The sequence below is a fragment of the Fusarium phalaenopsidis genome, assembly GCF_050370095.1.
Source record: "Fusarium phalaenopsidis strain FUZ10S chromosome Unknown contig_32440, whole genome shotgun sequence".
NCBI classification, from domain to species: domain Eukaryota; kingdom Fungi; phylum Ascomycota; class Sordariomycetes; order Hypocreales; family Nectriaceae; genus Fusarium; species Fusarium phalaenopsidis.
Genome location: NW_028145376.1, coordinates 67520 through 138921, shown reverse-complemented (window position 1 = coordinate 138921; position 71402 = coordinate 67520). Strand labels below are relative to the sequence as shown.

The 71402-nt window shown below is 49.9% G+C and overlaps 7 protein-coding genes across 7 annotated transcripts; 5 read left to right on the top strand and 2 right to left on the bottom strand.

Moving 5' to 3' along the window:
* Positions 1–2492: 2492 nt before the first annotated feature.
* On the bottom strand, positions 2493–4611 carry LRP88_14988 (uncharacterized protein; the record flags this gene model as incomplete). The annotated part of the gene is made up of 3 exons (XM_083251321.1): positions 2493–2927; positions 2984–3770; positions 3830–4611. The coding sequence occupies 3 exons, from the start codon at positions 4609–4611 to the stop codon at positions 2493–2495; spliced, it is 2004 nt and encodes a 667-aa protein (XP_083092922.1).
* A 2168-nt stretch (positions 4612–6779) lies between these two features.
* On the top strand, positions 6780–7765 carry LRP88_14987 (uncharacterized protein; the record flags this gene model as incomplete). The annotated part of the gene is made up of 2 exons (XM_083251320.1): positions 6780–7000; positions 7174–7765. 2 exons carry the CDS (start codon positions 6780–6782, stop codon positions 7763–7765), a joined length of 813 nt encoding a protein of 270 aa, XP_083092921.1.
* A 24448-nt stretch (positions 7766–32213) lies between these two features.
* Positions 32214–32704, top strand: LRP88_14986 (uncharacterized protein; the record flags this gene model as incomplete). Its single annotated transcript, XM_083251319.1, has 2 exons — positions 32214–32241; positions 32286–32704. 2 exons carry the CDS (start codon positions 32214–32216, stop codon positions 32702–32704), a joined length of 447 nt encoding a protein of 148 aa, XP_083092920.1.
* A 15833-nt stretch (positions 32705–48537) lies between these two features.
* Positions 48538–49702, top strand: LRP88_14985 (uncharacterized protein; the record flags this gene model as incomplete). The annotated part of the gene is made up of 2 exons (XM_083251318.1): positions 48538–48696; positions 48845–49702. The coding sequence occupies 2 exons, from the start codon at positions 48538–48540 to the stop codon at positions 49700–49702; spliced, it is 1017 nt and encodes a 338-aa protein (XP_083092919.1).
* Positions 49703–56844: 7142 nt separating this feature from the next.
* LRP88_14984 (uncharacterized protein) lies at positions 56845–61700 on the top strand (the record flags this gene model as incomplete). Its single annotated transcript, XM_083251317.1, has 3 exons — positions 56845–59395; positions 59473–59723; positions 60300–61700. The coding sequence occupies 3 exons, from the start codon at positions 56845–56847 to the stop codon at positions 61698–61700; spliced, it is 4203 nt and encodes a 1400-aa protein (XP_083092918.1).
* A 456-nt stretch (positions 61701–62156) lies between these two features.
* LRP88_14983 (uncharacterized protein) lies at positions 62157–62639 on the bottom strand (the record flags this gene model as incomplete). Its single annotated transcript, XM_083251316.1, has 3 exons — positions 62157–62375; positions 62429–62488; positions 62535–62639. 3 exons carry the CDS (start codon positions 62637–62639, stop codon positions 62157–62159), a joined length of 384 nt encoding a protein of 127 aa, XP_083092917.1.
* A 6682-nt stretch (positions 62640–69321) lies between these two features.
* On the top strand, positions 69322–70505 carry LRP88_14982 (uncharacterized protein; the record flags this gene model as incomplete). The annotated part of the gene is made up of 2 exons (XM_083251315.1): positions 69322–70144; positions 70195–70505. 2 exons carry the CDS (start codon positions 69322–69324, stop codon positions 70503–70505), a joined length of 1134 nt encoding a protein of 377 aa, XP_083092916.1.
* Between the last annotated feature and the right edge of the window lie 897 nt (positions 70506–71402).

The following is a 71402-nucleotide window of genomic DNA, read 5'->3' as shown; positions in this document are numbered from 1 at the left end:
CCATGGCGGTAACCCTAACCCTAAGGTACTGTGGCAGAGGTGAGACTGACAGGCGGAGTGCTTTATTTTTAAAGCCAACCGAGCCTTCTGCTTAATCTGGCGAGCAAGGTAAACGCATCCAGACGATTCCGTCTTCAATTTCAACACCCAACTTCAGCCACCATGAATGCCGATGCAATCCCGAAGCCACTAGCGGGCCAACTACTTGACCTCTTATTGGTAGACACTTGCTATTACGACGGGGTCAAGTATGGGACAATACTGGAGGAGTATATGTGTGCCAACAGACTGCCGCCCGGAGGCGGCTTGGCACGAAACTACGGTTTAACAGCTATGTCTTACCCCTATTTGTCTTTAACACGAAGAACGGGCCACCTACTGGCAAGGCTGGATTGGGATCACAAGATCAAGCACCTCGCACCACGTGGGAAAAGAACAGACGGCTCATGTACGCAGCTCTTGAGGGACCTTGACGAGGTGCCATTTTCGATCGTTTCCATATCCTTAAAGATACATTCACATTATGTTGCTAAGGCGACGTACGAAAGGCAGGGACGATCCGTCACTCATTTAAACGACCATGGTCCCTAGAGTGTCTACCTATAAGCTAAAATGAGAACGATGTGGGTGACACCTCTTCGAACAGCGGACAGCCAAAGAAGTCTTTTGGTTCCTTGAGGATGTATGTAGAGTCTCGTATGCGTATGTGGGTGTTGTGCGCCATTTTGTGTGTAACAGGCTTTCTCGCATTCGCTAATGTCATAGTTCCATGTGGTACTGGGATATGCGGCATTAGCCAATTACTCTCTCCTAATCCTACATAGTGGTTGCCCAGTGAACAGTGAAAGACTTTTATATCTCATAGCTCTTCGTATTTAAGCCGGATCATGGCCTTCGACGACATAGTATAGCAGACGCACGTTCTACTCTTTTATCGTTGATTCAATAGAAACTAGCCCTTTAGCTTACTTCCCAAGCCTTTTTACAGTTTTCTTTCTCCGTAAGAGCTTGTAGTCGAAACCACGTACGTAGCTCCTTGGTTTCTTGGAGCCAGCTCTCGCCACAGATCTTTGACACACGCTGCTGGTCTTTAGTGACATATAGCTGCTCAACCACATCGCGAAAGGCCATGCGGTAGAGCATGAAAGCGTTCAGAGGACGTTTGATCTTGCCGTTTCTGGCTTCTGAACGTCTTTCAATCAAATTCCTCTGCACATAGTTCTCAATATTCTGCATCCACTTATCGCTTGCTCCCAAAAAACTGAGGGCATGAATGGCGTCGCAGGGATGCGGTCCTATTCCTACTAAGTCCCCATCATGCTCGCACGGCCCCGTGAAGTCTGGGAATAAAATCCAATCCTCCCCAAGGCCATATGTCGATGCAGGATCAGAGTAGGCAAAACTAGAGTCGCGGTCGTACTCCAAAGCATTCGGCTAAAGTACGGATTCAAGTTATTAACTACAAAACGATGATATAGAGCGAATTCAGGTGCCATACTTGTATCAAACCACAAGGGAAAGGCTCCTCGGAAGGCGGCGCCAGGCTCACGGCGATATCACTGGTTGAGTTCATGTCTGCAACTGTGTCGAGATCTTCGGTTCGATCTATGGCTGGTGGTTGGTTATGTTCAGGGGCGACGAAACTGGGACTTTTGGCATGTACCAATTTGCCTGGGCAATTCTAGCGAGATCGAAAGAGAAAATGTGCTTAAACTCAATGACTTAACCGATACAGGGAGAAAGGCTGTTGAGCAACAACTCTGCCAGTTGGCGCACAAAGTTCCGCCAATTAACGAGGTCTGTGGTGCATGCCCTCCAGGCCGTACTAGTTCTGGGAAAAGGAGAGTGCATGGTTCGACTGCGGTAGATATACTTTTGTAGAGTGTTTTGACCGCCAAGATACGGACTTTGTGAACCCTCGTTGAATGAATATGCATCTACCCACCCTACGAGCGTTTTAGACACTCTTGTTTAAAAGTCGCTTGCTTTCATGTACTCGTCCCGATTCTGATTACGACGTATCACCAGAAAACACGGGTAAATGTCGGTGCCACGTATCTGGATTTGCTGTACCATACAATGCCGCAGCAGATTTAGGCTACGTGTGCTAGAATTGCCTTTGAGGCTTCATCCGACATCAATCGAACGTTAGTCTATCTTCGTTACAACCCAATGATTTCACAGTTGCGTGCATGCAAAAAGGGTGAATTAGCATATCATGAGAGCTCTACGGTGCGGCCACAAGATGCTTCCTGAAGGTGATCAAATTCGCCGAAAGCCTGGGATTCTCGAGTCGGTCTCCAGCAATTCGGAGAGCAATCTGCCTGCTTTCATAGGAGGCGATCAGCCAAGCACAACCTCGCAGGGGAAAGACCTATTGACTAATAACGCGCTAGGTTCCCGCTTCGATTAAATGCGCCCTCGATCTTCCTCGCCTGCTGGCACAGGAAAGTGACAGCGTTCAGTCTCACAGAACTAACTCCAACAACTAATCACCGACCCCCAATTCCCGAACCACGATTTACAAACCATAAGTTGTAGTTCCTCAGCCACTGCTCTAGCCGCGACCAAGCCCCTTCTCCCATACACCCATTAATGGTGATTCCAGTCGTTGATTCTGGAACTGCATATTGTGAGCTGTTGCGGAGGGCCTTCTCAAAACATGCCTTGGCTTCAGCCTCGTAAGAAGCGGCAAGGGTAGAAGAGCCCTTGAGTTTAAGTTGGATGCCCATTACCATATAAGTGCACCCAAGCACACAGCTAGAACTAGAGTCGTCGAGGTTTCCCGAGCCATCAAGGCTTCTCCAAAACTTTGTTAGTTCTTCGATGGCCTCGTTGATTTCCATGTCGACTTTCTTGTTTTCGAGTCTCTTTTCCAGGTTAGCTACACAAGAAAAGATTGAACAGTAGATGAAATAGAGGTCGTCCTATAAGTGAAAGGAGGTTAGCAGCAGTATTTACGAGTTAGAGCACCACTACTCACGTTTTGAGCCATCCCGAGCCTCACACAGATGAGTTTCAACCTGTACTGCGGGCCCGGACGCAATGTCTCGCTCTGGGGTCTGTCGTTGTCGCTCCGGGGTCTGTTGTTGTCGCTCTTCACGTCCTCTTTGATTGGCTCGGGAGGATCTTTCACGGTGGTCTCATACTTTCCTGAAACTGCGAAGCTGCGGGTTTCTTCATTCCAGGTGAGCCAACGTCCCGAAGCTGCAATCCTGCGGCCAAGGGTAGTGAGGCGATTCATTCGCTCCCGTGTCATGGAATCCAGCTCAATGTATCTCTCGCACTCTTCAGTCTTGTCGTTGTCAAACCACGCGTGAGGGAAGTAGTTCTCTGTGTAGATTAGACCACGCATGGCAAAATCCTCGGGCAAAGGCCGGGGAAGCTGATCCTTCTCTAGGGGGCGGAAGTCAGAGTGGACTTCATATCCGGACCCAAGGGAAGGCAGCAGGAAGTTCAGCATCTTTGATGTCAGTTTCCACGGGAACATCCCTTCTATGTGAGAAATCGCGGCTGGGAATCGTGTCATATGGCTCACGAATACCAGCATGGTGTGCAGGAATGGAAGCGTATTGGTATCGCCCCACCGATGCATCACCGCCTCGGTGATCCGCACCGTGAAGCCAAGGGCTTGCTTGAACGACTCACCCGGATTCGCCTCTATGGCAACTTCTGTCTCTTCGGGCTTCTGTGACATGGCTCGCATGAGCACGTTGGACTCGACGCCATAGCCAAGAAGAGAGCAGCCAAGAGAGATGCCGATATAGTATCTGATTCAGTCAGCGGATCCCCTAAGATGTGAATAAAAGTCTAGTTGTCAGATACTCACCCAGCGTCTAACCACTGCTCTATGTAGGGGTCGAGCTGCTTTATAAATTTGTCCATCGACCCCTGCAACCTTTCCTTGCACTCTCCAAAAAACAGCATGCCATGGACCCTCAAAAATTCTTCATCGATTGGCGCTAAGCGGTTCGGGCTCTTGCTTACTGCCGGGCCCAGGAGAGTCATGATGCTCTCTCGCGCACCCGGAAATGGGATTAGGCCACAAAGCGACTTGGTGTAGTAGGAGAGCTGCTGCAAGGCGTTGGAGCGCGCCAGAATTGCCAGGCGATGGTAAAGCCTGCCAGTAGCGGGAGACTTATCCGAAGCCTTGCTGTACCAATGACGGCTCACACCAGTCCAGGTCTCACGTTCCCGGAAACAGTCGTTCTCGATGGCTATTCTGTATCGACCCAAATCTCCCAAGCACTCGCTCCATGTATCTTGGAAGGCAGGCACCGTCTCATACAAGAGAGCGACAATGCTATATGCCAAATGCAAAAACGTAAGCATGTGTTCCAGAGAAGCAGGGAGCCGGTGTCTCAGGAGTTCAAGAAACGAGTGGATGCCATGGCGCCACATACGAGCAGGCATTGCATATTCAGATGCTAGTCGCCGCAAATCAGGGCTGGCGGATGGATGCTGGCTGGCAAGGAAGAAATCATGATGCTGGTGCAATAGTGTTCTATGCAGAGCGATCAGGGCTTGCCACTGGTCGTTATTGAGTTTACGACTGGACTCGGCGTTGGTGAATTGTGCGTTGTCGACTTCTACACATTTTGTCTCAGCCATGATGAGACCAGCATATATGCCATGTACTGCGGCAACTAGTTTATCTTGGGAGATGGGCTGAGTCTCTGGCTGAGGGATTATGACAGGTGTGAAGTCGCTATCTTGTCCGGGCTGAGGCGAACTTTGCGGCATAGCAGTTGACTTGTTGCTGGAGAGTGCTTGTGTTTGCGAGAAAATGGGCATGGCTCGAGCCTGCTTTTGCCGTGTCTTGGCGTGCACCCCATCTTCCTTTACCCGGAGCTGCCGCCCGAGCGTGTTTTTATGAGGCCTCCCTTGGTCATAGTCGTGCCAGACTCGACTTCGGCCATGGGAAGGGCTTGACGGTGCCTGAGGGCCTGCGGGTGTTGGACGGTGGCGCTTAGCCCTACGCGTGTCATAACCAGGCTCGGCAACGTTGCTGGACGCGGGTGCGTCTCCAGCACGTCGCTTGCGTGCATTTCGTGGAGCGTGAGCTTTGGTCGATCTGCAACAACAAGTATCAGCAAAAGGCCACTGCAGCAGGGAGAGGGCATATACGTCTGAATAATTTGATTGAATGCACCGTCTACCTCCTGCTTCGTCGACCACCTTTGCTGGTGTTGTAGATCTGACGCGACGTAATTTTGCCAGGATTCGGAATTCCGAAGCTCGGCGTTGCGTTGGGGGTAGGTCAACATAGTCGATTCCCGCTGGAGATCTCGGTTCCGGAGGTAACCAGCCCGTTTGGCTATGATGTTGTCCGTGTTCTGTATAGAAAACTCGCGAATTCACTTTCTAATGAGCGCTCTGTCGTCAGCGCCAGGGCAGAGTGAGAACAACCACGGAGGAGTCCGCGAATAGAAGGAGTATAACGCGGAACAACGGGCCAGTGGGATGGCGAAACAAAGACGCTGCAGAGCGAGCTGGGAGGATGGTTTATGAAAAGGGATAATGCGGCCCTTATGAAGGCCAGCAGTCATCGAACCGTGTGTTGAAGCTCACCAGGGTGCGTACTACCTCCTTTCTGGGCACCAGTCCAGTTCGCGCGGTTTGACTGAGGGAGAGCATAGGATTGGCTATCAGGCGACGCACTAACCGGGAAGCAGCAAAAGCAACGACTTTCCTCATGCATGGGGAGACATGCTACAGGAGACTGCAGAGTAATCTACACGCCGGGCCAAATTAAGGAGACCCCTCCCCCTAAACGCTCGATGATGGAACAGTGGGGCTTGGGGAGATACACACGTCCCCTCCGAGAGCGGAGCCTGCACGAATTCGACGCACCCCCTGCCATTGAGGCGTTGTTGGCTTACACTACCCCTGCGCACGGCACAGCAACAGGAGCGAGAGTGCAGTCCCCTTCACGTCACAAGCAGTTAACGCGACGGGTTCGCGTCACGCGACCCCAAGTGCGCGTTCCAATTACACCGTTTCCGGCCTTGAGCGCAATTATGTCAAACTCATCAGCCACTGCCCAGAACAACTTCTCCTTGGACTTATAGAGCCATTGGACAGGTACAACCTCTCATGAAAACAATTCAGACGCCAAAACGCACCTTGTGGTCGTGCTTGCTGAGCTGGTACTCGAATTTTTATTTACGTATCTCACACATGTTGGTTGTTTATTCTATGCATACGACGCTTACGAACTTTTCACCACAGGCACCGAGGGATTATGGGCATTTCGTTACGGCGGAAAGTACTGCGTGTTCCAGAACCGCTAGCAAGGCAGTTGTCTTCCCTTTTGCGACGCCTCTATCGCGTGGTTCATAGGGATTTCAATCCGCCAGCCGACCGACTCGTTAACTTTTTCTTCTTCGCAGCGATCAAGACCAGCTAGGTGAAACCCTTGCCTTTGGGGTTCCGCGGGGCCCGTCCGAGTTCCAGGTCTAGCTTGACGAGAAGCGCAGTGACTGCGAGGCGTTGAAACAGCGCTTAGAACAGGCGTGGTTCATCTCCCTGGACGATACCGACAAGTCGGAGCTGCTCCCCAAAATCACCGGATTCGAAGATCTGTTCCTCGCGCCGGGCTACCTAAGGCCCCACGGCAATCTGTTCGGGGTCGACACTCATGGCCGATCTCAACCGAGGGCTCGTCGGCTGCGTTGGGGTGTGCTTCTTCCAATTGGGCCAGCTGCTACTCCACAATCCCTTGACTCGTTGTGGGAGCCCGCCAACCGGTACTGGCTGGGGGTCGATGCAGAACCAGAATGCCGTACCTCGACCACGTCGCGCCCGTCAATGCCGAGGGACCGGGACGGCCGGCCAGACCGGAGGAGCGCCTGAACGAGCTCTCGGTTCTCAGGTACGGCACCCTACGGGGCAGTGGTGGTGCCCAGCCCCGGGGGCTGGTGTCAGCCTTCCTCGGCGACTTCCACAAGGTCAACAAGGCATCTGGGAGTGCCCCGACTGCCACGTCGTACTGGATGGGGTCAGTGCTCACAGAGAGCTCATTCTCATGGAACAGCTTCCGGGAGAGATTGACCTGTTTCGGTTTCCTGATCCGAACGAGATAGAGGACGAAGATCCAGTTCGCCAGGCGAACTGCGATGATGCCATGGACGGCCGGGTCTGATGCATTTTGGTTGCCCGAGCTAGCAGTAGCTCCCGCACGTCAGGCATGCTCGCCGTACCGGTGTTGTGGGAGCCCTGGACTAACCCGTGGCGGGTGAACAAGGCCGACGCACCAGCGGGATCAACATTTCCAGACGGCCTCACCTGCGAAGAGCTGAGTCAGTTTAAATGCAAGTATTCGGACCGGTTCCCTGCTTACAACTCCCGCTGGCGGCAGCCGTTTGAGGGCGCGGGTATCAACTGGGGAGTACTCGAACAGGTGCTCAACTCGCCGCCCGGGCACCGCATCTCCTTACGCATGCGTAGCCTCGCCGTGTGGTACGCGCCCGCCTTTTTTATCCCAACGGTCATAGGAGGCTGCGGAGCTCACCAGCGTTACTATGTCGGTGACCTAGACCGCACGCATCGGGCCTATAATCCGCGGCAGCGACTCGACACGCATCTCCAGATGGCCTCCCACGTGCGGCTAGATGGTCGTCGCAGATCGGTTTGCTTCACGGCCCTATTCAGGCCGGCGTCCGAGGGCACCTTCGAGGGATGGGCGCGGAAACAGGCCGGAATGGAGCATTTCCGCGAGGCCTTTGGGTGTTGGATCAGCAAAGCAGGACGTGAGTCTGGCTGATTTTGAACAACGTGAAAACGCCTTTGGATAACGGACAGGCTGACCGTATTCCCCCCGGGTTAGGAACATGCACGACCAACCACCCGCAGACCCCCACGCTGAAGAAGGTGCCGCCGGACACCCCGTTTGACATTGAGAAGCCTCGGAGATGGTGACACGAACCGCCGTGGCAACACCACCAAGGCATGAAGCCCTAGCTGGACCACGCGCGGGCCCGGCTGGGATTTGGTGACGTCGATGCCCTTGACATCAATGACGGCGCCACCCACGACAGCAAGGGCAGGAGACTGCCCCTGAACACGCTAGCTAGGGAGGATAGATCCGCCGTAGTGACCACCCTAGCCTAGGCGCATCGACTGGTGAACTCGTGCGGCGAACGTGAGATGGTGGAATTGGTGGCGCCACGCCTGTACTGTTGGCCGTAGGCCAATGATTGGCTACAATGTGGAAATTACGCCTTTGTGGATGGCATACATTTTCTTTTAGATGGCAGGCACAGTGGCAACTACGGGGCATGCTTGGGTTTGAGCGACGGAAGCAGCACTAGGCCCAGACACAGGCGACGTTATCTCTTCGCAAAGCCATCACTAGGTTACTGAAACCAAAGATTCCTCATCAGCCCAGCTCTCCTCTTGCCTTGTATGAGCCCAGTCTCAACCAGCCCACACGGATTCTTGCCGCCGATGAGGAGCCAACCAACTCCTTTACACCGCTAGCTCAGGGGGGCCACCAACCAGACTCCAAACATCGAATATCCAGTGGATCAAGTGGACAGAATAGCAGGCGTTGCAAATACCGAGCGCGCTGGCATCTCGGTGTGTCCAACACAGCACCGGACCCTCTTCTCCCCACAAAGCGCACAGGCGAAAGAGGACGGCGCAACCAATCACTAGCAAGCGCAGAAAACGGCGTGCATGGCAAAGTCATGGCTCTAGACAATCGATGGAATCCCATGACGCTGGATCCGATACCTGCACGGTTGTTTGTCACCCCTTAAATGATCAGGGCGAAAGCAGTTCCGACGCTCGCTGTGACGCAGAGTCCATTGTGATGGGTGGCCGATGCCAGAGCTTCCGCTATCGATAGCGACCAATCTGGACTAACCGTCTGCCCTCCATGGGACAGGCGGTCTTCCTGGCTCAGTTACCCCATCGAGGGCCGGGCTTCAACTACAATAAAGAACACACTTTTAACACATCATAGCATCATATCCCAACGCTAACATAGTGGCCTTTTTTAGTCTTTCAACTGCCTGTAGTAGAAGACTCATACCTTGCTGCATCATCCATGGGACAGGCAAATGGATGGCTCTCGCATTTCCTACATATTTTACTCAAATGAATTACGGCAACAGATCACGCCTCGAGCCTGCAAGCCCGCCAATTCAGCCAATTCACACGGGATAGGCTAATATAGCGAGCTATGATAGCGCGGAACCAGTGATGGTGCCAATCGAGGATGAAAGGTTTGGAAGGACACCCCTCGGCTCTCTGTGATGATGAAGACGAATCCAACGAACCGACCACCAGTCATGATTTGATGGCCACCATGAAACCAACCAAGCATGAAGATGCGGAAGAAGATATGGCAATAGCACAGGGTAAAAAGGACTCTCTTCGTAATGAGAAAACTTAAGAAAGCTTGAGCTATAGTGAGAGCTAGTCATAGAGAGGTGACGTTCTCGTAGATTGAAGCTACCTCCGTGTTTATGTTCACAAGTGACCACAGCCATTCTCTCCTCAGAATAACACGGAGAAATACAGTATGATGAAGGTGATTATGCTAAGGGCGATAAGTCGAAGCATAACACCCATTTCAAGCTTTAAGAAAGATAAAAAACCCTGCGTCAAAGTCGCCGTGCCTAGATGCTATCTCCGCTGGGGACGATAGAATAGTCCAAATTTAGCCCTCCAAATTCTTCCTTTGCTGTCTTCTCTACCGTAGACTGTTATTAAATCGAAACGTTCTCCGACTTGAGATAAACGGAATAGCGAACGATTTACTCATATGAAACTGTACCACCAACTAGACTCTCCCTCGAAGCAATTATGAAGGGATCAGCTTGGCTTAATATTTTGGCTCTTGCAAAAGCCACTCACGCGCAATCATACGGACTTTGGATTGCTGGCTTGAACGACGACCTATGGGAAGTGTGTCACGCGCTTAACATATCTGGATACGAGGAGATCAAAGAATTGAATTCAGTGGGCGACGTAAGGTCTGTTGACGTAGGCAGGACCTACACCATCCCATACAAGACTGCCGTTGCTCCGGCTACGTGGTTAGGGGACGGCTTCCGGTTCTTGCACTTGAATAAACAAGAGCAAAAAATTTCACTTGACACGACGCGAGCTGCTACAGAGGCTACACCACCCCCTACGCAGAAGGTCCTGGCCCTCTAACGGAATCATCAAGCCAACCACTGTTATAAGGGTTAACGTTGGGTCACGGATATCTAGGTTGAGGTAGCCATATTACACATTCCAAAACCTTTCTGTGGTTGACCCATTACCCTGTTTGTAACCCAGGCGGGACGGCTCGGCAGATTGTTGTATACCAGAAGATAACTCTCAAACTGTATCATTCCGATTTCGAACGATGCTTGCGGTGCACTATAACTCTGGGATAAGATAGGCGATGGGAGGCCTCTTTTAGATGAGAAGTGCGACTTCGAAGAATGAGGCGTACTTAAAAGATGAAGAAATTAAGAAATCTATTATTCAGACGTACGAGAAACTTTCAGTCTACCAGTAGATACCAACGAGACGACCATCTCTGAGGGCCGCAGAAGCACTGGGTGCAACCGATCAAATGTTAAACGGACGACAGTCAGGGAGATTGGTGGATCCAGAAACAATAGAATGTGTATATTACAGAGACTGGGTGTGCCATCGGTGTTTGTTGCCGCCGTAGTGTTTGCTTTATCAAGAGTATCACATAAAGTAATTTGCATTGAACGCCTTTTCTAGACAAAAGGAAGCCCATTCATTCGCATCTCATAATGGCTTCAATAGAAAGAGGGCTGCGAACAGGGGTCACCTGTAGGACTTTAAAACACAGACAACGATGAATAAACTACCGACGAGCAAAAGCTAACGGATAGACAGGCTAGTTTAGACGATCTCGGACCATGGACCCCGCTACGGTCGAATTTTCGATAACTTGCTGGTAAGGTTTGGCGACTGTCGTCCATTTAGTGCCTGATATAACTGGACTAAGGGCTTGATCTCGAATCATACAACTTCGAGCTATATCTACCACTTTGAAAGGTTTATTTTCGACCTTAGTACGTCCTTTTAGGTTGGACAGGCCCCATTCTTTGCTTCCAAACAGCAAAGATGAATGTTCTGGATGATGTGCTGAGTGAGGTCTCATCGCACCCTCTGTCATCGAAAGATTTATTGAAATATCAGAAGGTGGTGGAGGCACTCCGAAGATATTGGCCTAATTGGAGTCCTCTCGACCAGCCCATGGCCGCGTGCAATCACCTTCTGCAACAGAACGGTGCGTGGAGGGACTATGCTACTAGGCTCCAAGAATTAGTCCATATCTCAGACGATGTAGTGACGGAGGCAAGAAGGTGTTTCGCACAGACGGGAGAGATTTCGTCAACTGACATTCACCTATATCTTGGATTACTTCGAAACTCGAACACCACGTTGACAATCGCTCCGGTTACGCTGTACGAAGATTTTGATTCCCTTCTCCATACCCTTGACCGCGAGAAAAGCTGGGTAGTCCCTGTTCAATTTGCATCCAGCTGGGGCTTTGCGGTTGTTTATCCTGACTGCACTCACTGGTACGACAGCGGCGGGGCGCTACAAAAACCTAGCCTCCCAGAGTGGCCTAGACCCAGCCGCTTCGATACGGAAGATACTGGGGTAATCATGCTCCTAGGTATCCGGATGGTCGCGAACGGCCTGCCGCATGCATCCAACGATCTTATCGAGGAGGGGCTTTCACACTTCCGGGTCCGGCTGCTGGCTGAACTTGGCTGCCAAAAATTAGACCCTGATGGACGCGCATTCGAAGCCGCCAATGGGCATGTCCTTTATCTACTACAGAGGGAACAGGCAATTCATTCCTCGCACTTTGACATTGCCTGGGGCGATTGGTATCCAGATCCCAATGCGTCACCGCCAGCGTCGGGCCTGAACAACGGCATTGCTGATACGATACCTGGTTCTGAGCCTGACTCGGCACTTTCAGGGGGTGTGAGCGGCCTAGGTGATGGTGGTGGTATTGACATACCTCTTCTCCACTTTAGTAACCCAGACGACAGGATGTTAGAAACGGTCGATCATAGCAACGTGTCTGCTAATCATAGAATCGACACTGAAGCGTACCATACCATAGATCAACAAGCGTCATGTAGAAATGCCCCAGCGATGCTAAGGCAGGAACATCCCCAACATATCCACCACGTAGCGGTATCGCCAAGCCCCATCTCGGATGAGAGCGCTGGCGCTGAGATGAAAAGCATGTTACTTGTGCTCAGCGATGCTGTATTAACGGCCCGCTCAACTTCAATATCGTCGCAGACAAGCATTGAAGTATTGTTCAACATAATCGAGGCGGGAAAAGCGGCTAGTGACTTTCATTATCGATATTGCCAGACCCTTATTTACGAAAATGTGGTCCCGGGAGGCGCAAGAGCCCACGAAATCGACCTACGGAGCTCACACTACATTGGCGGCTACATAAAACAAGCGCGGAGGAGGAAAATTGGAAAAAGGCGACTTCAGGAGGAAGGGAAGCTGTGGCTGGAATTACGTGACATCTGCGGCCAGAAAGGTATCAACCGGTATTCCCTTCTCTGTGCAGTTCCGCAACGCCAGCGTTTCTCAGCAGACTCCATGTCAACCCTTAGGGATCGGCTAGGAAACTCAAACGACCCGTTGTCAGGCTTCTTGCGACAAGCTGGAGACTTGTGCCAAAAAATCATCGACGGCAATCTTCCAACTCACGTTATGTTTGTCGAGGTATTTACGGCTAAGACGTTTGAGGCTTTCAGTCGTGATGATTTTGATACTTTTACCAGCATTGACAGTAAAGCCCTTCGGCCGATCCCTCGTTATGTGCCTCGGAACGGGAGATAATAGTGAGGGGGATTCAGAAGATCTTGAAAATGTGTACCAGAGAGTTGTAGTTCGGCAAGCCACAGACGACGTGGGCCTATGCCAAGGCTAGACGGCTTCAAATGCTAAGTAGGGCTACAAGACGACACCCTGACCTTCGTACCTCATGTAAGGGGGGGTGGGGGCTTGACTTGCAAAAATAAGATACCTCTGTACACACTTTGGTGTGTATGTACCTACATGTACCTTCATTTTAACGGTGCGTTGGGTTCGATAAGGTCAATTCGATCAAGGTGATGATGTTCAATACGAGGCCAAACCCAAAAAAGATAATATTTTTCTCGATCTCCGACGCTTCCAGCCCTCTCTTTTCTCGAGAAAAGGTTTTATGCCATCTCACGCCCCTTCTAGCTAAGGTCAAGATATCGACCTATCGGAGGTTTCGTAATACAGTGTCACAATACGGCACAGGCCAAAGGCCGGTTAAGGGAGTCGTCTTGTGGATCCTCTTGGTAACAGCAAAAGTTGCCCATGTGTGACCTAGTTTATGAGTGTCTTAGCTATGGCAACTACGTCTAACTTGCAAAAATATATTGTGTGCATCTTGACGATAAGCTCGTGGGTGTGACAACAACAGAGATAACTAGCACAACCGAATAGAACCGATAGATAAAATAGTCAATATTATGATATCCTGCCCGATGGTATGGCCGGGAATAATGGGACAGAGCAACGATGATGTCCACTAGCCGAGAATTAAACTAACATGGCCATAACATCATGAGTACGATGTTGACCATTCCAGGCCATGGCAAGGGCTGATAATGTAGCCCTAGACTTATGGGGTAATACTCGACAGTCCCGTTCCTGAGAGGTCCAGTAGACCGTTTGGACCATGTGTAGTAATGGAAGGCAAACGGAGGCCACCATTAAGTCCATATACTACTATTCAGAGTGCTGCTAAGCCTAAAACATGATGTGGCCGCCCTTATCTCACAAACAAAACATGCTCGAGAAGACCTGACTGCTATTTAATAAGCATCTCTACACACATACCAGTACTACCTTGTGAAGATTTTAGTGTGCCATCTACATTGCCCTTCTCCCTTCTAGATGATGCCGGGCCAATCATGACAGCCGCATCAGGATGGTGGGCAAGCCAGAAATCTCCAAGAACTGCGGAAGCTACTGCAGTGTTTGCCCCAGGCTTTTTAGTAAAGCAAGAAGTTCAACTTAAGCAGTTCACCACTAAGTTTCTTGCTCATAACCGGGACGTATAACAACAAATTCCAAGCTGTTAAGGCCATGCACTGTCGCTTTTACCCAAAACTGGAGACTTGGGGCCTAAATACCCTTCTACTCGCCCCAGCGAAACGGCGCCAGAGCAGTCCTCCCAATCCGCGCCCTCGTCGTCATCGTCCCAGCAGTCTTTTCTCAGGGCTCCTTGCCCGCATCGATTACCCCAAGTAGGCCAGAATCCTGGCATGGCCACAAGTGTACAAGCCCTAGATGGTTGAGTGCCTATCCAACACCTACCTACTCAGAGCCAAAACGCCGTTCAATCTCAAAAGATGTATACCTCTGATCAAGGAATTATGGACCTTGGAAATCATCTACTTAACCTCGGTAGCATTTCAGAAATTCAATTGCGAGAATTCCTTATGATCGTGCAGAGGATCCAGCTACAGTATGTTCAAACCCAGGTACAACAAGTTGAAGCCGGTGCCCCCGTGTGTCTAACGAAGGCAGGGAGCCCCATATACAAAGCGACCATAGCAGAACTTGCACGTCCAAACCAAAGCGAGCCCAGCACCGCCACGATGCTGCTATCCGGAGAATCAAAAAGTGGCTCAGCCATGCAAATTATCCTGGCACCCTCGAATCCGAAGCCAAAGCCGCGTTGAAAGTAGCATTCCGACTAATGGCTCAACATAAATTCACACAGTCCGAAGTTCTCACAAACGACTCTTCATCCGACCAGCTACAGTTTGCGGGTCAAAGTGCTGTCGCACTCAGGCGCTCTGATGGGGATCGTTATAGCAGTCTGAGGTGAGGATTGAGGGCTACATAGATTACCGGACCGCCGCTATCAGGACATTCTTTAACTGCAAGTCATACAGTAGGCGCGTATACGGAGCTGTCGCTTGTACGTTTTACGGACTGGCTGACAATACTGTGCCTGCCGAAACTATCTTTCAGATGGCTTATTACTTCGTGAGTACCTGGGGCTTGGCATATCGAGAACGGCATAGAACGAGCCACCTCCTTAGCATTTGCAAGACGTTAGGAAAACCGCAAACAAAGAAGTTACCGGTGAAGCTGTAGGAGTTAAGGAAGTAGAGAAGAATATCATCGTAGTTCCAACACCCCGCGAGACCCAGCAACGAGCATTGATGAATCACAGCTGGCTACCGAAGCAAACCACATGCCACCCTTTCGAGAGATCCAGCAGCTATAACCCCCAAGAGGCTCCAAAACTGATGTTCCTATCATCGCTTCGCAGGACGGTCGAAGAACAGATGCAACTTGTATACTCTAAGCCTGTTGGTTGGCAAACACGTTGAGGACGGCGCCGTGAGCGATGAGGATTCTAACGGATGCATGGAACCGGATTTTAACACGAAAGCCAGTGGCGGGACAGACCCATCAATGGACATTGGCAAATAAATACACCGACTTGCTGGCATGAAAAATCTTCCTATCCAGCAGCCAGATGCAGGTAGTTTCACATCTCCCCAAACAATCGACCTAAGACGGGACTCCATAGCGTCGCCACATGGAGAAGCCCCTAACTATGTTCATACAAAGCATCACGCACATAGACGAGGTGGCCGATCCGTACAGGCACCGCTGATGAATAATGAAGGTGCATGGAAGTCTCACATGCAATTTGCTATCTTCCGAAAAACGGCTGAGGATATCGCAGACAACTACCTTAAAACTCAGGGCGTGAACCTTGTCGCCAGACGAAAACGAAGTCGTCATACACATAATATAGCTGCTTACCGCCGAGGCTCCCCCATGACAGCAAGAAGATCGATGTGAGAAGGAGAAGGATCAACTAATAAAATGCCATTCCAGATCGAACGAGAGGAAAGGCAACACTGTAAGGAGGTCATCGCACGCACGGATGGAGAGTCAAGATCAAATGAGCGTTTGATTTTCCATCTGAAGGAGCGACGAGAGTCAATCCTTTATACTTACATTCAGTCTTCTGGTCACCTTAGCAGCAGAATACTGCCCTTTATTCAAATTTGATTGGATCCATCAAGTCATTCACGCCAGCCGTGATTCTCATCCTCGGTAGAGGTCTCTATTAATGACGTGGCGGCAATATCCAAGCGGGGTCTCAAGAATGTAGAAGCGAGTTTAGTTGTAGTCCGCCTCGTATTAATTTCTCGCTCAACGTTTGGCTGAACCAAAAGGATCTCCACAACTTTAATCCTCATGCGTTTTACATACGAGCTGAGGAAAAAAGAATAAAAGCAAGGGAAAGGGGCAGAAAATCATTCGACAAAGTAGCAACGGTGCTCAGGCCTAAAAGGCATGCCTTGTACAACAGGTTCTAGCCCCTTACAATTATCGTGACCAACTATACGCCCGCTTTTGGCACTGCAATTGCGCCCAGTTTTAACACTGCCAGGACCACCATCGCGACTGGTGGAAAATAACCGTCGTACCCTGAAGTGCCAGAATTTGGCTCTTGAAATTCACGATACCTGTGCGCACTTTTCATTTTGCCTTTTCGTCTTTTGTTTTTAATATCCTCTTTTTTTATTAAAAAAAGAAAAAAAAAACTTTGTTTCTCTTTTCATCTTTTCTACCCTTAAAAAACAAGAATTATTTCTTGACGGCTACGCATCAATGCTGTTCAACTTGACAGTGTAATCGACGCGTAGCTGTCTCCTTGGAAAGCGGAACCATACTGATATTCTAGGTTTGCGAAATCATCATGGCGGACATGATCTCTAAATTACCGATTGAGATTTTAAACATGATTATTAGATACGTTGAGTATATCCTTTTGGCACCTGGCAACTAACTCGCCTGCTTGCTGCGAGCGAGCTGTGAAGGGTACGATTAGCTAATAGGGTTAGGTCACCATTGACGAAGATCGCAAGTCACTCACTGAAGTATCGAGAACTATACGTGAGGTCGCGCTGCCAAAGTTCCGGCACTCAGTTGACATCAAGCCTGCCGGGCCATTCTCGTTGCACGAACTACCACAGAACCTGCCGCCAACAATGCCCTGGAAATACGTCAGGCACCTCCATTTCAGAATGGACTTTCATAAACCGTGGTGGGCAGATTGTCCTCATAAGGCGCCATACACTAAGGATGATATATGGACTGAGATTAAGTCTGACTCTGATCTTGACGCATCCGACGGCGAGACCAGTCGGTCCGACTATGATTCACATGAGGGGTTGCCAGACCATTCTCGTGATTTTGAGCATCTTGCTTTTACCGCCGGATTGATCGTTAATAAGATCGGTGATAACCGTCTGGACACTTTCAGGTATGGCAATGCGAACACATGCTTAAATCGTCCCATTCTAACGACATGCGGCAGCTGGGAGCTAGAAACATGTATTCCGGAAGTCATTCTTGGGCCCCGAGGTATCATTACTACACGTCAGAGATTGCTCCGCGCTTTGAGTATCATCACAAACCCTTGTTGCCATGGAAAGCCAGCCATACCGGCGACTCAAGGGTCGGCTATCGATTTAAGCAACTTTCGGAAGCTGAAAAGCCTGCGATGGAGAGCACCTCGTTCAGAAGACATCCCGGCCTTATTATCTGCCTTGACAAGGAACCGACGACATCTAGAGCGACTTGAGCTAGACTTAAGGGAATGCTATGATGATGAGGATGTATATCTTCTGTCTGTACAGGAATCAGTGATGCAGGATTCTGCATTTTTGAGAAAGCTTCTTCGCATCCAACGCACTCCGTCTATACCAATGTTTCCAGAACTAAGAGAGTTGTCCCTTTTATCGACCACTGTCGGGCCTGGATTAGCTCGGGGACTTGATTTCGACACGTTGATCTCGCTTCGCTTCCGCGACTGCCATGGGTTGCCCGGATTTTTCGCCACTCTTGCGGAGCTACGCGTGCAACCTAGAATCAAAGCGTTTGAGATTTACAGCAGCGATTCGTTAAATGATCTTTCCGGTCAAGATGAAGAGCTGGAAGACGTGGTCGTACGTTTTCTTGGCTGCTTCAGGGGACTGGCCGACCTAGCATTGCGGCTAGCACCAGGCCCGTGGTTCCCGAAACATGAGTTTTGGTCAAGTCTCTTGACTCATCGATCTACACTCCAGAATTGCGTCTTGGAAGAACTGTGGGCCATCCGTTGGTTATCTAAACCCACTCTGGAACAATTCTTCTTACGGTTGGAAAGGTGTCCGTCTTCTAATCCTTTGGGCTTTCTCGACGTTCAGTGCCTAGGTTTGGAACCCGAAATCAAACGTCTTGTGAGCATCCTCCGAAGCGATAGTACATCCGAGCTGACTGTACGATTTCATCCCATTCAATCGTAACTGACATATTTTTTTCTCAAGAGAACTATGCTCCTTCCATTTGCTTCGAAAAATTGCCTCGAGTTTCTCCATCTCCGTTTCTCATATTTTGATTCCAGGGCTTGGGAATGCATAAATCGAAGCTGCGGAGCGTCCGCAACTGCAATCACCGATATCGAGGAGACTGATTCAACTGGCGTTTCATACGGTGTTGAGGGTTGGGGCTCTCAATTGCGCAAGGAGAGAGTATCTGGTGGTGTCTTGTCGTCATCAATTTACCGCCTTCAGGAAGAGTTTTGCGATTTCATCGAATGGGCTTTCGGGTCTCGAGGTATACGCTCCCTTCGCACCATCGCCGTAGGTGACTTCTCTGCCACGGGTCCGTGTCAGAGCAGACTTTGCATTTCAGTTGACAGTCACGGTATGCTCCGTGTTCTGAAAGGAAGGGACAAAAGGATGGCTTACCCGTTGGAAAAGTTTCGAGACTTTGTACGCTTGGAAACCGTTAGTCTTAACGATGGTAGATTGTAATTCAACTTCGAGGATTGCCCAGTCCTTCAAGTTGAATTTTGCAGCCAAGATTACCAGTAATTGAACGCCTCCAGGCAACACGTATCGTCCATCATCATCCGCCAAACACCTTGCTCGGAACGACAGATCGGATTACCGTCGAATTCTGCGTCTGACTGAGTATTCACTGAGATGAGAGGCGGCCTCAAGCTACCCATTCTGCTATAGATATACCTAAGCGTCAGATTGCACTTGCTAGCTCATCTTAACGACAGTGCGTCTGTTAGAATAGAACAGATCACTATCCTCGTCAATTTCACGCTTCGACTAGCGTCAGGCAGCAGGTTGCTCTCCGATTGTTGAACATAGGCCCAAGAGACTGGCCTTGGCCGGTTCCTTTGAGGAAAAGTTAAAACAGTGCAATTAAATCACTTCCCTGACGCAAACACAATGCCCAATCCGGTTCTCGGAAAAGACAGAGCCATAGTAGTCCGACTGATTCACTTTTTGCATAGATCTTACGTCCGTTGATATTAGTTGCCGGATCCTGTGTGTCGAGGCTAATACACCAAACCTGGGCGTGACTGCCATGTTTGTATAATCACAAAGACAATCGCTAGATCCTACGAGTCATCTCGGTTCCGTTCCCGATAACGTAGCCGAGGACCGCTTCAACCTCTTACATGCCTGATTTTGCGCGTCACCTTGCACCTGCTCAGCGCTGGTCCGCATGACGTTTTTCTTGGTCTCTAAGGGCTGCTGTGTCTTCTTTTGCTGACCATTATGCACTCGCTTGAACGGCTTGGCTGGTGGCATATCATTGCGTCCAAGCGCAGATTGCTTACGATGCTTTTCGTGGACCGTTCTCGGTCGTGATGGCGGTTTTCCTTTGAGTACGGCCGCGGTTGGTAGCCTATCAAGGCCCTGCTCGCCGAGAGCTGCTGTTTTGGCTTTAGCCTCGTGGTTTGTTTCGCATCAATTGCTTCGTGCCGCGTGATAATGCTGGCCTCGATCCGGGGGGACGTGGGTGCGTAATGCGAATGATCCGTTGGGTTGCTCAGAAGCCACTCCCCTCCAGAAAGGCGGCCGTGCTCCCTAGCTGGAAGCTGCAACAGTGAGCCGTTATTAATAACGATTTCTTCCGTACCAAGCCAGAGCCAAAAAGAAAAAAACCCCTTGGCAAAACAATCGGAGAATACTTTAACCGATTGGTGGACCGGGTGATGGGTCGACTTGACTCGACCAAACGCCGGTCGCGGCGCCTGGATGTGCACTACAACTCCTTTCCCTTCCGACGCTTCGATGTCCAACAGCTCACCGGACTACAAGAGTCTCTTTTTTCAGGAGCAGGAGAGACGGAGGCAGGCTGAGGAGCAACAGAGGCAGGAGCAGGCCGAGCCTATTATTCCATATTCCTAAACCTATTAGCCTTGCAGCCCTTGCTGTCTTTGACCGCTGAAGAGTGCACACCGACGGGGACTCACGAAGTCGCCAGCGGCTAGAATGGATCATGCCACTCAACTTGGCAGGATAAGCTTCATGCGCTGCTATCACAAGGTGAGTAAGAGGTGAGAATACCATCGATGCGTGGAAAGCATCCGGATTATAGCCAGTCTCGGTATCAAAACACTTCTTGACCCGACAACGGCGAAGCCAGAACCACGGTCGGCGACGCCGTTTAGGCAGTGGCGAAGTGACAGAGATCATCAGAAACCTTCCCCAAGACTCCCAAATCATCACGGCAGCTAAAGAGGACCGTCGAAAGTCTTCCTCCTTCGTTCACCAAGCTCGATCGCACACTTTGACCTTAAATGTCCAGAGTTGGCCAAGGAATGGGCTAGTAGACTGTTACATTAGTAGCCCAGAACAAATCACAGTCTCTCTTGAATCATTGAAGTGAATAAATAAGACCAAAGAGGACAGTTTATGTATCCTTAATCGCAAAAAAAGATTCGCAAAGGCTACCAACATTGCGAAGGTGCCTGCTTAGATGTAGGAGCTTCCGAACCGACCACAGCCGCCAGACGCAAGAAGGCAATGCAAAAGCAGACATGTACATAGAATGGCAGCTGAAGAACAGAGACAAGGCCTAGCCAGTGCTTCAATAGCGTTGTTACGCTACTTAGTCGAAGAGTGTCGAAGGTCACCTTGACTGGCGACTTTCTGGCTGCATTATGAGATTAAAGACCTTTAGGGACACTCTAAACTCTCGGCTATGAGATGACGAACTAGCGAGCTGAGCTATTGAGGTTTGTTAATTACTTAACCCTTGATGCAGGCTTTGCTCGACTGATGGCTAGTATGCCGTGCGGCTAGACCATGCTCGGGAGGTTATAGAACTGATACTTATAACTTTGACTGCTACAGGGTGAAGATTGAGGTTGGGTAGAGATGACGCGAGCTAACGGCGTTGTGCACAAGTGTTAGGAAGCGCTGGAGGGATGACCTCTACTTCTCCTACCTACCCTAGACTATTTCTTAGTCCTGCGCGAAAACACTGGAAGCTGTTTACACATTAGCATCCACCCTAGAGAAAAAAAAGGGGTTGCGTACTGTTCTTGTTTCTCTAATCGATCGTCCCCCATTTTGCTCATCTTCTCCAACGTGGGCGGTAACGGGGCCGATCGAGGTTTTTGGCCAAAGTTGTGGTCAGGAGAGACGCTTTGAGAGGGGCAGAATCAATCACTGTGCGGATCAATCCTCACTCATTAATCCCTGTTCATCTCAGCACAGTCTGGCCCTGGCAACCTAAATAAGGGGATGGGCCAGGGTTGCTCAAGGTCCCGCTATTCCCCAAATGGCCGGTGCTGAACCCCTCCTGGCTTAGCTGAAAATCGCCGAAGTAGATTCTTCCCAAGCTTTACTGAGCTGACGGGTAATGCCTCTTGGTGTGTTGCAGGGGCTGGTTGATGTTTCTGAACTTGTCTTTTCCGCCTGACAAAGGATTGTGGGTAGAATCGACGTCAACACGGCGGACAACTTCTTCCATCGCATTCTCTCCCCGCCTTTAGGCGAGATCTCATTTGAGGTACGGCCATGTCACAATGGCGGAATCCCTTCTAAAACCTACTCACTGACTCCTGAATCAGAGGCCGCTGGAGTTATGTCGTGAAACTCTATATATCGGTCTCGAGCAAGATTGAAAAGTTTGAGCGTGCCGAGCAACAAATATGGAAAGCGAGACACGGAAATCGAAGAGGGGCTGAAGAGTATATGAAAAACAACGTGATACTGAAGGAGTTATGGCGATAGCGCTAGGTGGCTGTCACCCTGGCTCTCAGACAGACCCCTTCCACCAACACAGCTGCAGTCGTGGCTACAGACCAGCTTTGACTACAACAGGCAGATTCTTGGTTTGCTCCATCCTGTTTGTTTGCTTCCCTGGTCCCCATATTCCAGATCATGTCTTTGCTGATGTTGATCCCCCCCGAAAACTGCCGCAGTATCTATAGCCATGATTCTCAATTCAGCATCCTCACCCGACGCGACAAGTCTGGCCACCTCCAAGCCTTCGTACTGAAGATGGAGAACGGAGAGTATTCTATGATCTTGTCGGCCGCGGCCCATGACGGCCAAAGCGCGATCGAGGCTCTCCACGATAACTCGGCTCGTGTTGTTGACCGGTACATTACCTGCTACGGCTACAAAATCCCTCCCAGCACCGTTCTTCAGTCTCGGTCTGGCCTGGGTGGCAGTGACGCGAGACCAGAAGGCGTCTGCGATACCTCGCATACGTCGCCGTTCGAATCCATAACGGATGACTCAGGCGATGGTATCTCAGACGACGGTACGGAACGCGGCATTGCCCGTCGAGATCGTCAATATGGTTGTGCGGCTGCCCGAGCAGTGGCAGACCGCTGTCGCCAACGCACCGAAAAATTTCTCCAACAGCCAGACCTGTATCGCCCTGTACCTCCTAGACGGTATGGGTCTCAGCCGCCGTCAATGCCCGTGCCTGCACCTACGCAGTCGACGCAAGTTCAACCGGCCCGCCTTCAGTCGTGGCAGGAGTGCCACCTCCTCCCAGCCCACCAGTGTCTCATCCGTCTACCAGACAGAATGTCTATGCTGCGCTCCTCACCATCTACTGGATTGGCAATGTGACGAAGAACATGGCTGTGAAAATAGTGCCAACTCAGCAGTCGCTGGTTCGGCTCGCCATCAAGGAAATCTGGATGCAGCCCCTGACCTTTGCCGACGTGGAGGCAGAGTATCCTCTCAGAAGCCATGAGAACCCAATGGTCAAGCTATAGTCCGCAGAATGACGCTAGGTGGTCAAAGGTTTGAGGTATTGGCCATCGGCCACGATCTGAGTGAGTGCGCTCTTCTGCAACCCTACTGTCATTCCCGAATTTGACGTTGAAGTTCCTGCGGTGAAGCCGCCTCCACAACCCTCTTCGCCTTCTTGTTAGAAAGCGAGTTTGGCCACCTCGCCTGGACTGTGGCACAAGAAAGGTGGCGGCAGCAGCAGTTTCTCGCAACCCAACGACACTTCATAGCTACTATTCTAACAGCAATCGAACTAATGTCTGAGGAGACCATCACCCAAGAGCGGGTTTTTCATCATCTACACTTCCACATGATGAGTGTATATCTCCGAGCTTTTCAGCAGCAGTTTTCACGTTGGTTATCGGATCCGACTCTGTCAGCCGATGGCTTCGTGAAGCGCTATGTCATGTGCGGTCTGGCGTATGTCCGTGCATCTCAGAGGCTGGAACAAGGGGAAAGGCTCCAAACATTTCGGAGGCTGGTTTATTAACCTGTCTTAAGACTAGGCGCTGATTAAGTCTAGGGAAACTTCTCTGTTGGTTTGTTTATCTCACGCATATCGCCGCGGCCTTCTGACAGCCGATGTTTAGGCCGACCTCGCTTCAGAACTATCCAATGTCCCTTGCCTGTCGCTTCGAATGACCCTACTGGGCTAGTTACTGATACAATACTCAGAAATTTGCAAGAGAGATTTGACGAAGGAGTGATTGTCTCAGCTCGAATGCCGTCCAGCGTGTCATGTCCACGTTGCTAAATGACAATGTGGAACCTCAAGATATCAAGTTTGTTAACAGGCTCAGGCAATTTTCCAGCTGCATCTTACCCTTCAATTCGATAAATAAACTAGAGGAACACTGGAGAGAGAATCACAGGCCTGAATGTTCTCAATGTGGCGGTATTGTCGAGGGCGAAAACATCATGCGACGTCACGTGAAAGACCATCCAACAAATTGCGACGAGCTTAATTAAGACACCAAATTTCGTTGGCAAGTAATTTGTCGTAGTTTATGAATAACAGACTATTCCGTATCTCTCCACGTCTACTGTCTTCAAGCTTCATTCCTCAATGCTATTTGATGCAACCTTTGATCGAGTCGCCTCTCCTATTCTCGAGAACCAATCAAACGACTCCAAAGCGCCCCAATGGTTGCAAAAAGACGAAACACCATTGGTCTATTTGAGGAACTGATTTGGAGCAAATCTTAGAGAGATAGCGGTATGAAGATCCTGAATATCGTACATGATAAATGAGTAGGACAGACAAGCGAGTCAGAAAAATATGCCTCAACCCCCTCTCTTTTTTCAACCCATTTTTCTTAACCACCGAAAATGTTATAATTAAGCAAAGAGGGGAATATTGTTCTTGCCCTTTAGGCTCTTTAGAATGACCCTATATTACGGATTCGAGTCGCTGTAAGGATATGTAAAGTCCCTCGTAGTACCCTCTATGACTAATATCACGGTAGACCTTCTCGAAGCGATTCTATCCCTAAATCACGAAAATTACCTGATCTAGAAGAATAGATTACTATCGACTACATTCTCGACCTGGACTCACAAAGGTTTCCCCTGCGACTTCGTGATGTGGGAAAAATGGCTAATCACCTGCTGCCAACCGCGATACGTCACTTGTTAGCAAGGGCTGGGCTTCTGACTTCGTCAAGCGACACTAAGAGCTCAAGATGCGTTTTAATCGTAAATATGACTATCACAGGGCCAAATGCGAAGATCCGACGATTATCCACGATTGGTTTACGCTCGTGGCGAATACAATCGTGAAATATGATATCACCCTTGCTGATATCTAAAACTTTGATGAGACCGGCTTTATGATGGGCACTATTTCAAGCGGAATGGTCGTCACAGGCGCAATAGTACCGGGAAAGCAACCTCCCGGGCGATTGGGCCATCGCCACAACTCAAAATGGCTGGATGGATAACGAGACGGGTCTTGAGTGGATCAAGCACTTTGATCAGCACACAGAGACCCGATAAAATGGTCGTCATTGCCTTCTGATCCTCTATGGGCACGAGATCCACCACTCGACCGACTTTGAGACATTTGGCGAGGAGAACAATATCATCACGCTTTGAATGCCGCCTTATTCGTCTCAACTACTCCAGTCTCTGAAAGTCGGGTGCTTTAGACCGCCTAAGAAGGCCTACGGCTGAGAAATAGAGCATCTGATCAGATGCTCCATAACCCACGTTTCCAAGACCGAGTTCTTTCTGTCCTTTTACGCCGCCCACCAAGCCGTAATGACAAAAATCAACATCCAGAGCGGTTCTAAAGGAGCTGAGCTTGTTCCTCTAGACCCAGAAGCTGTCCTATCAAAGCTCGATGCGCAGCTACGGACTCTAATACCGGTCGAGGAGGAGGCCAGCCTTCCTGACCCCTAGGTCTTCAAGACCCTAAAGACCGTCCTCGAGGCTAGCTCCTAGTCCGAATACCTTGAAAGACGAATAAGAAGACACCAGAGAGGCTCTCCAGCATCTATTATAGAGGTACCAAAGTCATTCTATAGGGGAATAAAGGCAATAATGCGTCAGATGGCGTTATTATAGTCCAAGAACTAGATCCTTCGACAGGCGAATGGGACCCTTAGCAAGCGGCATAGAGCTAAAGAGTCTCGACTTCGCAATGGAGGGAGGATGGCTATATAAAAAGGAAGGGAATTAATTAACCAGAAGGATGTAAATACTCAGGTATTGGCCGAATCGTCTAGAAATGGTGATCAAGGATCGTCGGCGCCACCGAGGGAAAGGCGTTGTGGAACAGACAGCAAGACTGGTCATAACACAAGAATATGTCAAATAGTTGTTGCGATGTTTGGAGAAGAGTATAGTGACTAATTTTAATTAACCAGATGCTTTGTTGTGTTTTATTTAATATTCTATGTTCAACGTAGCGATTCATGTCCGACTCGCTTGTCTGTCCGACTTACTTATCATGCACGTTGACTATGCTATGTTGTCATGGGTTACCATTGAGGTCCCGTGTGGGCCCTGCGCACCCCGTTACCCTCCTAAAATGGATTTCAATGCCCGCCTTCTTTATTCGGAAACCACGTGATCAATTGTGAAGCTATTCCTAAGTCAAATCAATGCAATGCTCGTAAGGTAAGAGTTTGCCCTGCTGGGCTAAGTATGCCCGTCTCTGGCGCTTTGGCTTCCTCCCTTCAAAGACCCCATTTTCTATGGTATTTAGGGATGAATCAAAGGGCGTAGAGAATGCACCTAGACTCTCACTCTCGGCTATAGGGATGCATTGCCCCGAGGGCAGCGAGCTCGCCAAAACACGAAAAGATCAAGGATACTCCTTGAGACCGCGATAAGTGGTCTTTCCCGAATCCTAAGGGGATTCATACCACTCAAATTGGCTGGGGATCCTCTCCATCTCTTTCTGTGCTAATGCCGAGCGATGAATAGTCTGGGGCCTCTCATTCCTCTGCGTTATAGTCACTTCTTCCTCCCACTCTTCGTCACGTGCCCCCGTGAGGGCATCATCACGAATTGCGCCGGCAATTTGAGTTGGAGGGAGGTTAGAATCATGTGCGACAAAAGGTTCATGATAATACATGGACCTTTCAAGGCGAATTAAAGTATCTTGCGTCAATCTTAATTTAAAACGCGTCGCCTTGTCAGATGGGGTTAGCCACACAGGACCTCGAAGGAAATCCTGTTGCCATGGCGTGTTTTTAACCAGACCAGGCCCCTTCGGGGCAGAGACTTCACGTGAACATCAACGCAACACGAATAAACTGAGTTTAGTCAATGGGCCAATTGCATGTACTATCCAGTAGAATCTCGCTTAGTTCTCTTTGATTTAGTGGTATAAGATGGCGAACATTGACGATTTGTAGGGGCGGGGCACGGCGAGGTGACTATAACATCGCAGGAATTGTCATTCACGCTCGGTTTACTTCTCTCAGGCCTTGCGGCCTTCTGCCTCTAAACAGTCAAGAGGAGGGTGCATAGGCCTCGGTGACTTGGGGCCGAACCGCAGCACCGCCTCCAGCAGTGATGCTGATTCAGGCGACAGCTTGAGCTCGGATGGTTCGTCACTTATCTGGGATTGGAATATCTTGGTCCTCTTTGCGACGAACCGCCACAGCTGTGGGCACCTTGACCACTGCGCCACGAGGCAAAATATTGGGCCATAATCGCCATTGTAGCAACTACAGAAGGTGCTTCAGCTGCTTATAGGAGCCTATAGCGCCGTTACGGGGGATCAAGCCGTAACACTCTTCCTGGGTGCTTTTGCGTTTTTCAACGTGGGGTAAGGACAACACTTGGGAGCTGTGGGATTATGTTGAACATGTTATTGCTGTTTATGGGAGAGATATCGAGGTAAGAATGACGAAACACACGTGCACATGACAATATTGTTACGGTCAATATATTCACTAGGCTTGTCTTCTCGCCTTCTGCCTTGCCGCGTAGGCGCTCCGACCACCCCCGAGCCGGCACTGGTCACATTCGTGGTTCCTCATCTTGTCTACCAAGCCAAGCGAGTGTAGTAGAAAAGCTTTTCCCACGCCTATGAGCCCCACTCTGTACTGATGGAAGACTACTGTATGGTACCGCCGCCCAGTCAAGTGACTCGACATCTCCGGCTTGGCCAAATCACCCACTGTTATAAACCCCCCCATAACTTCTGCACATTTTGTTCGTTGCTCCTGTTCCATCAGCTTATGGGTGTTTGTTGCTTTTCTCCCCGCGTGAGCTGTAAGGACACATCATCCTAGGGCAGTTAAAGCATTACTTCCGAGAACCATCAAGCAGCCCACGACACCATGCCCCCTCTAAGCAACCCTTACGATCAACACGATGAGCCAGATTTACGGAATTTGGGAGTTCGGGGTCGGTAAGTACCATTTCTCGTGGCGGAAAAACCTGAGCATTAATGCCCGTCTTTTCAACTCCGCTGACATAATTTGTCTAGAAAAACCGGCATCCAATTACCAAGTATAACAGAACGCGACCAATACGGCATGGAGCCATTGGGAGCCTATTTCTCTTCACCAGATCGGGTGGTTTTGGCAACCAGTAGGAACGGTGACCATGGATCTAACCAAGGTTACGGCAGTGGACGAACTGAGGCGGGCGAAGAAATGGGTTTGTCTACCGCAACAATGGCCAACAGGAAAGTCTAAATTAACCAAATCTCAGATAATGAGCCAGGTCTATTATTGTCTCGTGAGCTCGGGGCTCCCATGCTGCATTTCGAAGAGTCCTCGCCTCTACAGCTCCAGCCTATTTTACCAGTTCAGATCGACTCGACGACTGCTTACCCCCTTTCCACTCCAGAACGAAACGATGCCCAGAACGACCCTGGGAGATATGACGCAGAGCCTTACGCGAATGCAAAAGCCTTTTCTCCGGAGATGTCTGGTAACGAGGATTCAGAAGACATTGAGTGCCAGGACAGTCAACACGAGGACACGAGCGCAGATATCTTACGGCATCTTAAGAAAGCCTCCACCAGTCACAGTCGAACATCATCGCAACAGTCAGAAGACGCTGAATCCGAGCGGCCCACATCGCCTCGCACAATACAGAATCACGATGAAGGCACCACGGGGACGCTCCTGCAACAAGCGAGTAGGGAAATCGCTCCGCCCCAAAGGAGAGGCAGGCCAGATGATATTGCTCCTAGCCAGTCGAAAGGACCGGAAGCAGACTTGAATTCTCAAAAACGGCAGTTGGAAACTCTCTCATCAGCCAGGTCAGAGATTTCTAGCGACGAATTCAGGCCTGAGGAGGCGGACTGTGCACGGGAGCGTAAGAGGCCTCGCAAAACGGCCACTCTAATTCCGAACGGGCCAGCCCAGGCAAACCCTGTGTTAGCACGGGGGCCACAACCTAAAGGGCGGCCCGCGAGGAGACCCCCCAAGAAAGGAATCAAATTTGGCGGTAAATGCACAAGAAAGCGCAAAGTCAGTACGGTTGTGAGACCCGCGGGCGATACTTACACGACAAGATCCGGTCGAGTTTGTAATACGCCTGTACACGATTGGCGCGGCGATACAGTTGCGAAAGAGTACGAGTCCGTCCCAGACGCAACTGGGCGAGGTCAAATCGTTTTGCCTACGATCACCACAGTTATCCGGGCTCCTGCGGAGGGAGCATCACCCACAGGCGAACAACGAGGGGGAAATCGCCGCAAATCCGCCAGAAAGAGATATCAATTAATAACGGATATAGAACAAGAACCTTGGGAAGAGCTTGGTACCCTCAGCGTCGATTGCAAGGCTTGGCAGGCCGACCGCGAAGCTGCTGATTCAGAGGCCAATGGAGCAGTGTACACCAACCGGCTGGTTGCTTTCACAAGCGAAGCGATCCTGAACATGTACCCTGCAAAACAGAATTTCCACTTTGGAAGGATTGCCACCTTAACCTCCATGAGCTTCGGCATGTTGCACTTGCCATCTGGCCAAAGAAAGGAAGCAAAAAATACCCGTGAATCAGAGCTAGTCTTCTTTCTTCATTCTGGAAAGGTATGTGTTGAGTTGGAGCAACAATCATTCCGCATCAGCGAAGGGAGTTCGTGGAATGTTCCTAGAGGTATGTCTGCGCCATTTTCCCCACTTGCAAGACTTTTTATACTGAACACTTATGGTTGTAGGTAATCTGTATAGTATCATCAATGACTACAGCAAAGATGCGCGTATGTTCTTTTGTATGAACTCGGAAATGTAACTCAAAGTGATACAGAGGGGTATTTCAAGTGTCGAGTCACCACAGATCGCCGGTAGTACGTGGGTAATCGGAGGGAGCACGAAAGTCAGCCTCTTACCTGTACATGTCTTCAATCTACTAGCTTTCCATGCACTACTATGTTCTCTTTGGTATCTATAGGCACTGCTTACGTGTTCTGAACATGAATCGGCTCGCCATGGTCGTGATCTATTAGTGCTTGCCCTCGATATCAGAAAGAGATTCATCAAACTGAAGCCTCATGGTTCGTCACATGCTGCCTTATGTGTTCTTGTTTGTATTCACTCGTGCCACCTACGAACTTCCAGTATCAATCAAAGAGCCATAGGTACGTATGGCCTACGCTGCTAATCCTAACAACTCCGTGCAGTCAGTTGAGCTTATACGTATGTAGATATCGCCACATTGGTGACTTACAATGCTACTGCCCGATCCTTCAACTCCGACTTAGCCTGATCCATTCTAAGCGGCAACAATATCTCTCGTACCATCCGCAATGTTTTATACTCTCAACCCATGCTCTGCGGTGATATCTAACCCGCCCAGGCAGGTGTGTTGATTACTGATAGCTAGATCTGGATGGCATTTTCAGCTGCCCCGCACTTGCAAACAGCATCGTTGATGTTGCACAATTGGTAGTTTTGTGCAACTCAACTGGGTCAGTTGACCGAGACAGGATGCAACGTAGTTCACGTTATTTGTAGCAGACAGTGGGAGTTTACCCTCGTCAAGTAGATGCCGGCATTCTGAAGCATCTGCAACATCATACGTCATCTGTATTTCCCCTCCGAATTGAGGGCCTTCAGTAGTATATACGTCGGAGTCAAGGTAATTCTAGGCATCGTAAGAAATGTCATAAGAGGTGAAAAGGATGGCGTTGGTGACAGATTTTGAAGCAACGATCGCCACAACCAACAAAACCAGGCGAGTAAGCCACGGTGTTTGTGTCAACCCTACACCCCAACACTCCAACAGAGCTGGAATATTCGACGGGAGGTGTCACACTGCCCGACCCACGCGAATGAAGGCTGCTTGCACAAGCTTTCAACACGAAATGGGCAACAATGCTGATGATGAGCCCCAGCCGCCTCCTCTCGGACTAGCCTGCATGTAGGATAGAGGACGACATGAGAACAAAACTTGCCTTAGATGGTGAGTTGGACACCTATTTATGCATTCCAAGACATCTCCACGGCGTAATTCGACCGAAAAGCAGCGGATATACCTAAACCCGACGTGGTGAGAGCGTATGTCGTTCTATAGCCCGAGGCCCAAAACAGACAAAATTTCGGTACTAGTAGCAGCTGGAACAGTCCGAATCCAAACTTGGGTGGCCAAAAACCTGAATAAGGCCACTGTTTCTCGTCGTTTTCAAGGGTCAATGCTACCCACATTCCGATAATTAAAGTTTGAAACGGTCCCTTACTCATGCTCTACAGGAGAATCTCCCTTCCCCCTCGAGACGGGAGCGTACCGGTAATAACGGCGAAACCTCCGAGACGGAATCGGCCGAAGCAGCTCCCTCAAGATCGTAACCAAGTCTATATGCGCCCAGCTCTGCATGCGCCTATGTAAATAGTGACATGTTCATCCGTCAGTCGAGCCGCAGAATCAAATGTACATTTAGCGTGTGAAAAACAAGCCTAGCGGACAGATCAAAAGCCAAGTCATTCCAACCAAGTCTTTTCCGAACACCCAATTGTTCTTCATGAACCACACCTCTTACACTGCACGCTCGTCAGGGAGCTAAGGGAAGCTAAAATGCCTCAATCAACAGTTCAGTCTTTTCCATCACCGAAGGCGATGTTGAATCGCCTCAAAGAGAAGTTCCGGCGCCGGGGCCAATCTTCAGTGTCGTTACAGGCCCCATCACAACGCAAAATTGGACAAATCTACGCCGACGTAAGTAGCGAGCATCTCTCCCCAGGTATCTGTAAGTCCCCCGCAGTCTCATGAAATACGCACAGGTCGATGTCCCCCGCTAACACCACATGCCTCAGCCCAGGATGCTCCCCCACCATATTCCACCGTCGACACCAGCCCCACGGCACCACCTCTGAGCGCCCTTGATCATGGCACACCATGTACTTCTGGCTTTGGTAGCACCACCAGCTCCGAGGACAAGTATGCGTTCCTCTCCACATTTGACACCGTCTTCCGTCTTCGTGATCGATGACTCTGAGTCCATGACTGGCCGCTCATGGCGCGAAGTCCGCGATGTCCTTGGCATCATCACTTCCATCTGCACCTCCTAAGATCCGGACGGTGTTGATATCTACTTCCTCAATCACCGCTCTTGGTCCTCGGATGGCAGCACCCAAGCTTCCTGTGGATACACCAACATCCGCGATGCTAGTCAAGTGCAGCGCCTCTTTGGGTCCGTTCGTCCTTGCGGTGCCACTCCCACAGGTGCCCAACTAGACAGCATCCTCAAGCCATATGTTGCCCATCTGGCCGACCATCCTGGGAATATGGATGATACCAAGCCCCTCAATATCATTGTTATCACTGACGGATGTCCCACTGACGACCCTGAGGGCATCATTGTGCACTACGCCAAGAAGCTCGACCAGATAGGCGCGCCTCCTCACCAGGTTGGTATACAGTTCTTCCAGGTCGGTAACCACAACGGGGCAGCCAACGCTCTTCGCGAGTTGGATGATGATCTCACCTCTCTCGGTATCCGTGACATGGTCGACACGGCTACTTGGAGATCTACTGAGTCGGACGGGGAAAATGTCTTGACAGCCGATGACATCCTCAAGGTTGTTCTTGGCGCGATCGTGCGGCGCTTAGACCGTAGGCCTACACATAGACCAGTAAACCAACGCATTGTTTGAGGCTCCTGGGAGCACGTCATCAACCGATACAGTTGTTTATGCGCAGGTGATGAGCGAATCGTCTATAGGCGATGGCCGAGGAAAGTTGGGGCTGCCGAAGGCGTTGTAGAAGAAACATGTTGCAATATCAGTCATAGCACGCCAGATAGCTGCTGTCATACCTCAGGATTAACACGGTGCTTTTATTTCACATTATATGGTGAAAGTAGCGATTCTTCTCTAACTCACTTATCAAGAAGGTTGTGCTCCAAGCGATGGAGGGTTGTATATCTCACTCCTAAGACGTCACACCAATGGCGAGGCTATCAAGTAAATAGAACTACAGCTCTGCAACCCATTTCATAGAGCACATAACCACTCTAGCTCCCAAAACAAATTGGTCATGAGACAAAGCCACACCCATATGGGTGGATCTATTACAAGTAACTCAGAGTCCATATCGTATTATTCTGCTAGCATAAAGCCGCTCGACTTGTTTACATCCGTTAGGAAACCTCTTCGAACCTATATGCTATCCGTTTAGGTGAGCTATAGCCGAATGGGCTTGCGTGTCGTCCCCTTTAATTATTGTGGTTCATAACTCGTATTTTGGCCGTGAAAAGAGGACAGGCGCTAGCCAGACACCCAGCCGCAATTCCCAAGCATGGCTCGATAACGGTCCAGATGGCCACATCCCTGTCCCAGAACGACTCTCAGCATCAAAGAAGTAAGAATAGATAGAAGGAACTCACACCGTCTCATATAAAAACTCTTTGGTGATTTCTAGGCCCTTGATGAACGGTATCCGTGTAATAATAGCAATACCGGCTCTGCTCGTCGCATTAGTCAGAGTTTCAATCATCTGGTAGCTATCAACAAAAGGCCACTTACAAAACTCCAAGGCTCGACAGTCCAATGATGATGGTCTTCGACCGCCGCGAGATGCGAATGTTCCAAAGAATTACCGCCGGCATCAAGGCAATGGCCCAGTCACTGATACCAGCAATGGCACTCAGGGTTATCGCAGCAGTTGTCACGCGAGAGCTTTCGCATGATCCTTTGCTGCTGATACTGCGGAATTGCTCCCAATAGTATGCCGGCGGAGAACACTGAAACAAGCTGGCGAAGAAGTAAATGATTGATGCCACGCTTACAGTAGCTAAGCCCGTATAAATGATGCATTTGTGTGTCCTTCTTCTGCAAATCCGAAGAATATACAGGCCAATGGAGGCCCTTACTAGGATCGACAATACTCCGTAGATAAGCTCCCCGAAGTACCACGACTGCATACCCACGATAGCTTCGCGCATGGTGAGGTTGTCCGTGTGTTCGCCAATACCACCAACCACCGTGCCTCGAAACACAAAGATGGCCAAACTAGTATAAAGACCCTAGCTCAGATCAGCTCTAGTTTTCCTATTTTCAAATCTTCTCCTCGGTCTACTTCAGGAGTGACTGGAGGCATAGGTCGGGGGGAGAAATCCACTATACCCTTAATCAAAAGATATAAACCAAGAGCATCGAAATAACTTACAACAGACAAGTACATGAACCAGTCATCTATAGTACAGGACTTTCTAATTATCCCTACCCATGCCCGAAGGATTGCGGTGATCCAGACGAGGAGCAAGCAACAAAGCTGGATGACGAATAGACTCGTTCCTTTTCCACTAGTAGCGAAAACCATAGTTCCTGATTTCTTGATGACTAATAACAAGTGCCAAACTATGCGGGTTGAATTAAATTGCGAGGCAGGCTTTACCGGACACTTATGCTGGTTCCGCCCTTGACTTAAATGCTTGCGGGTCACCGGCTGTGTGATACCACATAGCACTTAGTATTTAGGTACAAATAGAACTGTAGTCTCACCTCGGCTTAAGGGGAACAGCTTATTCTGGCCGTACTACACAATAGTTCCAACTTCGACCGTAACTACCTAATTAATTAGCTTCAACGTTTTAAAGCAAGGGAATTTGGCCTCTCGAGTCTACAAACCTGATTCCAGATTGTGCTGAATATACTCTTAGCTTTTAGGATGCTGAATGAGCTCTTTCATCATGTAGTATCTTGTTCTCGTATACCCCCGCTCATTGATCTCATACAGCCTTGTTCCTCTTAATAGCAAAGGCAACGATAATCGAAGGCTCGGATTAGGGTTAGAAATCTAGGAGATAACTAGGTTTGGGCTTTCGGGATAAGTGCCTATCAGGCGCGCTTGCCACGATCTCCCGCACGTTGCGGAGTTGCTCTGTGAGGTCAATGTGATGAAGATCATACCAATTTTTGTGAGTTAAACTGGTCCCGCTGCGAGGGGGTGCAACAGACAGATTCGTACAACTGGATTTTAGTACGAGATGCTGGCTAAGCTAATTTTATGCGCTGGCTTCTCTTTTCTTGCAATAGGGATCTGCTAGAACCCAGTTCCTGATCTGGGCCTAAACGGTATTTCAACTATGGAAGACCCCCGTTGTGGGCCTGGACCCAATTAACTGGATTCAAACCACTAAGCTTATCCACTACGCTCTGCCAATTAGATCTGCATTCTGCTCCACAGACGGAAGTTCCTTCATCACAGGAGAGGCAAATTGGTCGCGGTTTGCGCAAAGGAGCCTTGAGGCGCAAAGCTCTAGTTTCGGTTTCTTTCATCGCCTCTGGTCATATATTCTAGTTCGAATCTCGGGTGTTGTAAAGTGGTTTGCAGTAGTGTTATGCTGGGAGGCGCGTGCTTCGTCGATCCGCAAGCGAAGCGGCTTGGGATCCTACCCTAGAGCGTCCTGCATCTGGAATCATTAATGGTTAGGCCCTGATCATGAACAGGGGTCAAAATGAATCATGCTTCAATTTTTCCTGTTAGATGAATGAGGGGACACGCTTTCCTCGATCTGGCACTACTACCAGCGGGGGATATAAGAATTGACCGTCCCCACTGCATCTCTGAGCACAAGGATCGTCACCGTCATGTATCACGCTAGCCAGGACCTGCCGCGGGCTTCGGGTTGCCCGTGGAGGCAAGAAGTATGACGATCACACCGATTTTCGTGATTCATTTTGAATCCGGCGAGAGGGGGTGATTGGAAGCTATTCACAGTCCTATTTATCATCAGAAATGACATTTGAAGACGAGGAAAACGAGGAAATTACTCACCTGATGGATGATGATGGTCTCCTTGACGATGGTATGTTTAAGCACCTATTTCGCATGCCACACGCCTTATTTCAGGCCCTCTGTCGGTGGTTGCGGATTAATATTACTGCTTATGGTAGCAGGCGTATGTCTCTCGAGCAGAAGTTGATGATTATGCTGTGGATCTTCGCGTATGGGGAGCCGCAGAGAAATACTGCCTTTCGCTTCTGTGTTAGTTAGGGAATGGTCTCGAATGTATTTTATGAACTTATCGAACCTCTCCGGCGACTGCATATACGCTTCGTTTGTAGCCAATAAGTTATCTTCTCGATCTATTGACATTCGTGGAGTTATCCCTGAAAAGGAGGGCGTTCAACGGTGCCGTCGGTGCTATAGATGGATGTCATATACCTGGCTTTGTTCCTCGTTAGCAACAGAGGAGATATTGGTCAAGGAAGAATAATATCTCATAAAATATCCTCGCAGTAGTTAACGTCGAGGGATTCTTTGTATACGTGCTCGTGGGCGCCGAGGGATCTATTAATGACTCCTCGCTCGTATGTATAGTAAAGACTATTGACCTGCGAATCCCGTTAGCACGATTCTATGTTGCTGATGCCGGCCTTCACTCTAGCAGAGGCATCTTGATTCTATTCCTAGAAACGAGATACCATCTTTAAGACTGGGAAGTAGCTGCTCGACGGCCATAGCGCCCGGAAGAGATATATAACCTTCGTCACACCTAGCTTCGCGTGATCGTCGAGCAGATCTTTGGCCGGGTCAAGAGGAAGTTCAAAAACGTGAGACACAGCGCTGCAGAATACTCTATTAGAGACTAGCATCGTATTGTGCTTGCAGTCACGGGTCTATGGAATTTCCTCTTAGTAGATGGCAGAGAGCCCGGCGAGCGTGATCTTGACCTTCTGATATACCTGAATAACTTCCCTCTCGCCCGGGAAGCGATGGAGGCGGCCAAGAGGCGTGCGGATGACTTCGTGCCGGCGTAGTCCCCGACCGGTCTGCGTAGTGTGATCGCTGAGACGACTTGGCGGGATTATAACATTATATTAAGAAGAAGAAGAGAAGAAGAATAGCAGGAGGCCAGAAATCAGCAGCGCCGTGAGAGCGGTCGAGGCGAGGAAGGTGGTGATAGTGAAGAAGGCGGCGAGGGCGGTGGAAGCGATGAGGTTGAGGAAAGTGAATAAAGAGAGGGCCGGCAGCGCGGCTGAAGGCGGTGAGGGGTAATTTGAAGATGCAAAATCGGGCTTGTGATAGCTTGACTGCAGTTGGTAATGAGGCATTTAAATCAGGGTCAATTTGCTAGGGAAAAGCTACCTCAATAGATGAAATACTACTGAGCTTCGTCTTCTAAGCATAATAACTGCACAGCCTTATTCTGCCGGGCCAAGTTGGCTTTCAACCTAAGCTTCCTTCACCTCCTTCGAACCTAGCGCATTCTATATCACCGCATTCCTTACTTCTTTGAATAATGAGATTGCCCTCACGGTATAAGTCATGCCTTTCGACTCTCCAATAACCTCTAGGCAGTTGGTGACTGCTTTCTCTAGGTCTTCTGACCCGGCTGCCCGTGACGTGACGGATAAGCTCTTCTAAGAATCATCGCGAAGCAACTCCTTCAACTCCGCCGCTGTGATCGGTCCCTTACTCTTCTGCTTCTTCTTCCTCGCCGCTGCTGAGGAAGGCGTCTGATACTCTGATATAGCGCTGCGCTGTCACCGCTGTAGCTGCGATGAAGAAGGAGTTAACCCTCCCAGAGACGTCGAAGATATCATAGCCGGCGACGATGAGAACTCTTCCCCACGCGGAGTATTAGGAATCAGAGAATCAGGAAGTTGTAAAGAATCAGGAAGCTGACTCTGCGGCAGATTATTTACTTCGTCGTCGCCCTCGTCGTCCTCCTCATCGTCGTCGTCGGTCATTATGATATCCTCGTTATTGCTCTCCGCCGTGCCTCTCGGGTTACGGGCCACCCAGACTGTCTCATCATTTGCTGTAGTGATGAGATGACCTGCTGGCGGGTCATCTGCGAATATCTCCTCCCATGAGTCTATCGTGATATACAGACTAATAAGTAGTCCCTCTGTCATAACTTTATGGCCCTGCTGCGGGAATCTTTGCTCTATCTTCTTTTTATTCTCCCGGCTAAGATCAACGCGTCTAGTCCTCTCACTATATCCCCCTCCCGATAGATTATAAGCTTCACGAAAAGCACGCTAAAAGTCCTTTAGGTTCCGCAGCTTGTTCTTCATAGTCTCATAAGACCAGCTTTGGTTCCTCCACCTTGCTTTAAACCTAGGGATAAAGCTCACTAATATATCCTTGTACGCTCCTTTCTTATTGATATTCAGGTCGCCGTTCCGCCGGGCTTCCAGCAGTCTCCCAAGGAAGTATAAAGTCTGCTCGTCAGACCACCTCTAACCCCGGCTATTGCGAGGCTCTGACGCGACTAACTGCGTGCTAGGATCGTCAGGGTGCGTGGGCGGCCGCCGTGATGCCCCCTGTGTAGTCGGCGGCAACTGGGACCGCTTCTTGGACTTCCGACGGGCTCTTGAGAGCGGCATCTCTTCGAATTAGGTGTATTTTCTATGGAGGATACAGGGACGACTATCTTCTTCTCGAAAATCGTGTCCAAAGGCGTTTAAATCGAGCTCTAAAGGCGATGTGTTTACCTTCTTAATATCACAGCCGTGATGACTTCACTATGACCTTCTGACTGGTGGGGAAGGCGGTCAGGGCCATCGCCCATTGAGGAATAGCTATGAACATGACAGGGTTTTAGGTACAAGACGGTAGCTGCACTAATTTTATGCGATAGGATGTCTCACCTGAAAACCGGGTTCATTTTGACCCCTGTTCATGATCAGGGCCTTAATATCAACTTTTGTAAAAAGTTTTCAGCGTTCTGCTAAAGCAAAAATTCTTACAGGCCAGATCGGCGGCAAGCGCAGCAGTCGGACATTGAGATTGATTTTTTTTAGGGGGGATCCTAAGTTGTGGATGACCTCGTGACCTCATTTCCTGACTGAGCCAAAGGAGTCGAGCGGACTCGAAGCCGAACCACTGTCGCCGTTAAGAGTGCAACAAAAAGAAACCCTTCAATACAGTCACTCCGTTCTCTACTGGCCCACTTATCGTCCAATAAGGTGCATTCAAAGACTGGCCACAAAAGTCTTGATTTCGGAAGGGGTTATGGAGGGCGGTTGACGTAGTTCCTTGCTCTTTGTGCTGCCGTGCCAAGCAGGTCACCGTTTTGTCCAGTATCTATTTACATTTGATCTGGTCCTCCCATCACTTCTCTTTGCCGCTGGTACCTCTGAGCTATGCAGCCCAGTCTTACGTACATTTATGGCTTATCCTTCCTGCCCTTGCTGTACAACGCTCTTTAACCTCTGTTCTCAGTTTTATGGCCTAACCTAGTCTAAAACCCAACACTCCTGCGCTGAGCCTCTATCCTGGGTTCACTGTCCCTTACAGTCAAAAGTTATGGTTATATCGGACAACTCACATTTTCTAGGCGCCGCGGAATCGTAATATGCGTAGCTGTAAGCGTCGTGTCAAGCTTCCTTGAACTATGCATTGCTCGACTTGCACAAGACGGGGCCTGCAAATGAACCTCTACAGCCGTACTGGCCCTGTTCATATAAGGCACAGCCTGACAGACATCCATACACTTGGTCAAGATTTTCTAATCTCTTCCCTAGTTCTGACAAGATTAAGTTCCTTGCGGGGGATAGCGTGCTTGATGCATCCTGCCCTCTAAGGAACGGGGGCACATTGCAGGTTGGATGAGGGCAGTTTTTATTGCCTGGGATCACAGACATGCCTATTTTGAAAGCATCCACTGAGTAAATGGCCAAAACTGGCTTTTGAGACCACTCGCATATTCCTGTTTCCCCGCCCCCTTGTGTGACTGTCTACTCACCCCGACCCAAATTATCCCAAATTGCGCCAGTCTCGGTTGCGATCTCAGAAAGTGTGACATCCTTGGTAGAGAGATCCCGGCAGCTGGGTTGAGAGCAGTCACCTAAATAGCAATTAGTACCGCCAGGAGAGCGGTGTTGCCGGGCCCAGATTCCGCCGGACCATGGCAAGGGGAAGGAAGGAGTGTGGAATTGTTTTGATGATTTCAAAGCCAATCCTCACGGTAGTAGGTCTTTAATTGTTTTTCCTTCATAGGACATAGCCCCAGACAATGCGGGCCAAATCGTCTGAGGACAGTTATTTACGAGCTGGAAAGAGATCCCGCTGCCTAGTATGTTTATACTTGTTGACATTGTCTGTGATAGTGCAAAGCGCGGTCCTTTCGTTGACCTTTATACTTTTCTATTCCCAACAAAAATCCAAGAGACTGCCAAAACTACAAGCTTGCATATCACTAACAATAGCAACTAGCTCCATCTCTGAACTCTTGGTATATAGATGCCCATGTCCAAGAATAGATTGTGCTACTCACGGACTCGCTTTAAAGGTTTCTTAAAGTGCACGGCTCGAAATTTGGGAAATAGACTTGCCTTCTTTAATGAGTATCTTTAGGAAGCCATATAAGGAACATTGGGTACTTGCTGAGCTGCTTTCACCAGATAATATAAGCCTTCTCGCGCCTATAGATAAATTGGGTATAAAAATGGACTCTCCTGTTCTTTTATGTTACCCCGTAGTCCTCTGTGATGGAAATGAGCGCGGACCAATGGGCCACTTCCCGTTACTTCAAGCTTCAAGATGAGTTTTTTTTTATCTATGTCGCGGGTATCACTTACTCATTTCTAAGTAAATGTCACTCAAGATTGTTTAACCTCAATTCGAGTTTCTTAACAATAATCATCTGAAAACAAACGAAATAGCTTCACCCTGCCTGAGCCTCAACGGTAAGCAAGGACCCCATATAGCTTGTTTAAAGACCATCTTTGAGGACAGTTGATCGTGGTGACCTACTGTATCATGAGGGGATCTCTTTTCTGGCAATATACCCAGCAGTACCATATGAGTCCTGGGATGGCGATATCAACGTGGGTTTAGAAAGCTATGAATGTGGCCCCAACCTGCTCTTAGACCGTTGAGAATATCCTAAGCTCAACCCGCGCATGATCGCCGTGCTTCCCGGTTGTATTCATAGAACAGGCATCCGAGAGCGACGTGACCAGTTTGGCCCTCACCTATAAGCTCCGCTTAGCCACAGACGCTGTATACAAGGTTCATCACTTACACATGTCCCAAATCCTTTGCATTAACCACGCACATGAAAACTGCTTGAGGTCCGCCAGCTGGCTCTTTCTTTTACAACGGGTATCCCAGGTGATTGAGAATATATGCGAGGTTGACTCGCTGTCATAGGTCCCTTGGATGTTGTCTCCTGTCGGTAGTATGATGCCCTGAGTCACTTTCTCCTGGCCGCAGAAGACTTCCTTGAGACCTTGAAGGGTAGAGTTCTCAGCCCGGTCGTTGCTTTTAGAGCAAGTAACTGCGGCGGAGGTGTCGCCGAGATAGGGTTCCGCGTGGGCGACGAGAATGAAAAGCAAAGATATCAAGAGGAATGGTGACATGGTGCGTATTCCATGCGTGGGCGGATTCTACATTCACTTATTATGTGATCGCTTTTAACAAATTTAGTTCTCAGGGCCTCACTTCTTGCTACATGGGTCTCACGTCCTATAATAGACAGAGCATCACTGGAATCGGGGAAGTGCCCAACCATCACGGCACTGGGCCATGGGGCAAGCAGTCTTCATGCTACCACACTTCACACCCATCCTCAAGCAGGGCTGACTTGACTCAAATGCGCCCAAGTAGTATATCTGGAGAGGTATGGCTGTCGTAGTAGCAACGCGAAAGCATATCTAAGGCGGAGATTAATCGCCGTAGCATAGTCAATCTTGGATCTTCCGATTTTAATATCCAACCAGAGTCATTGGATGAGCCGTTGCCTTGCGCATCATTCCACCCTCCCACCCCCTTGAATTTGATATTGAAAAATCTAGTGCTAAATATTAAGCTATCTATACCTTAGCTGGCTAATGTATGTTTTTCTAATTTCAGATGGGCATGTGGCTGGTTTACCGCACCAACCTCATTCACCAGCTCCCAGTCTTTGTCCTCCTCCTTCATCTCTCTGTGCCCACGCCTATTACTCTTATTCAAATTACCCCACCTCAACAGTCCAAGTTTATTCGTTGGTCACTACTACGCAGCCAGCCACATCCTCAACACGGCTGGACTGCCCACACCAGCCCGAGCGGTTCAACTCCGAAGGCTTTGTTGGGAGTGGGGGGAAGAAGCAGGTATGAAATATCGCCCGGTCTGGTGGACCACTACAAAGTATTGAATACATGCTAAATAGCCACTACATCTCCCATGCGTGATAGGAAGGGTGGTGGAGTTCCTGTACGTAATTGTGCCTGCCCCGTACTTGCCTCAGCCCCCAACTAAACGCCAGCTATCGTAAATCGGTTGTGGTTGGGCCACGGCACAAGACCTGGCTGTGAGATTCAAGGACAAGAAAAAAGGAGCATGTGAGAAAGTGGGAGTGACGTCGGGCGACAAGGCGGTTGGCGTGACTTCGTTATCTGCATGTCACCCGATTCTGGTGGAGCTGTGAACCATGACTGACATTTGCAGCTAAAGGTTAAACTTTAAATCAACAACAGCGTACTGGCGGGGATGTTGGGAGTTCTCTCTCACTTCGCTTTCACGCCAGCGTGACTGCTTCTCCTGGCGTTGCCAGGCTGGCTGTGGAATGCAATAGACCGTTGCACCATCGGCAAAAGTAAGAGATAACTCTTATCGGGTGCCGAGGCGATAGGGCCTTACCTGCTGCTTCACACTGGCTTTCGGGCTCTGTGTCTTCCCGTCGTGGGAATCTGCCGGAGGTACGAAAGCTGCCTGAGCCTTCCTTACAGCGAGTATCCTGTTCACACGGATGGGAGTCAGCCTAGCGCATGTCTCTTATTGTAGTTGTAGCTACAAATTCATCCTCCGAGGCCATCTGCCTGCTCTCCTTGGAATCTGCCGCTTATTTCCATCCTACTTTGCAGTCCTTATGCAACCAACCACTAGGACCCACCTAGTAACTTTAGGAAACCATCATTGATCATGTTCTTCGCGCTATATGGGAATAGACGTTGCCTTTGGGGGTTAGCTCCTCACTACTTGATGACCTAGCGCTTGTTTCCTCGCTCCCAGATGAGCTGATCATCGATTCCTCACTTTCAGATGTGCTATCCATTGAATCCTCACTACCTGAAGATGATGCCTCATCGCCACTACTAATACCGCTTACGCTCCCAGAGCTATCGTCATTCTGTGCGAGGTTGTACCTCTGATTTTGGAACCTTTCGACTATCGCCTTGCTGATCAGACTCACAATCATGTTTCACAGATCACCGGACGGTTCTTATTAGGACTGCTTCTTCTTCCCTTTCAGTCCGCGTTTGGGGCGCTGATTGATTTTCTTGTGGCGACGTTGGGACTTGGCTTTGCCTCCCTTACTCTGCTTGTTCTAACGCTTCTTTGCCGAATGACGCGCCATGACTAATAGCCATGTGCCAACTGGCAGAACCTGGATCTCTCTACTGGTTATATGTTTTGAACTTTCACTGGCACGAGGAATATCATCCGCTTTGGCATTACCTTGAACTTGTCGAGAGGGAGTTATCTATGCGTATGCACAATGGACAAGCCCTTCACTACGGGTAACGAGAGAATGTCTCATCTGGCTGGCTAGCGTCCTGTTCTAGGTACTAGCATCCTTTTCTAGGTAAATCCGGAAGCTCATAAAGCCATCTCCAAAAGATAACGTGGCCTCAACTACTTATCTAATAATGAACTCACGCTTTACTCGAACTGTTTCTTTCAATGAGTGTGCCCTGTGGTCTCTGCCCGTGTCTTACAAGGTGTTGTCACTTGCTCTTGGCGGGTCAACAAGCTACACGGCAGGACATTCTGACCTTTGAATTTTCAAAGAAAGAGCACAAAGCCCATGGGGCGGCAAAGTGGTTGGAGCTAACGATCGCCCTTACACGAGTCACTTCGGAGCCATGTAACTAATCCGCCGAGAATACTCTAGAACCACGGAGCAGATTTCATCCAGGTTGGCCAAGCGCGAGTTCTTCTTAATGCTAACTCTTAAGTGTCCTCCAACCATTTGTCTGGCACGAACTGCTTATGGATTTTTCTTCTTCTTCTTTTTTGGTATTAGAGCTACATACCCCAGACCTCCCTAAGCCACCATCTCTCTATCTCGTCTAAAATCGAGGACGCGCAACGCGACTACAACGAACGGCCGCCCTTCTCCCACAGGCGCCCAGACCTCTCCTTCAACCCCGCACCCCTCCGGTATCCCTCCGACTGCCTGACAAGGCGACAGGAGCAACCCGATTCCTGGGCCGGATGCTTACTGAGTCATCTGGCCTTGGTGGTCCTCACCACAGGCTCTAAGACCAATATGGTAGTACGTAAGTTCTCTATGACGGACCTGCCCAACCGATCCTCCATTATTTCCGGAACCCAAAAGGGAAAGAGGGGTTTCCCACAAGAACAACAACACAGGCAATACACACAGGTTCAAGGATAAGCCCGACTTCTCAACAATATCCTTCTAAATAGAGGGATTACACAGCTGCTTTTCAACCCGCCTTGGTAAAACCTTATTCTTATTTAAAGTCACTAGGAACGGTAGTTTTTCTCGCTCTTCAGCGTGCCGGCGAAGCGGGCCCAGTATGACTTCTGGTTGCAGAGGGAAGATGCCTCACTTCTCAAAGCCAACGTATATATAACAGGCTCTAAAGGCAGCAATATACATACGGTTCCAATGGTTAAGAAAGTCGAATCGAGAGATCTGGAGATCCCCGGTCATCATGAAGTCCCTGAGAGCGCATTTCTGTTCATTTTTAAGGTGTCGATAGACGCCAACATCAAGAGGTTGCAGACGATGGCTTAGGTGACTTGGCAGGCGGTATGGGACAATATCGAACATACCACAATACCATATGAATTCAGGATCCTCGTGAGCGGAAAAGGAGTCCATCAGTAGGAGCCTATATGAGGTCGGCGCCTTCTTAACTTGGTACCGCGGTTTAAACACATATTCCTCGTCAGATTGGGACTTCGTGATAGTCGTCGGGTAGCCAAACCACTCCTCAATAGAGGATCTAGCCAAGGTCTCGCTAGCGGCAAAGGAGTAGTGGTTAAAGTGTTGTAGCCACTGGACAGCTAGACGAGAGTTATTATAACCTGTATCTGTGAATGTGAGGACAACACTCTCGTCAATATCGGCACGCGTATATTCCTCTAGTAAGACCTTCGCCGCGAGTATCAGGAACGAAGGAATTGATCTCCCACCTGGGCTGATAGCATCCACGGAGGTTAAAGACCCTTTGTTGCCGGGCTGAAAGACTATCGTCTGTGTGTTTTGTTTCATCCGGGTAGAAAAGAGCTTAAGGCTACCATTTACCCACCCAATTCATAAGGGAGGCTCGTCAAAGTTCCAAAGATCGTACTTTTGGATACCAAGGGCGCTCATCAGGGCGTCAAATTCCTTGAACCAATTGTCGATGTGTTGTACATCCGTCTCGGCAGCCGCACGGCTGACTTCTTGGACTTTTGGGGACTTATACTGTAGCTCTTGATGACGCTTTTTAAACCTCCGTACCCAGGTTTTGGATACAGGAGGCTGTGGATTATCAAATCGATGGCCCCGTAGGAAACTAGCGTGGTTACGTATAGAGTCTTCTGACACAGCAAAAGCGCTCCTCTCAACCGAGCGGATAAAGGTCACCAAAGCCCATTCTTCCGGCCCAGTCAGTGCCGGCGGCGTGCCTCCTTTGGAGTCAGAAGGCAGGAGTTTTCCAGCTTTCAATAGATATATATATTTCTTAGTCAGGGCCACATTTTCATGGTGAATCGCGGCGGTGTCATTGATGCTATACGGGCTTGGGGCGGGGTTCGCCCGCGTTGTCGGTGGCGCGGATGCCCCGGATAGATACGCATGCGCTGCACGCGCCACAGCAGCGCTTTCTTTGGCTGGAAATCGAGGCATGGTGACTTTCAATTCAAATCATATAGTGTCTTAATTTTGAGGCTATTCAGACTTCAATTCGTGGAGAATTGAGGCGGTTACGATGTGCGAGGCGGTTACAGCAGTGACACAGTTACAGGTTGCGTTGCCCCCTCTATGATGAACAGAGGGGTTGCGGAACTCGCTTACCGAATCCCTTAAGTATGTCCTGATAATGATAGCGCTGAACATGGGATGCACGTCACCTCCGGGCTCTCCGATCTGATGGGGGCTATGGTGCACGAGAGTCATGGGTCTTTGATGAATGCTTGCGCGGATGTTTCACGACGGGATGCACGGTCAAGATTAGGGGTGAAAAACGATGGTTAGGAAAAATGGACACAAGAGGCAGTGCATGAAACCGCTCGGTTATCGGGCATAATCAGTAGTATTCCAAACACATACTTGTCGATCTACTTCGGCTGCAAGGATGATTCTTGGCAGGCTCGGGCAGTTGTTTGTCTTGCGTGGTCCCCTCACCCGGGATGCCGGTCGTTGTGCTATTCCTCACCCCATTACTTGCTATTCTCTGTAGCTCGGATTGGAAGGGCAAAAAAGGGCCACTATTGTCCATGAGAGTACCTCGGTTGGTACGTGCTGGTGGGCGCCAGGCCAGCCGTTGCCATGTTGAAAGCTGAAAAGCGGCGAATTCGACGGGCCTTCCGGGGAACTCATCCTTGGCGGTAGTTGTAGCCAGGACCACTTGACACTGATCATGACATCGGGGATGATCTGCAGCGATGAGTGATATGAAATGTGACTACGAAATGACAAATCAGTGTAAACGGCCCCATATGAAGGAAGTTGACAGGTCGGAGGCACCGAGTCAAAGAAGGGCAAAGCGTGAGAGAACCAATTTTGATTTTTCTCCAGGATCTCCAGAATTAGCCTTACACTGTTCGTCAACGGGTCCCACCATGTGCTGGAGGAGAGAGTCAAAAAAGGAAGGGCCTCGGCTAGCATGACTCGTGCGTATGAATTTACCGACCGTTGAACCCCCGCCGATCCATGCTCTGCAAGGGGGGCAATTCCGCTGCCGATCCGCATGTCATAACACCTGCATGCAGGGACAGTCACGTTCGTTGCCATGTAGAAGACAACAGACTAGGAGGAAAAGACAGTTCGGTAGCTTGGCCATGGAATCGAGAATGTACGATATGAATATATCCATACTGTACTGAAACTGCCCACAGTACTCGACATCACTGATTTGGTTCTTGAGAATAGGGAGATCCGGGTTGTTAGGCGAGGAGGGCTTCGTGTGGAAGGAAACTATAGAGATGTGCGCAAATCGCCAAATTCGGACATGACGCGCGCAGCTCCTAGTTCAAAAGATGTCGCTCAGGGGTGGGGCCCCACGGTAAGGTGGGGTCCTTGGTGGAGATGATTTTCTTGATGGTGAAAGAAGTAAGTGACAGAACGTCGTCGCATGCGGCATGTCAGGCAAAAGCCAAAGTGAGGCAGTGGGTATGCACGAAACGACATCTTGCTGAACTGTGGGCTGATCTCTGGATAGCCCTGGGGTCTGCAAATGGTATGTCTGAGCCCGTTCCTTGACGATACAAATTGAACGTGCGAAACGGAGAACCAAGTTGTCACTTTCCCATGGTGACTAACAAGGCCTCCCAGTGGCTGCAGCTGTGCCAATGTCGTGCGTCAGCCCTGAGCCGGTGCACCCGCTTGACGCAACACCACCATGATTCAGCTGGTGTGGAGATCTCGCTCCACAGCGAAGCTAGTGAGGCCACTACTGGGCCGTCACTCGTTGACGTGACCGGAACAGACATAGACTGGTCGGAAGTCCTCCCCGTGTTGGGGGAGAGAAAAAAAACCACTGGAATACTTTTGGTGGGGGAGCAACCAAACAACCACATCATTCCGGTGTATTTGTTCCCCCAGGGGCCATGATGACTAGTTGATTGCGCCGATTCAGCCGTAATACAGCATGTCGCTTCGTGGCTTTAACCAAGTGGGCACCGGAGGGCGTGGAATTATCGTCCTCGCGGTTCAATCGCAAGTGAGATTCCAATGCGTGAGTGCAACAGCCAATCTAGACTAAATCTAGCACGTGCCCTTGACAGGGATCCGGCAGCGACTGAACAAAGGGGGAGACAAGTGGGGGAGAAAAGACCCTCGCCGACTGGCACGTTCTGTTGGCTCTAAAGCACATCTAAAGTAGACTTTCTTCACATTTTTCTTCCCTCCCATCTCCTGACCTATCTCGTCCTTTACACCATCCCGACATTCTGGTAGCGAGCAAACATGGCGAAATTAACCTGGCGACAGAGAGCATGCATCGTCCAGAATGGACTTCACAGCGGCCAACATTGGCAATGGCTTCTCGGGGACTCGATACCATACCCGGACGATTCCGACCGACTGTTGAAAAATTGGGCACGATGCCGGCTAAATTATTGAGAAGAGATGGTTTGGGGTGGCAGTTGTTTTCTCTCCTAGAAGAGGAGAAACGTCCGCCAAAGACACCTACGGTAGCCGCACAGGATGGCCAGCAGAAAACCTCGTTCAAGGGCATCTCCTCGCCCCGAAAAGCGTTTTCCTAGAGAGCCCGGCTTCAGGCGGGAACACCCAGGAGACCCCATCCCAGCAGAGCCTCGTACAAAAGAGCGTCAGCCATCGGATCCTGTGCGGGTGGGCCAGGCGATGCGAAGAAAAGGCGTTACCGTGAGACATAAGAGTTACGAACTTGGCAAAGAATGCAACACCACGGCCGTCTTCTTCTTCTACAACACTATTCACGGCATCTGGGAGGGCTCAGTCTATACCCCAAACGGCAAACCGCCGCGCGATCCGGGCGCAATCGTACGTACCAAGCCGTGTGGCGCGCCCTTTTCAACAGGTGGCTAATGAAGGGCGGCGACTGCAGATACAGAATATAATGAGAAGACAGGTCGTGTTTGATGGCGAGCTCGTCCAACTCACGGCGAAAGAAAGGAGGGATATGGCCAAGGCAGAGCCTTACGGAGTGCAAAAGGAGTCAACACAGCGCAAGGCGCGGCGCAGAAAGCCACCCGCGGATGCTCAGCGAGCGTCGCACACCTCTCCAGCTCTCACGCAGATCACAGTCCCTGGAAGCGAGTCGACAGTTGGGGATCGAGGTGTGAGCATATGGAGCATGAGCGATACCTCAGCGTCCCCGACCGTTGGACCGCTGGACAACTTCGACAACTTCGACAACTTCGACAACTTCGACAACTTCGACAACTTCGACAACTTCGACAACTTCGACAACTTCGACAACTTCGACAACAACGACGAACACGACGGGCCCGAGGATGACGCCCTCGACGAAGATCTTGCCCCGACCGGCCCTACCGCTGCTGTGGCGGACAATTACCAGGATATGTTCCGTCATCAACAGGAACCACACACATCTCCTCCTGCGGTTGAACACAACACCGAGGGCGAGGGCGAGGGCGAGCCCTACGAGACGGCAGACAGCGTCGCAGCAGCCCTTATGCATGACGGATTAGGCGAAGCGATCCACTTCGAAGGGCTCCAAGAGCAGCCAACGCCTCACGAATTCAGCGCGGTGATGGCCGACGACTACGCTTGGATGAACATAGACATAGACATAGACATAGACATAGACATGGTAGGCTTTCAGGGCACGATGGACTTTGGCGCGGACGGCCTAAGTGATCTAAATTTCGACATCGACAGGGCCATGAGCATGCTCAGCAACACTGGCAATCCTGGCGAGCCGCAAGAGCCCCCAGGCAGCTATAGTCCGAAGGCGCTCCCATGGCCGACGAGTCAACACCACACCCAACTCTCGAGCTGGACTGGTTGGCTGCACCAACCCTAAGTCTAATCCGTCCTTGATGTAAGAACTAGATCACACTCGAGCTTGAGTGAAGGCTATAGCCAATTCAAGACCTGAGAATGCCATAATAAGTAATTAAGGGATTAATCCTAAAGAAGATAAACCCTGAGTTCATAATATTATTAACAAAGCCACTTAATATGCTTAATAGCATATGACCTGCTGTTATGTTTGTAAACTCTATAGCAGCGAGACGGCCAGAGCATCGCAACCAGCGCCAGTCGTCTCAGCACAACCACCAAGCCCGCCCGTCGCCAAGACCCAAACGTTGCACCGCTATGCACCGGAGGGGGTGCTAGTGACCATGAAACAAGCTTTGGTCGGTCTGATCAGTGAAAGAGGCCAAAACTCAGGTCCCTAACAAAATTCTGGCGGGGTAAGAAAACTCCATACACAAGTAAACTTGTCGATCCCTTTTGTGGCTTAAGTGAAATACGAAGGGTGAGTGAGTGGAGAGGTGCTGAGCGACTCGGGGCTCACTGTTGAACGAAGGAAGCCAGCATCATGTGCGAGGATGTAAGGGAAGGGGAGAGCGGAAAGTAAAAAGGAAACTAATAATGGGCAAGGATGAAGGAAAGTAAAGTACAGGGTAGTCAGTACTTTGGCTGCTGGAAAACCATTGGGTGGGTTACCACTCAAAGGGCTCTGGCATATTTCATAATCAAGTTCTACTACGACTAAAAATAAAGTATTTCAATCAATAAAAACACACCAAGAGCGGTCAGCGTTTTCCTGCGTCGTTCGAGGCCATCTTGACCGGTCAATATGGAGCTTCACACGGGGACTGCTAACCCGAGAGGAAAACGCTTTCACCTGTGGGTTTCCTAGACAATTATGGAGTAGCCACCCAAGAAACGTTCCCTTGTGCTACTCGACGTCGCTCGATGGACCATCTGCTAATGAGTTATCCCCCCCCATAGTATACGAGCCTCCCCATAGCCTTTGCTGCCATTCGACAAACTAGAGTCTCGTCAACGGCGCTAGACGACACGGCAATGATGATGGCCTTTAGCTGAGGGAAACGAGTGAGCGCTTCAAAGATTAGGAACACGTCGGGGCTATCGGCAATGCCGATGGCGATGTGCGTGTAGATAGGCCGAGCCGTCTTAACCGGGAACCGACGACTGTGGCCGCGGACACCGTCCGTGGGACATAAACCCGTTCGGGCACCCCTGTAGACCCACACGGCTCCGTACGTCGGATCCGCTCTTTCCTCACATCCCAGCACACCAGCGCTACAGATGAGAGACGGCTGGCTTGGGCGTGCCGGAGATTGACCGAAGCTCTGGGGCAGCCTTTGGAGAAGGAGCGGACGGCTACGGTAGGACTAATGGTATTGAAAGCCGTCTTCCAGATCATTAATCGGATTTCGCCTGAGAGGCGGTAGAAGTGTGTGAAGCATACAATAGTGTTGTCCTTGATCCCCTAGCGTCTGTGTTTGACTCTTTGTTCTCTGCCCTAGCAGCCGAGGTCTCATGATTCTACAGGTAATTTGACGCTACCGAGTCATCTTTTTTCCAACCACATGATTCCCTCAGGAGGGATAAGGTTGACTGGCGTCGGGCAGAGGAGAGGGCACCAGTCGAGCACTTGGTCTGACATATAAAGATTGAAGCCAAGCGCATGGATGGCTTCTCGTCTATAAGGATGCTCGTGTGACACCCTCATGTGGGCTTGCATTGATTTTGATGTTGGCCGAGGTGAAAAGACCAGAGTCCACATGTATTGCCACAAGCCCTTACCCACGCAGGCTATTTGGCGGCAACCTGGGTATAAGGAAGCAGCCATGGCGAAGCTGGACATCGTGCACTTACTTGCAACGACAGAAGCGGGCCAAGAAGGCTTGAGCCAGTGGTCAGAGGAGACGACAGAAACCCAAGTGTTCCTAACATCGTCATCCCCTCCGCCGGATGACGGCGATGTGGACATGGAGGGGAAAGATGAGGATGTGGAAACCCTCTGTGCGAGGATCTACGCCCAACTTACGGATGTTTTTAAGACAAGTATTATACAGTTGAGAGTACGGACACCCTCCTCTTTCACGGCAGTTGAAGTTTTCGAAACGAAGCCCACACAGTACCTTTTCGGTCTTTTTAAACACAGTATACAGTAAATCTTGACCACTAGGCTAGGAGGTGTACGTACCCTAGCGGCTGAAGCAAGGCCATGGGGATGATGACTCGCACTAGCTTTACGTGGGTCAGTGAGTGGGGTAGGACCGGTACTTACCGATACTTGAAAAGACTTTTAGAGCCCAGCCAGTAAATACGCATCTTGAGTCCACTCTTTGACTCCATGCTGACTTGCCAAGTATTTTCCAGTATCTCAAAGTCCCCCTAGCTTTTCCAGAAAGATACTTTTATGGGAAGAGGCGTCCGTGCTCTTAACTGTAGAAGACGGAAAGGCCTAAATCGCCGATTGCACCGAGTTCTGAAGTAAGGGGGGGCCACTTCCGGTGACTCCTACAAGTCTGTTTCAGACGGCACTTTTCCTTGAGAACAGGGCTCCATGCCATGGGTGTTGTTATCAAAACAGTTCTCTTGGATTAGATTCCTCTTAGTGGGACCATCACACTCTCTCCCCCACCAGGGGTGTGTGCCTGCCACAACGGACGGTCCGTGCTCGGCTGCACTCTGTAACCAAGCCCTCCACATAGCGCGACGGCCTGCCGCCACCGTAACGACGTGGGGGATCGATGAACACAAACGGTCGGACGTTTGTTTCACTTTATTGAACCGCCGAAAGAGGTCTAGTAGCTGAGTATGTTGGTGCTTAAATGTGTTAGATATAGAAAGTCTAAAGAGGTTATCTGAGGCTATTACGTGAGCAATCTCCGGGTCTGGCCGAGAAAGCTAGCAGACGGTCTGAATCCGTCTGTTTGACTCCGTTTCTCCCCCCTGTCGCTGTTCGGCATTTTCCCTCTTCCGAGCGGCCTACCCCACCTCTGCTGTTATGATCACTCGCATGTTGCGGGGCACTATGTGATGAGGCAGGGGGAACTGAAATCAACGTTGGAGAATAGTCGCAGGCCAGGCGTACGTGGTCTCAGCGGGCTTGATTTCAGCAGGCTTGTCCCTCAAGCACGCGGTGGTATTTGGACTGTGCTTCAATTCTCGGTAGTGAAAAACAAGGACAGGTAACGAGCACAATTGCACGGAGCATTGGCTGAGTGACGGAAGACTGTCGTGGATTAGAAGATGGACCTCCATTATAGTTAGCTACTGTGGTGGAAGATGGTGAAAGGGACGGATTAGTGATTCCCACAAGTTGTTACTACGATGCGACGATGTCGCGCCGCTTAATAATATGCAGCTGGCCACTGTGGAATGGGACGGCCGTTGAAGGCTTCTTTGGCGAAAGCGGGGACTGGGATGGACCGGGGCAGGAAGACCGGGGCAGGAGGGCCGGGGGTGGCATGGGATGGCAGGGGTGGTGGCACGGCCTATTTTGGCTCTTCTTGAAGAAGAGCGCAAGGGTCTATGAGCCGGATAGCCAAAGGGCCTTTAATGGCTGTTTGACAGCGGCGAGTTGCACAGAACAGGCCCGATTATTTGAATCGACCGAGTACGAGAAGATTAACATAGCTGCTTGACTCTGTCGGGTGAGTAATCTCCGGGTCCAACCGAGAAAGTTGGCAGACGCTCTGAATTCGTATATATTCTTGGTAAAATATTGGATTTGCCCTTTCTTGCTCTTTTCCCTCTCCAACCTCAGCCAGCCAGCCTTCCAATCCCTTGGTTTCTTATTTTGCCTTTTTGACTTCTTTCTTCTCTCCTTTCTATACCTTGCCATCGATTGGTGTCATGGGCTCCTCTCGCCACAAACATCCTAATCCCCCCAACGCGCCTCCTAACTTGTCAGCAACGCTCGCCCGCCAGTCTGGATCGAAGCCGAGGACGGACTTTCGAAAGAAACGGAAACGACCAGAGCCCTTTCGGCCTGTCCAGAATGGCTACCAACTGCCAGCGACTTACTCTCACGAAGACCACCAATACGTGCGGCGCAAGAAGGCCCGCCGTGGTCGGTCGACTGCAGGCTATGGCCCGGAAGATCATTATCAGCCACAGCCTGTCCCTCCTGATGAAGACAACAGCGAATCATCGCCGTGCCAGGATGAAGAGTCTGCCCCTCCTCCACGCCTCGAAAAACGTAATTGTGCTTCGGCGGAGAACTAATCGACTTGACAGAACATGCTCTGATGATGACTCTGACCAGGGAGAGGCTTTACTGAGCCACGCATATTTTGAACATCGCATGCAAAGCTTAGTAGAGTGTGTCGTGGTTTTAAGTACACAGTGAGTCAGGTGTCCGCTATCGCATCGACATTGCCTTGGTAAGGCACAAAGAAATGAACTTTTACTCATTCCTTCGCTTTGTAGACTTCAAAACCTTGAAAGCAAGTAAGAAACTGTCCCGTGCTCATTCTGCCTCTCCTGCCACCGACTCTTGACTACTTACACCTTTGCTATTCGGTAGATTTTCAGATTTTGACAACAGGTGAGTACCACAAGGGCATTTGATACTTTCGCCGTGTCGTTAAACCATAGATTGCTAATATTTTCATGGCCTATCGGGTAGATTGGCAGCTTTTGGTAGCAAGTGAGTTCCCACAGTCTGCTTGTTTATTGCTCTTCGTGGCCATCTTGTTCTTACCATAACCTATATGATAGAGTTGAGTCGTTGGCCAAAAAGTAAGCTCCTTTTCCCATATTGGAGATAATTATTCGGGGTTGCTCAAATAGTTCCCAGTATGGATACATTTCCGGAACGCTTTAGCCAGACTGTGGTAAAGGCGTTCCTTGATAGGGACATACGGGTCATGCAGGAAGGCCAAGACCAAATGACCCCTTCAAGGGTAGATCAAGCGGCGAATTCTTCTGAATTAATAAACAATCGAGGGAACGGCAATTGGGTTGATGGAGGCTTTGTTGAATATGCTGGGATGTCACGCATGGGTCAAGGGTCAAGAGATAAAAAAGCAGGCCCCTGAGGAGCAGGGACTTGATGAAAGCACCCACAACGCAGATACGCTCATTCTATTCAGTGAGTGGAATGAAAACACTGTATGGAAAAAGACAAGGTGTCGTGGACACACATGGCCCAATCAATGATTAGGAAACTTTGGCAGATGTTAAAGGTACCACGTGTAGTAGCATGTGATACTAAATGTATACTCTGAACCAGGAATTGCCCGATTTGGTGCTCCTTATTAATCTCTTTGCGCTGCATCTTATACCTAGGACACATCATCAGTAGAAATGGAGCTTCGAAATGACTACGATTCCTCACCCGCGGCTACATACCTAGTTTTCGTACCTTTTACATGAAAGACGAGAAAACAAAGACAAAATCAACTAGATTCCACAAGATTGCGATAAAAGTAAGTATGAGGGGGTGATGTTAGTAGAGACCTGACATTGCGGCTAATCATACCGTGAACTCTGCAATGGCAGACATTGGGGAAGGACTGTATCGATTTGCCGTACCGCCCGTTGAAACAACGTTTGAAATTATGTCATGGTTGTGAGTTTTGGTTATAAACCTTACTGGCTCGACGTTGTAGTCGCTGCTGAAACATGCTGCTTCTGAGTCGACGCTCTTCCACGTTACACTTCCGCAACAAGGCCTGGAGCTTATCCACATGATACTCTAAAGCAGGGACGAGCTCCACAAGCGCCTCGTTGATCAGAATTTTATAGTAGAAACACTCGTATTGAAGGATCCTGACGTGTTGTCTGAGTTCTGCTACAGAAGATGCTCTGCGGCCATTACGGGAGCCTCGAAGCTTTGCTGCGGTCGTTCGGAGAGGGGCCACAAAAGGGAGTGGTTCCTTGGGCTGTTCTTTATTCGGGATGGAATCCAAATCGATGCTGGAACTCCTCCAGTTCGTTTGTGGGCTTCCTAAGGGGCGGTGCCCTATATCGCTTTCCCAGCTTGCTCCCGCCCGCACGGAGGCATCACCCCCGTCTCTTTGTTTGCCTGCATACAAGCAAGGGCTCAAACTCATACTGGAACTCTTTCGTTCTGGGTGTATATGCCCATTCATAATGATATTCATATCCTTTTGCCACGTGAAGTTTGCTTGTTCAATAACGGTATTGCCCTCGTTGACGGTCGAACGAAGACCCAACACTCGTCGCTGTATTTGGGGGATCGACTGTAGTAGTACCCGATGAACTAAGCTTCTATTCAACGCAATTGTCTGTCTCATACTTGTGTTCTCCTGCATCAGTGATGTCTCTAGCGCTTCAAGTACGGAGCTGGGACCGGCCCCGGGAGGTTCCGGTAACGGGCGGTCTTTCAAATTCGGCTCACGAGAAGGCTTTGTGCTTCCTCGGCTGTCCCTTGGCACCATAGTGCCGTGATCTTGGGTCTTGTGCTGTCCATCTTGCCTACGGCGGGCGTAGTGATTGTGATGAGGATCGCTCTGAGCTTGTGATTTATCGCCAGCGATGGCGGTATCTAGGTCTACCGCAAATCGGTTGCTATGTATAGAGAAACGCAAACTAGTGATGCGGCAATGAACTGATGATAGGAGCTCCTTCAGTACACCACTAACCAAAGTTGAGAAGTAGTTGCTTTCATGCTGCAGGCTTCCGTTCTCTCGATTCAATTCTGTGATTCTTCGTCGGATTGCAGCCTGACTATCTTCGCGTTGCAATCTGCTGGCGGATTGATAAAAAGCACTTGTAGTGCCACCAAGCCGGCGTACCTGATAATCTATTTCCTGGGTGGATGATGACGCTTCCCCACAAATCCCAACGCAAGATTCATGACAAGCGTGATGTTACGTAAGCCCCTCCCGCTGATTGGTCGCGCACAGACCTGCCTGTGGTCCGCGCGGTCATGCTTATAAACGGCTTTGTGCCGCTTCCCCTTTATAGAAATCAAGGCTCTTTATTACTCCTCTTTCGTATGCTCGGTCGGTGCAGCAATAGCTGTTAGTCACAGTTATGAGCCCGGGTAGGAGCGTTCCTAGTAACTTCCACTGCTTATTTTCTCATTGAAATCATCATTACTCTCGACAAACGCTATTATCGTCGTCCTCGATCCAACCGACCGCCTTAAGCATACAAATCGCGCATATACACGCAACCCCTTTTCCACTGCTCGACCTAGCAATCATGACGCTCGTGGCTGCTTCAAACCCGTCAACAGCCGTGAGGCTAGACACTCAACGAGACTGGTCCCTATGGATTATGTCACTAGAGGTTGAAGCCCGAGCATACCATCTATGGGAGCAAATCGACCCCGCGAAGCCCGACGCCGCTGGTGATCTCAACCCCGTGCCGAAGCTAGAACCCTATGAGGTCTACTCCAATAGGAGGTTGAAAGAACACCACGAGCGGGAACTGACCAATGCTTCGCGCAGAGCAGCGGGAGGGCTCGCAGCTGCTCAGGCTCCGGCTGCCCGAGCTACCCCAACGTCAGATGAAATCGCCAGGGACTATCAGTTGGAAATCGCAAGCTACTCAGAACTCCGCAAAGGTCACAAGGAAATCAGCACCAAGCACAGCACGCTGATGTCTTTTATTACCAAATCAGTGAACCCAGCCATCCTGAGCTCGGTGACGAAGGAGCTTGTGACCTCGAACCCCGACGGCTATTCTGTGCGCCAACTGATCAGAGCCCTGCAGGCGCAGCTCGCACCGAGCAGCCTGACAACCCACCAGGAAGCTATCAAAAGGTACGAGCAGGTCCTGAAGGAGGCCGGCAAGGCCCGTCAAGACCCGCACGCCTGGATCAGGGACTGGAACCAAGCTTACGCGATCGCCCGCGCACACGACATACCCGAGATAATCGGTGTTTCAGGCAAACAGCGCTTCCTACAGGCTGTTGAGGTGAAGCTAGCTCCTGAGTGGGCAAGATGGAAGCAGTGGCAGCTCATCGAGGAGCCAGATAAAAAGCAGACCCTCCTCGAACTCGCCGGCATCCTAAGCGCAGTGATCACCCAAAACAACCCTTCGGTGCTCAGTGGCGTATATGCTACGTTGCCGATGGCCACGGGATCAATGCAGCAAGGGAAGAACGCCGCTGGCAAGAGCACGAGTAAGAACTGCCCTTGTAAGCGCCCAAAGCACCCATGGAAGCCTGAGCAGTGCGCCTATTTGGAAAAGGCAGTCACCGGCCACACCTCTCACATGACCAACCTTACGGAAGATGGTATCCTCGCCATCAAGGCCGAGTTGGATAAGCCCCATTGGGCTTGGCTGAAAGAAAAACTAGCTAAGAAAGGCTGGTTCACTGCTGCTCCTAGCAAAGGAGGCCTTGTCAACTACCCAGATCATCCACATATCTCTACAATCATTATCCCTGAGATCCTCTACGAAGCGGAACACTCAGTCGTGATGTATACAGCGCGTGGAACGCCTCTTCATCCGCTTGCTGAGAGCACCCTCCTAGATAACTGTGGAGCAACCCATCTGGTGAACAGCCCAGACCGTCTGGAGCCGGGATCCTTTGTGCCTTCAGAGGGATATGTCGAAGCGGGTACCTCGAAGTTTAGGATCATTGGAAAGGGCACTCGCGTGCTGCACCGAGTGCTGAACGGGCCGACCGGAGAACGGGACCGCTCCCTGACGCTTACGAATGTCGTGGTGGTAGAGGGCTTCCACACCAATATTATCTCCGAAGCCCTTCTTCACGAACGGACTGGGATTTGGTACTCTGGTTTTGACTGCTCACTGCGATGGGGACCACCTGAGCAGAGCGTGGTAATGGCCCAGTTGCAGCGCCGGTACAACCTTACCTTCTTTCAATATAAGCCTCCTTCCTCTTGCTCTTCTGAACCTGATCCGGTGCATGAGAATGCTCTTCCAAGCAACAACGAAGCTATCTTCACCGTTGTGAGCAGTGCACGGCGCTTCAGGCGCTTTAGACCATCGAGAGAACCCCCTCGCCCTAGGCTAGACTCCGAGAACCTATGGCACCTTCGTACAGGGCACCTAGGGAAGGCTACCACCGAGCAACTTATACATAAAGCTAGGAACGTTCGAATCAAGGGCGTTACTAGGCTTGAGTGTGAGAGCTGTGCGCTAACCTACGCGCAGCAAGTGGTGAGCAGGAGACCCTCGGAGCACCGCTCACCGAGGCCCTTTTGGCGAGTACTATGGGATCTTCAAGACTACGAGCGAGGTTATAATGGAGCGAGGTGGCTTCTAGTGATCAAGGACGAATACAGCGGCTGGTTGAAAGCTATACCTCTCCAAACCAAGGAGGGCCCGGCTATAACCAATGCTCTATTTTACCTTGACCGCTGGGTGAGACGACAATTCGGCCTGTATATCTGCGTGTTCAAGTGCGACAACGAGCGTGCTGTGATACACCAATCAGAGAATACCGACTTCCAACGCTCATCCCGTGAGGAAGGAATAGTCATAGAGACCCCTCCTACCAACACTCACGAGTCGAACGGCGGAATTGAGATAGCAGGGAAAATAGTGACTGGCAAATCCAATGTGATGCTCAACAGCGCAGGCTTACCGCATGAGCTGTGGCCTGAGAGCACACAAGCTGCCGTCTATCTGCTCAACATGAGTCCGAGCCAGAAGCACGATTGGTCATCACCACAAGAGGTGCTTGACCAGTGGTTCCGGACTAATGCTCCTTTGCCAATAAGAGAGCATACAGCAGATCTTTCCCCTGATTGGAGTGGTATCTACGCTTATGGTTGCCGTGCGTACCCCTGGACAAGGACAGGGAGGCAAATAAGCACAGGAGAGGCTTTAAGACGAGCCCCAGAGGACACATAGGGTACTTAGTGGGCTACAAAGCGCGCAACTTGTATCGGATATGGGTTCCTCGACTTGAGAAGGTCATACTCACACGGAATGTCCGCTTCAACGAACACGTCTTCTACAAACCCATGGAGGAGAGCGCGATCGAGCAGACAAACCAAGAGTTGAATGAGTGGATCGTCGTTTTCAACGAAGACGACAGCGATGAGGACGAAATCGCACAACTGACCCCTCAAGAAATCACGTCACCGGCTTTGAACTCGGGGGTGACAGCGCTAGACCCGCTACAGAGCAGTGAACCTGCCTCTATGAGCGCGGAAAAGCAGCCCGAACCCGAGCATGCACCAGTTCAAGCGCCGATAGGACTTCAAACGCCGAGACAGACGCCGGAGCCCTCGGCCCAGCTCCAGCAAAGTCAGAGCGATGCTCAACCGAGCACACCAACGGCAGAGCTACAAGAGGTTATCTCTGTACGACTAGGCACACCGATCCCTGGCGACACGAGTGTGAACACACCGGAAACAGCCACGGACGAACCAACAGATGCTCACCGAGCACAACAAGACATATTGAATGATCAGACACCGACAGAGGCAACAGCTGAGCCTGCTGAGGATGCTGACACTCAATAGCAACAACAGTTGCGCCAACCTACGCCCTCACAAGCACGCGGAGGTAGGCGCCAACGCGGAAGAGCTCGCCAGACAGCCGAACCTACGCGCAGAAGTGCGAGACAAAGCAGTAGACGAGCTCAAGGCCTGGAAACAAGGTCTGACCCGCAAACCCATACTCCGTCGAGAAACCCGTTCCACAGCCTACTCTTGACTGATCACCACGAAGAGGATGAGGAATGGTATGATCATCGGAGCATACAAACGACATACGGAGTCTTCTTGGCAGCTCTCAAAGGAGAGTCCCCAGCGAAGTCAGCACTCAAGCCCTCTTACACTTCGCTAAAGCAGAAGGGTAAGCAGGTAGTTGCACCGCACCGGGATGAGCTCCCGCCAGAGCCTAAGACATGGACTCAAGTCCAAAACCTCGCAGAACCAGTCCGTAGCTTGTTTATCAAGGCAGCGAACCTGGAGGTGGATACACTGCGTGCTAAGCGCACATGGAGAGAGATTCAACGCTCAGAAGCAAAGTCAAAGGTGCTGCCGGTCAAGTGGGTGTTCACCTACAAGTTTGATAAGGCAGGATACCTTGAAAGGTGCAAGGCACGCCTATGTGTCTGCGGCAACTTTCAAGAAGGCGCTACAGCCGATAACACGTACGCCGCGACCCTTGCTGCGCGCTCTTTCCGACTCATGATAGCTTTGGCTGCTCGGTTCGACCTGGAGATCGAGCAGCTAGACATCAAGAACGCCTTCGTCAACGCCGTCAGAGGAAAAGATGAAGACCCCGTAACCTGTGAGCTACCCCAGGGTTTCAAGCAGAACGGGATGTGTATAGAGCTCGACCGAGCACTGTACGGCCTGAGGGACTCGCCAAAGCTATGGTTTGACACCTTCTCTAAGACCTTGAGGCATCTTGGTATGGAATCGAGCAAGGAGGAGCCGTGCTTATTCTATACGCCGGCTAGGGATACATACCTCGTGTTCTTTGTAGATGACATCCTCGTCTTCTATCACAGGAACAATGCTTCCTCTGCTCACGAGATCATTCAAGGGATCAAGGCAACCTACGAACTATCAGAAAAGGGAGAGGCAGAATGGTTTCTCGGCATAAGGATCGCTCGTGACCGCACCAAGCACACGATTGACATTTCCCATGATTCCTATATTGAAAAGATAGCAGCGAAATTCGGGGCAACTGCTCAGAATACCTTTCCTGCTATACCAATCCCTGTGACAGAGTTCAAGAAGAGAACAGACCAAGCTACACCTCAGGAGATCAGAATCTATCAAGAAAAGGTCGGTTCTGTGCTCTACACAGCAATCATGGTGAGGCCTGATGCGGCATTTGCTGCGTCAACGTTATCAAGGTTTCTCACCAACCCGAGTGATGAACATCAGAAAGCTGCAGACCAAGCTATCCGCTACCTGTATATTACTCGGCACTGCTCTATTCGCTATGGACAGAGCAGTGAAATAGGGATTATGGTGATTGCAAGCGACGCTTCCTTTGCTGATGACCCTGACACGAGAAGGTCATCACAAGGCCACCTTGTCAGTCTTTTTCGGTGGGCTGATAACGTGGAAGGCGAGCAGGCAAGCAACAGTCACTACGTCCACCACCGAAGCTGAGCTGCTTGCTTTGGAACAAACCGCGAAGGAAACCATGAGTCTCAAGCGCCTTTTTCACGAGCTTCAGTTCGACCCTGAGATTCCATGGGACATACGATGTGATAATCAGCAGACGATTCGTCTAGTGATTGGTGAGAGCACACGATTAGCTACTCGCCTGCGCCATGTAGATATACATCACATGTGGCTAAGGCAAGAAGTTGAGAAGAAGTCGTTCACAGTCACATACCTTCCAACGGCTCGAATGCCAGCAGATGGGCTTACAAAGGCCCTTCCAAGGCAGAAGTTTGAGCGATTCCGAGCACAGCTTAACATGTTCAATTCGCACAAAGCACAAAAGTAGTTGGGCACCGTTCAACGTTATCAATTCACTAAGTCAAAACCAGCTGACTACCTTGGTTGCGCATAAAACAACAAACACCGCACATCAACTATGAATCCACTGCTTTATAGCGCTTAGGGCTGAGAGTTGCCTTGCATAGCCTGTTGCACCTGCTGGGAGATCATCTGCGAAACCACAGCGCCAAGCCCATCACCAGCAGCACCAGAACCACCGGCAACGGCTCCCTGAGCGGGGGTTGCGTAGGCAGACGGCTCGAAAAAGTTGTGGATATCCTCGTCCTCGTCAAGGAGATCGAGGACCATGCGCATCGCGGGCTTCAGACGTTTTTCGAACTGCTCACTTAGTCAAAACTGAGCATAGAACAAGCCTTCTAATGCTGACTTACCTTATGCTCGCGAAGGTCGTCCTCAGACCAAACATAAGGATCGTTGGGATCCTCCTCATCCTCCAGGGGGATGTTATCCTCGCAGTACTGCGCGGCGATGACATACCGCTTGGCGAGGGGGGGCGAGGGCAGCGCGGCTAAGCACAATATCAGCTTTATCATGCTCGGAAAAGTAAGAAGGGAGATAAAACGTACCAAGGATCACATGCATGGCCGCCATCAAAAGCAGCTATGGCACCGGTTGGACAAGCCGTACACGGAGAAACAGCTCACAGAACCACGTTTTCCACTGATCACCCCACGGATGCAATTCTCGCAGGGAGGGTCAAGGGCTTCGGGCTTCCAGCCCGGGGGGAGGGTTTCGTGCTGTGTAGCGCACAGCAGGGCCACTGGCGGCAGCGGAGGAGGCGACAACATTCTTTTTCGCGGCGGCATTCTTGGCATTCTATTCAATGCAAGTTAGCGAAGACGACAAAACAAATACTGCTCACACTTACGCGCTTAGAGCGGCGGGCTTGGGCACCACCCGAGGGGCGCTTCTTCGCGGCGGCGGACTTAGAGAGAGCCTACAAAAGCTATGTGAGCAGTGCAACGACGAAGGAATGATCGATGACGGCGGAACAGAGCATACGCACCATACTGCTGTTGTTGTTGGAGAGAAGATGAGAAGAAGAAGAGGTTGTTGTTGATGTGAAGTGTTGAAGTCAGAAACCGTGAATCTCGGCAGGGCCTTTTCTATCACTTCACAGAGCGCCCAAAGAGGTGATTTGGTGCGTGTTTACGGTCACAATAGCTCTTCGAGCTCTCTCTTTGTCATTTACTGTTTTTGGGAATTTCCTTTGTTTGCAGCCTGTGAGGCTATTCACATTCCAAATTGGGAACATTTCAACGGCTTTATCAGCGCGTTGAAATGGGGGGTGTGTTACGTAAGCCCCTCCCGCTGATTGGTCGCGCACAGACCTGCCTGTGGTCCGCGCGGTCATGCTTATAAACGGCTTTGTGCCGCTTCCCCTTTATAGAAATCAAGGCTCTTTATTACTCCTCTTTCGTATGCTCGGTCGGTGCAGCAATAGCTGTTAGTCACACGTGAGATTTCATTGATGCGAAGCCCCGTGCGAGGTTCTTCCTTCAGCAGTTGCTATTCCCAAGCCTTGGGGCGGACCCCGATTTTATTCTAAAATGCGACCAGTTTCTATTAGTTTGGCACCAGTCCGAAATGGACTTCTTTCGGTCGATCGATCGATCCAATTTGGTAGCGGTCACAAGGCAGGATTCGGACTGACAAATGTGAAGAGAGGCCTAGAATCCTGCAATCCTGGTCATTCTTGATAGCTCGTATTGTAAAATAGGGTATACTAGGAATTTCACACTCTTCCCGTAACATATTCTGAGACGGCGGCAATTATGCTCCTGGCTTCGCAGGCCAGTGTTATCCAGTCCGAGTTAGGGTACTTTATCCGCACTCTGTGCCGTGATTTCTGACGACGCCGGTGGACGAGATATTAGGTAGCTATAGCCTTGGCTATCATATATACTGTACAACTGCAACTCTTGGATTTTAGGGCCCTGTGCTGTAATATTGAGCTCTATCGACTTTCATTGTAATCTGGCAACGAAATAGGAGTCTCAGCAGACAGCTTGGCTCCTGTCTACGTGAAAGATACTATGGTCAACGGCTTCACAGAAGGGTAGGGGAAAAAATGCTAATTTTATCATAACCTACTGTTACATATCATCCGTAATAATATCGGCTGTACATATCAAGCCGCCTCTGAAAATTTCCGGAGGGTAAAAATCCTTTATGGGCTGTAGGCAAGCTTTTGCACACCGGAATTGGATCAAGTGTACGAAATTATCGTTATACTGGCTTTCCAGTCGCTTTTTGGCCTAACTATGCCTCAGAATTCTTATACGCAGTACGGACTATTGGGCCGCTGGCTGGAGTATTTTAACTTAGTCCCCCTCGCTGCCTCGCTCTGGAAGGATTTTTGGCATTAAGCAGTGTGACGCACCCCCCTCATTCTCAAGTATGCAGCGCAATCACTGTAATCACGAGAAACTTTTCGACTTGATGAGCTATATCTCTGAAGCCTCAGGTGAGCACGAAGGGGCACTGAAATAGTTAAGTGGGTCTAACGGTTAATGACAAAGAAAGCGAATACGACTCCGGCGATAGTGATAGTCCCGGCAGCCTTGTTGATTTTGTAGTCCCTGACTCTGAAGCGGACACTGGGACTCCGGCACCACAGACCCCGGTCAACCCAGGACCCACGCTCAGTGGCGGATACGGCCGGATTAAGAGGCACAGGAGGCGTAGGTTGTATGATGCTGCAATAAGTTCTTCAGACCGGAGTTCGCCATCGTCCCCATGTCTCCGGGGAAGAAAGGCCTCTTGGGATAGCTCTCTACCACGAAAGATTGAAAAGGCTATTGGGACGCTAAATAGGTTGAAAAGCTGCCTAGAAGATATACAAGAGGAGATAGATCATCTAGGAGATAACGCTGTACCCCTCAATCCCTGATTGGACATATTATCTCCCCTTGGTCTTAATCGATGCTTCACTGTTCTTTGACTCAACCACCACAATCTTGCTACCAGCGTCTGAGTATTCATATGTATTTGTTTCAACGTCTGTCTTCTCTAGACACCACTCTCTGCCACTTATTATGCTCAGCTCAAGCTGGCTTTGAGCGCATCAACTATGGGATTGCCGGCACAGGTTCAATTACCTTCGTTTTTCGAAGTGAATTTTTGACGCTCCCTCGGCAAGATAATTCAAAATATAGTCAACCCGAATGTTTTGTGGTGCTTTTGTTGAGGTATGAGTTCAGCTTTATTCGATATCAGCAGCTTGAGTAGAGGACTCCGAAAGAGCTGAGACTAGAGCCACTCCTAGTTTCAACAAGGCCTTTTCTCCAATAAGGACCTAACCGCACTGACACATGAGGGTAAGTCGTTAGTAAAGCATCAACGTAAGTTCAGTCCTGGATACAGGATGCGGCACGAAGAAGAACAAGGAGGATAAGTTCAGTACAAACAAATAAGTATAACATGATGCATTGACGCACGTAATGCCTTTACCTGTGCTCATGACATGAGGGATTTTGTAGGCTACATGGGTTGCGAATAAAGCAAGAGCAGTCTTCAATAAATCAAGGTAGCAAAGGCATATGAGATGGCGTGTGTACACCAGAACAAGATATTCCTCAGCACACATGGGCTAGCTCATAGAAGGCGATAGCACGCCTGAGCCGGCTCAAACAATGGGCTGGTACAGACGTGCCAGCAGGTCCTGTGCGCCAGCACACGTGTGCTAGCGAACGGGCTGCACCGGTGTATCCATGCCAGCACATGGTGTGTGCTGGTGCAGATACGTCAGGACGCCCTACTAGCCAGTACGTATGTACCAGAGTGGATGAGCTGGGATATGGTATGCGCCAGCATACCTGTCATGGCACATATAGACTAGGCTATGCGTGCTGGCGGCCTCGGTCTGGTAGGCATGCGCTGGTACACATGTGCTAGCACATCTAGGACGGCACGCACGAACTTGACTATGTGTGCCGGCGCGCTTGAGATAGCGTTCATAAACTGGCACCGCCGATATGCTGGCATTAATGCACCGGTGCAGCCCGTTCGCTAGCACACGTGTGCTGGCACACAGGACCTGCTGGCACGTCTGTACCAGCTCATTGTTTGAGCCGGCTCATATGAGCAAACACGTCCCATGGGCTGGCTCACGTGCTCTAGTCCCTCTTACGTGATGGCTCGAGTGGTATGTTGCGTTTTATGAAGCTGCACACATGTTCTGGTTCATTTCCTTGAGAGTGGTTTATTTGTCGCCGCCGGTGCTTTCTTGCAATTTTGCCCTTTTCCTTGGTCGCGTATCAAACTTATTCTTTTCCAAGAAGTCATTTTCCCCGTAGATGAACCGGTCTTTGAACAGAACTATAAGTCGGTTCTCCTCTTCTTTCTCATTCTTCAGTGCTTTAAAGCATGAATGAGGTACCAGTGTCTTATCATGGTTATCGACCATACTATAGCCGTTTTGCCAAAACATATCTAGCCATTCTTTTAACTCTCCCTCCGCCTTATTAATCCTCGTTTTCCTCCTTAACTCGACTAGAAATGTCATTCTGCTCTGCTCGCCGTTGAATATCCGTGGTGTAGCGGTTAAGGCGGCCTGTTCGGAGCCCATGGCAACCGAACCATCCTGGTAAGGGCTTGTTTAGCCTGCTATTTCGTGCGGTTTCGATACTTTCCCCTTACCTGTTGAGTATTTGGTTGCTGAAATTGTGTTTCTAGATTCTTGGTCTGCTGCGATTGTTCTTTTATGGTTTCGCGCTGTACCCTGTTAGCAAGGAACCGACCTGGGGCTGAACTACTTACCAGTTGATTGGCTTGGCCTCTCAATTCTAAAATCCTGGACTCCAGTGTGCTCTTTTCATTTTCTAGGGTTACCAGTTGCCCCCTAACACCCGCTGCTTGTTTTTGGAGCTCTGTAAGATTGGCGCTCTCCGTTTCAACTTCCATCCTGATTCTGTTGAGATTTTCTGCCTCTGCAGTGCTTTTCGAAGCAAGCACCTGATAATCACCGCAGAGCTGGTTGTAATTTAGTTTTTGAGCCTCTGTTTTCTTACCGAGCTCTTCGTTGTACTTATTCATCTGATACCCATCGGATTGGATATCCCCGATCTGACTATTGAGTTCTTCACACAAGATTTGATCCTCTTTAATTCTTTCCTGCAGTCCGGAGATTTGGGCAAGAAGTTGGTCTCTCGTATTCAATAAATCTTCATTGTTGTCTTGAATCCTAGCCCGGTAGGTATCGTCAACAAGGTCATGCTCACCTACGACAGCAGCACCGTTAATTAGAACGTCGATGCCTCGTGGATGATCTGGAAACATATCGAAGTAGAGCGATCGCTGTATAAAGAAAAAAGAGGATCCAGGACTGTTCGGATCAAAAGGCTTGTGGAAGTTGGACAGAAAGAGCGAGCCCCTGTACAAATCCAGGTCTCCGGGACGAGGCCTACCACACAAGTAAGGTTTTGTGTCGTAGTCTGGGTCCGAGACGTCATCAGACTGCGTAGACGATGGCTTCCAGCGTGTAGTAGTCAAGATGTCGGAGATCTGTTCCGACCGACACCCAAGTTTATGGGCAAGCACAGCCAACTTGAAGAGCTTACCTTGATCCGTACGACTCTTCGGCCCGGCCCGTTGTTGTTTGGTTTCCCGAGGTATGGAGGGATACTCGCGGAGGGCAAAGAGCCACAGCTGTCTACAAGCGAGCTCAAATCGGTCAACGCCTTCTGCTTCAACCAGCTTGCAGCGATTTTCAGACACCTGTAACAAGCATAAACTGTCTTCTGTCTCCTCAAAACCTTGATTAAGGTCTTGCCATAGGTCCCGAGGCTTGCAGTCGGCACGAACAAGGTTTCTGAGGCAGTCGACGACTTTCTGCAAATACACAACGTTGCCGTAAAAGACTTGGAGTGTGGGAGCTGACCGGTCTCGGGTAGCTATCTGGAGGCGATTCAAGATTGTGTGTCGTTCTTCTGCGTTGAAATTGCTCAAGATCTCCCCGTTCTCGGCAAGCTCTTTGCGATGCGCATTGCTGGCACCTGGTGCTTTCCCGCTAACCTGCTTTATCGTATTCATGTCAAGCCTCATCTTTTTGTCCACATCACGATCACAGACGCCATCCCAGAACTCGAACACACGCTTGATCTGATTCTTGGTCTTGTCCTGTAAGCGGTCGGGACGTGTGATGCTACCATTCAGAGACTCACCTGCTGCTTTGGCATTGATATAATCTTGCCCGTGCTACCAATACTGAGCCCCCAGAACAGTGCAGGGATCTCGTGGAAGGGCTTGAACACATCCCTGTAAGATGTTGGACCAAACCACAGCCGTCTAGCATCTCTGGCTTTTGATTCAGACTTGCGGCCTAGCAGAGCGAACCATTTGTTGAAAGATGATGGATCAAGTTCAGAATCATGCCTTAACCAGTGCAGAGTCATGCGGTAGAATAATTCTGCGTCGGTGATTTGTCTTTCGTTTGACTGCTCATCAGCCAAGTCATTTCTTGCTTCTTCGCTAAGATCTAATCCATCACGTGAGTCTTGTTTCTTCTCCCACAAGTTTGCGTTGGAGGATGTTTTATACCTGTTGCGTAGAGGCGTATAATCCAACGCTTATTCCGGTTTGCGACTGTTGCGTCGGCTGCTAACACCCGGTGCTGGCCTTTCAGACAATGGACACGGACGCTGGGAGTGAAATTCAGTTCCGCAAAATCTTCTTCCGCTCGTTTGAGCCTTTCATCCGGGATTCCGGCGTTCTGTAGGGCTTCTCTCAGCTCTGCCGGGTCAATCAAGGCCGGAATCTGATGGCTGATTTGATCTGGTGACCAGCCGCACCCCCGCCGGAATAAGTTTTCTAAGCTATCAACATTCTCCTTGTCGGGCCCACCGATCAGTGGTTTCTGGCGTTGACATAAAGAGAAATCCAAGGCTTCAAACCTGATACTGGCTGTACCCAAGAATTTCCGCTTCTTCTCGTCACGCAATCTTCTGTTCTGGTCGAAGGAGGCCATGGGGGCATAGGAGAGAGGATTGCAGTAGTGAATTGGAAGGAGGGGTAGAACTACAAATAGGGTCAAAGGAAATGGAAAAGAGTGGCAGGAAAGGCTGTGAATGGATGCCTAAGAGCGAGCAAAAAAGGACTTTTGTCCTGATCACGATTCTGCCCGTTCAAAACGCCGTTTACTGTCGCTTCGTGGCCTTAGACACGGAATCCGGGCTACAGGTATGTTCGGAGTGAAAAATGTATATCATTACACATTGCTGCTCATCTGCAGAATACCTTCTATTATTGTATGTCAATACACGCCATGGATTCTACCAATGAGCGTGGCATGGCTGTCAACAAGCGACATACGCGGCTTGCGGATTACTTTGCTGATAGTGAGATCATTCCTGGTATCCAGGATAAACCAACAAAGATGACAGCTCCCCAAGAAAATGTTGCCACTGATTTCACTATCTCTGGAAAAAGAACAAACACTCTCTCCAAGAGCCAGCCCGAGATCCAACGTAAAGCACCACCAGTACCTCCGAAGCGGGTAACTTTTGCTGATCTGCCTACTATTAACGAGGAAACCAAGTCAACGGCAAATGGTGAGAAACATGGGGAGAACGTTGAAGATACCTCATCCATAAGCGTTGCAAGAAATGAGGTGAGCTTGTTGGAGCAACACTACGAACCGTACTTCGTCCTTACCCTGGGCCGGCATGAGGAATTAGTGATAGCGGCGACGGAACAAGCGGCACCAGATCCGGAACAGACAAGCGTTATCTTTTGGAATATAACTGGGCCATCAGCGCGAGATCAAGTGTCAGTGGTTCGAACAATCAACCACAAAAACTTCGTCAGAGGGCTAGGAGTTTATCCTACGCCAGAAGCCTTCATCGTGGCGTATGAGTTTTTGCCGATATCTCTTTTGGAAATCGCCACGTCTCGTAAGCTTCGAGGTCCTGAGATGGCCTGTATTCTGAAACAGGTTAGAGCTTCCATGACCTTGGACGTTTACGGATTATTGACATGCACTCAAAAGATCCTCGACGGCCTCCTGTACCTCGAGGAGCTGAATTTGGGTCACCCAGAATTAACCTGCTCAAACATACTGTTGGATACTTCAGGCCACGTCAAGATCTGTATGCTCACATGCATGGGATTTAATTATAATGTAGCTAATCGGTTTCAGGGGGCCAACATTTTTGCCGCTATGGTATGGCCGACAACCTGGTCGCTGGTCTTTGGCGTATCACCGCCGAGCTCATGATCGGCTACGATGAGGGTGACTTGGAGAAGATTGATTACATCAAATGGGCGGCTTACCCAGTCGCTGTTGATTTCTATGAGTTCATGAAGAAGCAAAAAGATTCGACAGGTGAACCACAAGGTCAAGAAACGACAAATGCCAAGTCCAAGCACAGCAGATTCGAGAAAATCATATCGGTAAGCAAAGTCCAGTGCTATCCGGCCAGCCGCGAATTAACCAATGGTAAAGCATAAATTCTGGAACACAGCCAGTAAACCCCCAAAAGTAGGAACACTATTACACTTAGTTCAGTTCACACACAGATGGATAGTGAGGGAGCATATTAAAGATATTTCTCATCTGAAACTGTAGAGCAATTTTGAATACTAGTCTTTAGCATATAGTGAGTTGCACTGATACGTTATTTATGGTTGGCTTAGAGATATTGTTCAACTAGGAGGTCGTTTTGCGAGTTATGTCTAGCCTTGGTTTACATCCCATGTTAAAGCTCGTACTTGCAGAGACCAATGTGGCATTCACGGAACCTCGCAAAGCACTGTTCCTCAGGGACAGAGATTATGGATTGAGACTCAAGAGGACAAAGGGAAGTACAGTTTTATGGTTGATAATCTGTAAACACTAAATCAACGGCACGGGAATGTTCTCTGGCAAACTCAACAAGCGTGTTCCTCGTAGTTCGTGGAACTGATGCTTTGGAAATGGTCAGTCATGCCAGGTTCTTACAGGAAAAGTCTTACCTGCTATTAAAGTTGGTTTCCCGGAGTGTCCATGGGTCGAACTCATAACGGTCTCGCTCAAGAGTACATTCATAAGAGGTAGCTGGCATTCGTATACCTTGACTCTCGTCTTTCCCCCCATTTCTTCCTCTTTCTTTTTCATGTCCTTAATGAAAAGTTGTACTTTCGGGGGTAATGGTTGTGCCTCTTCGTAGTACATGGAGATCTTGACTGCGTGAGGACGGCTTTTGCTCAACACACCCGCTTCTTTCCCATCCCCTAGATCGTCTTCCCTTTCATCGAGAGCAAGGGCGAAGTCGATGACATCGAAAACGGTGTGTGACTGTTCTACATATTCTATAAGTCAAAATGGACAGCCATGAGTTTGAAAGAGAGAAAGAGAAAAGCCTACTC